The 70,047-nt window shown below is 53.1% G+C and overlaps 4 protein-coding genes across 5 annotated transcripts; all 4 read left to right on the top strand.

Moving 5' to 3' along the window:
* The first annotated feature begins 26,683 nt into the window (after positions 1-26,683).
* GJB5 (gap junction protein beta 5) lies at positions 26,684-30,184 on the top strand. The gene is made up of 2 exons (XM_045782394.2): positions 26,684-26,820; positions 28,851-30,184. The coding sequence occupies exon 2, from the start codon at positions 28,878-28,880 to the stop codon at positions 29,697-29,699; it is 822 nt and encodes a 273-aa protein (XP_045638350.1). The 5' UTR covers positions 26,684-26,820; positions 28,851-28,877; the 3' UTR covers positions 29,700-30,184.
* Positions 30,185-31,219: 1,035 nt separating this feature from the next.
* GJB4 (gap junction protein beta 4) lies at positions 31,220-33,697 on the top strand. The gene is made up of 2 exons (XM_045782333.2): positions 31,220-31,299; positions 32,633-33,697. Exon 2 carries the CDS (start codon positions 32,719-32,721, stop codon positions 33,517-33,519), a length of 801 nt encoding a protein of 266 aa, XP_045638289.2. The 5' UTR covers positions 31,220-31,299; positions 32,633-32,718; the 3' UTR covers positions 33,520-33,697.
* Positions 33,698-54,558: 20,861 nt separating this feature from the next.
* GJB3 (gap junction protein beta 3) lies at positions 54,559-57,356 on the top strand. The gene has a single exon (XM_045782524.2). The coding sequence runs from the start codon at positions 55,504-55,506 to the stop codon at positions 56,617-56,619; it is 1,116 nt and encodes a 371-aa protein (XP_045638480.2). The 5' UTR covers positions 54,559-55,503; the 3' UTR covers positions 56,620-57,356.
* A 6,477-nt stretch (positions 57,357-63,833) lies between these two features.
* Positions 63,834-66,588, top strand: GJA4 (gap junction protein alpha 4). 2 transcript variants are annotated; one of them, XM_045782555.2, is made up of 2 exons: positions 63,834-64,082; positions 65,061-66,588. In XM_045782555.2, exon 2 carries the CDS (start codon positions 65,078-65,080, stop codon positions 66,077-66,079), a length of 1,002 nt encoding a protein of 333 aa, XP_045638511.1. In that variant the 5' UTR covers positions 63,834-64,082; positions 65,061-65,077; the 3' UTR covers positions 66,080-66,588. The 2 variants fall into 2 exon arrangements, with proteins under 2 accessions (XP_045638511.1, XP_045638512.1); XM_045782556.2 differs by having other exon boundaries at positions 63,840-63,907.
* The last annotated feature ends 3,459 nt before the right edge of the window (positions 66,589-70,047 follow it).

Here is a 70,047-nt window from a genome sequence, read left to right as displayed (position 1 = left end):
TGCCAGGCGCGGTTCTAAACTTTCCACGTGCATTATCTCATTACATCTTCATAATAGTCATATGAAATAGGTTCTGTTGTTGTCCCCCTATTACAGATGGGAACACTGAGGCCCAAAGTCACAAAGCAAGTAATTGGCAGACCTGAAATTTGAACCCAAACAGGTTGATTCCAGGGACCACTGTCCTATATGGCCACATGGCCATCCTTCAGAATCCCCAAATCTAAGGACGGCAGGAGACCCTGCAGCCTTCTTTCTCATGCGGGGAGACACATGAGATGTAGCAGGCTTCTCTGGAGAGGGCAGGGTGTTGCAGGAAGAGAATAAGCCTGGGAGTAAGATCCGTCTGGGGGTAAGGCCTGGCACTACCACTCCCTACCTGCAGACCCTAGGGAAGAACCCTATATTCCCTGAGCCTCAGCTCCCTTTCGCTAACACCAAGATTATCATTCATTCATTCATTCGACAAATAATTGCTGAGAGTCTGTTACATGCGAGGAACTGCGGCATGAGTGAGACACACACTGTCCCCTGTCCTCGTGAATCTGACATCCGAGCTAGGAAGACAGATGACAAAACAAGGGAACAGACAAATAAAATATTTTCCAGCCATAATGAGCACCGCGAAGGAAATTCGCAAGGGGCTGAGCGAGGGAAGGAGAGGAGGGCACCTGCTTTGGGTAAGAGCAGCCACGCGAAGGGTAAGAAGGAGCCGGCCATGCACAGAGGAGAAGCCCCAGCATCGGGGCAGAGCGAAGGGCGACGCAAGGACCCCAGGAAGTCTGGGAACCACAAGCACTCAGCATGGCTGGTATGCAGTGAAGGGATCAGAGCCTCTGATGCCCCCGAACTCCCGCTGCCTTGTCCTGAGCAAGAAAGAGGATCGTGCTTGCCAGGCAGGAGGCATGACGCCTGACATGTGCTAGACAATAAATGTGAGTTCTCTCCCCCTCTCCCCAAGCTGGGTGCTCTGGGTCCAGAAAGAGGCTCCTCCTGGGGGGGGGGGGGCATCTTCAGCCACGAAGCCCTCCTGGCTCCTCGGGGTCCCCGAGCTCCGAGCCTGTTTGCCACCATCGAAGCGCGCACTTTCTCCCTTTGTCTAATTATTCCTAATTGGGAGAAAAATTGTTTGGCAAATCAGCTGGCATCTCCTCAGCTCCGGTGTCCTAGCAACCCAGCTCTCGGGGGTGACACCGGGGAGGCGGTGTTCCGCCGCCTCCGCGCTGCAGGGAGCCCGGGGCAGGGCGGCGCCGCGCCCCCACGGTGGCCTCGCCCGCTCCCGGGCCACCACGCGCACGGCACGCGGGCACACACAGCCACGCGCGCCCTCCGCCGAGGCCACCGGAGGCCACCGGCACTCGCCCGGCCCGCAGCGGAGCCTCAGCCTTTCTGGAAAGCAGAAGGTGTCTCAGAAATAGATTTCTAATTTTCCAGCCACCTGCTCAGCTGAAAGATATTCTGGAGTTTATAATTACTTTTCAGGCACTTAACTAGAGTCTAGTTTCTAGGGCAACTTGATGCATCTCTTAATGTGTTTATGGCGAAATCGCGCCTTGCCGCTCAGCCAGGGCGGCCTGAGAGCGCCTGAGCCAGGCCCAGAGGGGGGCGCTGTCTCCCGGGTTCAGGCTTTTGGAGAAGAGTGATACCCTGGGGAAGGGGAAGGAGCGAGTGAAATGGGGTGGATCGGCCTTCTGGCACCGCAGCGGGAAGGCCCCAGGAATATTTAGCAGCAGTAGTAACGGGTCTGGTGAAAACAGATGGCGTGGCCTCTACTTCGGGGAGCACGCAGGCTTAGGGGCCAGGCCTCAGGGACAGAACCGCCCCCCCCCCATCGCCCGAGAGTTTGGGGGCCCCACCAGGTCTCAAATCCCACCCGTGCCACTTACTGGCTGTGTAATAATAGCAAGTTACTCTCCAGCTCTGTGCCTCAATCTCCCGTCCTGGGAAGTAGAGATAATCAGGGTACCCACCTCGGAGGGTTGTGATGGGGCTTAACAGAGTTAATTCGTGGAAAGCGCTTAGCACGGTACCTAGCTCATACAGAGTGGGCGCTGAGTAAATATTCCATTACTGTTATTATGGAAAAAATCACAGAACAGCTCCGCCAGGGCCAGGGAAGTCCTGTGTGGGCTACAGGAAACAGAGATGGCTTCAGGGAGCTTACAAACTAGAACAGAGGTCTCCCGGAGGAGGAAAAATACATACATATTGTAACTTCTCGTTTGTATTTTTATCTCATCCTTTTTGATTCATATTTAATATATATCTTACGATGTGTATATTTTATAAATAAATAAATATATAGTGAGGGACCTCACTCAAGAAGGTTCTGAGGACAGGGGAATGATTCCAAAAAGGGTAGGACAGAGGGAATAAACAACTTATTTTAAATGAAAGGGGCCCTAGAGGTCATTCAACAAATCCCCACCTACATCTCACACGTCGGGACCCTGAGGGCCAGAAAGAGGGTTGCACTTAACCCAGAGGCACGCCAGAAACAAGGAGCCAAAGCCCCGAGGGAATCCACAGAAAGCCCAAGAAGTTGGCTCTGCAAGACTCCTGGGAAACAAAAGCTCCATGGACAGCACAGCCAGGAAGGCTTCCTGGAGGAAGGGCACAGGAACAGACCTTTGAGTGGAAGAGCAAGGCTCCATCTGGGCAAACCAAGAACAGAGAAGCAGAGCCATTGCTTCTAATGCCCTTCACATTGGGTTCCCCAAGGATTGTAACATGGGTGAACACTCCCACCAGAGCCAAGTTCAGACCTCGGGGGTTTTACAACGGGCAAATTTCCTCAATCCCTACAATCCGGTGCAAGCTGGCACCAGCATGTCCTGGAGGGGCTCTCAGTCCTGGTCAGCTGACCCTGAGGTTTCCTCCCTCTGAATTTTTACTTCCCCCTGGTCCTGCCCTCAGTCTCCTGTTTCTCAGGGGAATAAACTCAGTCCACATTTTTGTTGTTGGTCTGTCTTCTTTGGGTCTCTCTCTCTGTATCTGGTCATCCTTTGACCTGCGGTGAGGGGCCAGAGAGGGGTCTCTGTCTCTCCCAGCTCTGCCTCCGTACACCTGGGCCTCTCAGCCTCCTTGGCACCTCTGCTTTGGAGCACGCCTGTGGGTCTGCTTGACTGTCTGTCACCTCTCTGGGCCTGTTTCTCTCTCCAAGTCTCTCTCTGGCTCTGAATGTGTGTGAATGGGGGCGGTGTGCGTCTGGGTTTCTCTGTCTCCGGTTCCGTCTGTCTGTCTGCCTGCCTGTCTGCCTGACTTCTCTCTGGCCTGCTGTCTAAGTTGGTGATTCTCAAAGCATAGTCCCGGAGGCAGCAGCATTACTTGGGAATTTGGTAGAAATGCATGTTCCTGGCCCCACCCCGGACAGATTCCCTCCTTGACCAAACTCCGCTCAGGCTCCTCTGGGTTCTTTTGCAACTAGGCCTCGATTTCCACAGTCTGTGCATTGTCCGGTTTTAGCAGGAATCCTGCTAAGTCCATTTAGCCAGAACCCCCTCCCCCCTCCAAACACACACTATCTAATCAGGTTCCTCAGTCTCCGGCACCCCCAGGTGATGATGTCCGGTCACCCTGCCTCCAGCAAGAATCCTAGTAAGTGGTTTGTCCAGAATCTCCCCTGACCCCTGATGTTTCCTCCTGGTAATTTTCCATCCACTGACCCCACCCTGCCCCTTGGCTGTCAGTTCCCACTTGCCCCTGCTGTATTCAGAGTCAAGCCCAATCTCTCTCATTGCAAAATCCCATTGCAGGGGTCCCGACACCTGTCAGGGTAGTCCTCCTGCTCACATAAAGTCTTCCCATCATGCTTTAACGAGCATGATTTAACACCCCAAACAGACTGAATCTGAAACTCTGGGAATGGGGCCCAGCAATCTGTGTTTCTAGAAGCCTCTCCAGGTGGCCAGGGGCTTCTGATGCAGGTCAAGTGTCAGCACCCAGGTAGTCTCTCTTTCTGGCTCTACTAGGAGGGGGGCCCCCTTGCTCTCGGCCTTGTCTGTCCCTGTGTTACTCTGCCTTGTAGGTCCATGTCTGCCCATCACATCCAAGGCCACTGGCCAGGACGTAGCCGATCTCCATGGGCACACATTGCCTGCTGCCGCCCGGTCCCCAACAGCTTGGTCGCAAACAAAGAACAGACAGCTAAGAAAAAGAAGCCTGCCCAGCTGGAGCTGGAAGCACAAGGCAGCTTGCTGACCCACCACAAACCCTGGGAAGGCTGCTGGGGATTAACTGGAAAACATCACTGCTTCCTCTGCTGGAGGGGATCACAGGCTGTGGCTACATCCCCTGTTACAGGGGCTCCTTCCCCCTTGTTCCCCACCCCGGCTGCATACACAATCACCTCCCCACGTTTAAAGCATCCTGCATGCTGGGAACTACTCCCAGACGTCCTGACAACGCTCCGCAGACCCTACCACGGAAGCGCCCCAACCCACAAGAGCGAGCCCAGACCACAGGCCCCTCGCAAGACCAAAATTTCTTTGAAGACTATACTTTCTCTTTAAAAGCCAGGTGAGGATGGGGCGCCTGGTGGCGCAGTCGTTAAGCGTCTGCCTTCGGCTCAGGGTGTGATCCCGGCATTCTGGGATCCAGCCTCACATCAGGCTCCTCCGCTGGGAGCCTGCTTCTTCCTTTCCCACTCACCCTGCTTGTGTTCCCTCTCTCGCTGGCTGTCTATCTCTGTCAAATAAACAAATAAAATCTTTAAAATAAAATAAAATAAAAGCCAGGTGAGGGGCGCCTGGGTGGCTCAGTTGGTTAAGTGTCTGCCTTCGGCTCAGGTCACCATCTCTGGGTCCTGGGATGGAGCCCTGCATCGGGCACCCTGCTCAGTGGGGAGTCTGCTTCTCCCCCTCCCTCCGCTCCTCTCCCATGCTCCTGCACGCTCTCTCTCTAATAAATAAATAAAATCTTAAAAAAAAAAAAAAAAGCCAGGTGAACTTTGCATATTACTCCATAATGTGCCTGGGTTTGTTTCAATAAAAAAATAATGCTTATTGATTGACTTTTGACACGGAACATGTATTATTTTTGTAATGTAAAATATTCAATTAACAAGTAAATACAATGCTTCTCATCCCTTACTTTCAAGTAAAATTGATGATCCTGGAAGATGCTGAGTTTGCTCTGTGGCCTTATGAATTCCCAAACACCTAGGGTGCCCCCAGGGCCTTCCATAATGCATCCATTGTTTCTTTCATTACTCATTCAACAAATACTTTTGGAGTGCCTGCAGTGTCCCAGGCATGGGACTAGAGCCTAGGAATAGAATGATGAGTAACAGAGAAATACTCCCTGTCTTCAGGGAGCTTCGTGTCTACTCAGGGGATCAAGATGTCAAAACACACACACACACACACACACACACACACACACAAAAGTATAATGACTTGTAATAAATGTACTGTAGGAAAAGCAAAGGATGTACCGAGCAAGAATAATGGGGGTACTAAAATTGTTTCCAAGGAAGTGACATTTAAACTGAGACATAAAAGATGAATAGGAATTGGTCAGGTAAAAAGCAGTGGGAGAATGTTCCAGACATCGGTAATAGCCCATGTGAAGAGGGAAAGACGACACACCCAAAGCTTTCTAGAAGCTCAAAGATGAATCCGTCATCACTTGCAGCCAGAGCTCACAGGCCAGAGGCAGGAACAGCCCCCCTTCCCAAGCCCTGGGAAGCAGCCAGATGCTCTGCCAGACCCAGGCCAACTGCAGTCTCTGGGCACAAGGCCACCAGTGATCGCACAGCCAGCGCCCAGCTCAACACCGGCCCTGAAGTACGACCTGGAGCCAGGTGGGGTAAGGGGGGTGGGACCCACAGACGCAGCGCTGAAAGGGGTAGCATAGGACGGTGGTCAACTTTAGATCCTGGCCAAGCCCAGATGAAGCCTCTAGAGCGTCTCTGATGTCTGGAAATAGCATCTTTGGGGCACCTGGCCAGGAGAGAATGGCTTTGAGGCATGTAGGGCCAGTGGCCCTTCTAGCCCAGGACCTAGTGCCAAGATCAACACCTCATTTTGTGCCCCAGTTGAGGGTCCCTGGCCGCTGGTCCTGACCTGCACCCCTGACATGCTTCCTGGAATGTCACTCTATGTAGGATTGGGGGATGCTCTTCTCCCATCTAGGCTGGCCCTTCTCCTGAGCCCTCTGCCGCCATGGCAGCGGCGTGCTCATTCTGGGGCCCAGCATCACCCCCTCCACCATGCTCAGCCCAGCTGTTCCCCAGGATGCCTCCCACCATCTGCCTAGAGGCCTGGCTGGTTCCTGGCAGGCGCTGGCCTTCTCCCACCTAGACTAAGACTAGCCCCCCGCTGGACTTTCAGCTTCCATCATCCTTCTTCCTGTAGCCAGAGTGACCTTTCTAAAAACACAGATATGGTGTGGCTTCACTGCTTCCAACATCTCCATGAATTTTCCATTGCCCTTAGGGTAAAGTCCAAGCTCCTTCATAAAAGATGGGCAAGTTCTTCACGCCCACCCCCACCCCCCCTCTCTGCTCTCATCTTCCAGAAAGAAGACTTGTAGAGGAGGAAAGGACACAGGAAGAGACTGGGGGGAAAGTGGGAGGAAGAAGGCAGAAGCACAAGCTGGAGGGGCCCCTGGGTGGCACAGCGGTTAAGCGTCTGCCTTCGGCTCAGGGCGTGATCCCGGCGTTATGGGATCGAGCCCCACATCAGGCTCCTCCGCTATGAGCCTGCTTCTTCCTCTCCCACTCCCCCTGCTTGTGTTCCCTCTCTCGCTGGCTGTCTCTCTCTCTGTCAAATAAATAAATAAAATCTTTAAAAAAAAAAAAAAAAGAAGAAGAAGAAGAAGCACAAGCTGGAGCACCCCAAACCTTTTGCCCGAGAGCCCCCCCCCCCCCAAGCCCCTGGCAGAGCTGGAGCCTGCCGCAGGGAAAGCCTCTCCATTCTGATGGCCGCAGCAAGGCCTGGGCAGCTACGGCGAAGCCTGGGCCTCTGCTGCCACCCAGAGGCTGAATGGAGCAGCACAGGCAGGAGAGCTAGTCCCTTAGTCACACGGAGGCGGAGCCGGTCGTCCAGGACTCACCCAATGGTGAGCAAGGTCCAGTCAAGGGTGGGGCCAAAAGCAAAGAACTCAGTCAGCGTGTGGGAATCCAGCCTAATGGGTCCTCAGCACGCTTCTATTATGCATCTGTCATAACACTTCGTAATTTACCTGTACCTCTGTCTGGCTCCCCCGCCACACCCTGTAATCTGAGGTCCCTGCTCACAAAGCAATGTACACCATCTGGTCAGCCAGCCTCTCCGGCCTCTCCAGCCTCTGGTCCCCTTACTACTCTCCTCTCCTCTTCCCAAACCGCTTGGGCTTCAGGACATCCCAGGACAAGCAACTTCATACAACAACAGCTTCTCCGTGTACACCCTTTCCATCACCTGCCTGCAGTTCCTGCTTCTCACCCCAACACCACATTTGTTCATTCCTTCCTTCCTTCGTTCACTGATCAAATACTTGCCGAGGGCCTTGTATGGGCCTGGGCCTATGCTAGACAAGCAAACAGACAAGATCCCCCTGTCACGGAGCTGATTTTATTTGGGGTAGACAGACAATCAGATAAATGAACAAGGTAATTTCAGGTAGTGATACACTGACTGATGTGTTAGCACTTGGAGGGTGGCAGTGGGGAGAGAAACTGGCGGTCAGGAAAGGCCTCTCTGAAGCCAGGTGCGAAGCCAGGTTTTAAAATATGTCCACTGCCTTCAAAAAATAGAATCTGCTTTGCCTCCCCGTAAGCCCCTTAAATGCAGGCTGTGCTTAGTCATCTCTAACGAAAAGAATGGGGCAGAAACAATGGCACGTTGACTGTGTATGACTTCCAAGAGAGGACACAGAAGGCACTGTGGATTCCTCCCGATGTGCTACTTCTCTTTTGGATCACTCACTCTAGGGGAAGCCAGCTGCCAGGTCTCAAAGACGCTCAAGCTGGCCCGTGGAAAGGCCCACGTGGCTGGGAACTGAGGCCTCCTGCTAAAAGCCATGTGAGCGCACCATCTTGAAAGTGGATGGTCCCAGCTCAGTCGAGCCTTCAGATGACTGCAGCCTGCGCCAACATCCTGACGGCAGCTGCATGACAGACCCCGAGCCAAAGTGACCTGGTTAAGCCACTCAGGGCCAGTTCCTCCACTGGACCCAGTAAGCACACTGCCCAGGTCCCACAATACTTTTACAACCTACAGAAATGTTTTCATTTCTATTAAAATTAAGAGAAAGAAATCTGTCACAAAAATGTGCAGATTAAACAACATACTATTGAACAGCCAATGTGTCAAAGAGAAAAATAAAAAATGCATTGAGACAAATGAGAATGGAAATATAACATACCAAAATTTGTGGTATGCGGCAAAAGCAGTTCTAAAAGGGAAGTTCATAGAGATACATGACTACCTTAAGAACCATGACGTCTCAAATAAACAACCAACCTTTACACCACAAAGAACTAGAAAAAAGAATAAACAAAGCCTAAAGTTAGTAGAAGGAACAAAATAACAAAGATTAGAGCAGAAATAAATGAAGTCGAGAATAAAAAGACAATAGAGCATATCAATGAAACTAAGAGTTCTTGGAAAAAAATAAGCAAAATTGGCAAGCCTTTACAGACTCACCAAGAAAAAAAGAGAGAGGACTCAAATAAATAAAATCAGAAATGAGGGGCACCTGGGTGGCTCAGTCAGTTATGCTCTGACTCTTGATTTCAGCTCAGGTCAAGATCTCAGGGTTGTGAGATCAAGCCCCATGTTGGGCTCCATGGTGGGCATGGAACCTGCTTAAGATTCTCTCACCCTCTCTCTGCCCCTCCCCCTTCTAAAAAGTCAGAAACGAAAAAGGAAATACTACAACTGGTGCCACAGAAATACAAAGGTCATTAAGAGACTCTTATGAACAATTACACACCAACGAATTGAACGATCTAACAGAAATGGATGAATTCCTACAACATATAACCTACAAAGATTGAATCGTGATAAAAAAGAAAATCTGAACAGACCAATTACGAGTACAGAGATTGAACCCGTAATCAAAAACCTCCTAACAAAGAAAAGTCCAGAATCAGATAGTTTCACTGCTGAATTCTACCAAACATTCAAAGAAGAATTAATACCGATCACTCTCAAGCTCTACCAAAAAAACAGAAGAGGAGGAAACTCTTCCAAATTTATGAGGCCAGCATTACCTACCCTGATACCAAAACCAGACAAGGACACCACAAAAAAATTACAGGCCGATATCCCTGATGAACATAGATGTAAAAATCCTTGACAAAATATTACCAAACTGAATTCAACAATACATTAAAAAGACCATATACCATAATCAAGGGGGATTTATTTCAAGAATGCAAAGATGGTTCAGGTTCAACAAAGGCAAATTAGTCAATGTGATATACTATGCTAACAAAATGAAGGATAAAAATCATATGACCATCTCAGTAGATGCAGAAAAGCATTTAACAAAATTCAGCGTCCATTTATAATAAAAACTCTCAACAGAGTCAGTATAAAGAGCATGTACCCCAACGTAATAATGGCGACCTTATTGCCATATATGACAAATCCACAGCTAACGTTTGACTCAATGAAAAGCTGAACGCTTCTCTTCTAAGATTGGGAAGAAGACAAGGATGCCCACTCATGCCACTTTTATTCAAAATAGTGTTGAAAGTCCTAGCCAAAGCAGTCAGGCAAGAGAAAGAAATAAAAGGCATCCAAACTGGAAAGAAAGAAGTAAAACTGTCACTATTTGCAGATGACATGATATTATATATGGGAAGTCCTAAAAAACGCTATCAAAAAAACTGTTAGAATTAACAGACAAATTCAGTAAGTTCTCAGGATACAAACTCAATACACAAAGATCTGTCGCTTTTCTACATACAATGATAATGAACTATCAAAAAGAGAAATTAAAAAAAAACTATTTTATTTATAATTACATCCCAAAAAAATCCGGGAATAAATTTAACTAAGGAGGTAAAAGACCCAATATTGAAAACTACACAAGACTTTAATAAAAGAAATTGAAAGACACAAATGAATGGAAAGATATTCCATGCTCATGGGTTAGAAGAATCGATATTATTAAAATGTCCATACTACCCAAAACAATATCCATAGTCAACACAATCCCTGTTAAAATTCCAATGGTATTTTTAAAGAACTTGAACAAACAATCCTAAAATCTGTATGGAACCACAAGAGATCCTGAGTAGCCAAAACAATCTCGAAAAAGAACAAACCTGGAGGATATCATGCTCCCTGATTTCAAACCATATTACGAAGCTATAGTAATTAAAACAGTATGATATTGGCATAAAAACCAATACACATGGATCAGAATAGAGGGCCCAGAAATAAACCCATGTATATATGGTCAACAAAGTTATTACAAAGGAGCCAAGAATATGCAATGAAAAAAGGACATCTCTTCAATAAATGGTATTGGGAAAGCTGGACAGCCACATGCAAAAGAATGAAACTAGACCATTATCTTATACCATACGTGAAAATTAACTCAAAATGAATGACAGGCTTGAGCATAAGACCTGAAATCATAAAACTCCTAGAAGAAAACATAGATGGTAGGTTCCTTGGGTCTTGGTGATGATTTTCTGAATCCAACACTGCAAACAACAAAAACCAAAAATAAACAAGTGGGACTACGTCAAACTAAAAAGTTTTCTGCACAGCAAACGAGACTATCAACAAATGAAAAGCCAACCTACTGAATGGAAGAAACTATGGCGGGTTCCGTTCCAGACCACTGCCACAAAGCTAGTGTTGCAATGAAGTGAGTCAAATGAATGTTTTGGTTTCCTGGTAGATATAAAAGTTATTTTTACACTATAATGTAGTCTATTAAGTGTATAATAGTATTATGTCTAAACAAAACCAATGTACATACCTTAGTTTTAAAATACTTTGTTAGGGGCGCCTGGGTGGCACAGCGGTTAGGCGTCTGCCTTCGGCTCAGGGCGTGATCCCAGTGTTATGGGATCGAGCCCCACATCAGGCTCCTCTACTATGAGCCTGCTTCTTCCTCTCCCACTCCCCCTGCTCGTGTTCCCTCTCTCGCTGGCTGTCTCTATCTCTGTCGAATAAATAAATAAAATCTTAAAAAAAAAAAAAAAAAGAACAGAGCTGGAAGCAAGAAGTGGGCATTTGAGCTAAACTGCCATCGGTCGAAACTACCACTCAAGAAATGTAAGCGAGTGGGGCGCCTGGGTGGCACAGCGGTTAAGCGTCTGCCTTCGGCTCAGGGCGTGATCCCGGCGTTCTGGGATCGAGCCCCACGTCAGGCTCCTCCGCTATGAGCCTGCTTCTTCCTCTCCCACTCCCCCTGCTTGTGTTCCCTCTCTCGCTGGCTGTCTCTCTCTGTTGAATAAATAAATAAAATCTTTAAAAGAAATACTTTGTTAAAAAATGCTAAGCATCATCTGAGCCTTCAGTGACTTGGAATCTTTTTGCTGCTGGAGGGTCTTGCCTCGCTGCTGCTGCTCACTGATCAGGGTGGTGAGTGCTGAAGGTTGGGGTGGCTGCAGCAATTTCCTAAAATAAGACAAGAACGAAGTTTGCTACATCAGTTGACTCTTCTTTTCAGGAATGATTTCTCTGTAGCGTGTGATGTTGTTTGACAGCATTTTACCCACAATAAAACTTCCTTCAAAATTGGAGTCAATCCTCTCGAACCCTGCCACTGCTTTCTCAACTCCATTTATGTGCTAGTCGAAAGCCTTTGTTGTCATTGCTACCATCTTGACAGCATCTTCACTAGGAGTTTCCGTCTCAAGAAAGCACTTTCTTTGCTCACCCATCTGAAGCAACTCCTCACCCATTCGAGTTTTACAGTGAGCGTGGAGCTATTCAGCCACACCTGCAAGCTCCAACAGTAACATCAGAGCTCAGTGATCACAGATAACCCAGCAAATATCATAATGATGAAGACCTGAGATGTCACGAGAATTACGAAAGGTGACATGGAGACATGAAGTAGACAGACGCTGTTGGAAAAATGGGGCCAATAGGGTTGCTCAATGGAAGGTTGCCACAAACCGCCAATTTTAAAAAATGCAGTGTCTGCAACAGGCAATAAAGTGAGGTGCAATGAAAAGAGGTGTGCCCGCATCTGATAAGGGGCGAATATCCAAAATATATAAAGAACTCATACAACTCATTGATAAAAAAAACAAACAATCTGGTTTAAAAATGGACAGAAGGGGCGCCGGGGTGACGCAGTCGTTAAGCGTCTGCCTTCGGCTCAGGGCGTGATCCCAGCGTTCTGGGATCGAGCCCCACATCAGGCTCCTCCCCTGGGAGTCTGCTTCTTCCTCTCCCACTCCCCCTGCCTGTGTTCCCTCTCTCGCTGGCTGTCTGTCTCTGTCAAATAAATAAATAAAATCTTTTAAAAAAAAGAAAAAATAAAAATGGACAGAAGATCTGAATAGACATTTTTCCAAAGAAGACATATAGATGGCCAACAGGTGCATGAAAAGATGCTGAACATCATTAATCATCAGGGAAACTCAAATCAAAACAGGGAGATATCACCTCACACCTGTCAGAACGGCCATTACCAAAAGACAAAAAATAACAAGTGTTGGCGAGGATGTGGAGGAAAGGAAAGCTTTATGCACGGTCGGTGGGAGTGTAAACTGGTGCAGCCACTGTGGGAAACAGTATGGAGTTTCCTCCAAAAATTAAAAAATGGAACTACCATGTGATCTAGCAATTCCATTTCTGGGTGTTTATCCAAAGAAAACTAAAACACTACCTTGAAAAGATACATGCACCCCCATGTTCATTGCAGCATCGTCTACAACAGCCAAGACGTGGAAGTGTCCATCAATGGCTGCATGGATAAAGAAAATGTGAGATATATAGACGTACACACACACACACACACACACACACTGAAACATTATTTAGCCTTAAAAAGGAGATCTTGCCATTTGCAACAACACAGATGGACCTCAAGGACATTACGCTTAAGTGAAATAAATCAGACAGAGAAAGACAGCTATCATGTGATCTCTTTTATACATGGAATCTATAAAAATAAAATCAAAAACAAAAGCAAAAAAACGGGGGTGCCTGGGTGGCTCGGTCAGTTAGGCAGCCGACTCCTGATTTCAGCTCAGGCAGGTCAAGACCTCAGAGTCGTGAGATTGAGCCCTGCGTCAGGCTCCACTCTCAGCAGGGAGTCTGCTTGGGATTCTCTCTGCCCCCCTTTCCCCTTTCCCCCTCCCCCCGCTTGCAGTCTCTCTCCCTAAAATAAATAAATAAATCTTTAAAAACAGAACGAAACAAAAAACAAGCTCACAGATGCAGAGAACAGATGGCTGGTTGCCAGAGGCGGGAGATGAGGGGCCAAAGAAATGAGTGAAATTTTTTCAAATTTTTTTTAATTTGAGGAAAAAAAGAAGTAATGTGTATGAGCCTGCGATCAAATTAAAGGGAACAATTTTTCCAAATTTAATGAGCTATGCATATTGCTATAAAAACCAAACTTTTTTAAAAAAGAAATCTTACATCAAAGAATATGTTTTCATATATATTAATATCTCCATCTTTATAATAGCACAATTATTAAAAATTATGTATAAAATATAAAAATTATTTTAAAATAATTTTTAATATCCTTTTAAGAAAAAAGGGGCCAGAAAGGGCAAAAGTACCTAAGTCCCATTAAAGTGCTAATGTGGTCCTGAAGCTGCTCTTGAATTCTTGACTCACAGAAACTTTGAGATAATAAGTATTTGTTCTTGTAAGCTACTAAATTTGGGGATAATTTGTTACATGGCAAGAGAGCACCAAGAAGACTGGCCTCATGAAGATTTGAGGGCAGAGCACTGCAGACAGGGGAGAGTAATGCAAAGGCCCTGGGGTAGAATGTAACCCTGGCATGTTCAGAATGAACAGGAAAAAAAAGGTTACTTTTTACGTCTTTAAGCCTCAGTTTTCTCATCTGTAAAATGGGGATGATAATCATCACAGCTCCTCATTGGAGGATTGTTGGGATTGTTGGATTATTGCTGTCAGGTTGTTATCAGGATTAATTAATAATATCTGGCACAAAGTAAGCACTCTGATTCCTGTTCAGCCTCCTCTTGGCCTCTCTTTCTCCTCCTGCATCCTGCCTAGGCCTGATATCCGAGGGCCTGAGACTCTTGCCAGCCACCTTGGTCTTTTGACTCCAATCTCCACCAACACACCCGGCAGCTGGGGGTCCAGAGAGGCTTCTAGATGAGATTCGGAGCCGGGAGAAATAGGTATTCCACAGATGGGATGAAAGGAGTTCCAGTTTTGCAGCTCTCCCCTGAAATCACTGTCTTCTTTTCCCATCACCCACTCGCTAACTCCCCTAGAGCCAGCAAGAGTCTCCTACAATCCTAGAAGATTCCTGATTCTCACACAAAGCCCCTACTTTCTGCTGTAACATGCGCACACATCCCCCTGTGCTCTGCCGGGACAGGGAGAAGCCCTTCTCCACCGCTGTGCGAGCGTGAGCCCCACAACAGGGCCACAGACCCGGGTCTCAGCCACAGTGGTGGGGGGAGGGTTGGAATTACTTTACACGCACGCATGCGTGCACACACACACCCCTGTACCCTGAAGCCTCTCCCTGTCCTTAGGCTGAGTCCTTCGTGTGGGATCACAAAGAGGTCAGGTGCTAGAGTGCTGGAGTCAACAGTCCGCGGAGTGGCGGGGTGTCGCACACATGTCCATCACCGCTTGTCACACTCACTGCTCCCGCCGAGTAGACGCGCCATATTCTAGAATGGTAGTTACAATAATAATGATAGTCAGTAGGAGGAGGGTGCTTCCTCTGTGCCAGGTGCTGTCCTAGGACCTTTACAGCAAGCGCACGAGAAGTGTACCGTTATTACCTCCAAAGATGAATTGAGAGCACAGAGAGGTGAAGTAACTTGCCCAAGGTCACACAGGAGAGGTGGGGATTCAAACCCAAGCAATCGTCGGCAAAGTGCAGACGGAGCCCTAGACCGGGCCTGTGTGCCCCACCTGCCCAGGCCTCAGCAGCCTGGACCCAAGGCGCTAGGAGGAGCTGGGCCAATCAGTTGTTCCTTTAGCCAACAGGGAGCAGTGGGCACAGGGGCCAAAAGAAGCTGAGCGTCCCCACAAAGTAAAGGGGACAGGACAGCCTTCAAGGCCAGGTGTCAGAGAGGACAGAGCAGCAATGCAGACAAAAGCAAAGATGAAATGACCGTGAAGCTACCCGAAGAGGGGCCTGGAGACAACCTCAGGCTGCTGGAGGCCTGGTGGTCAAGCGGTTCCTGTCCCCTGAGATCTGGAAACCTTGCTGCATCTACAAGTCTCCTTTATGGGACAAGCGTTGAAAAAGTCTCCCATCCTGGCTATCAGGAAAGCTCTGACCAGAACATACTGTGCAACCTCGGGCAAGTTACCTAACCTCTCTGAGCCTCAGACTGCTCCATGAAATGCGACTTTGTAAGAATCAGACACTGACCGTGCGGCAGCGTCAAAGGCTGCGAGCACACACTAGGGGTAAAGTCAACGGCAGAGCTGATCGGGGCACGCCGGTGTTTCCCACCCCATCCTTCTGAGGACATGCTGGGTGAACACAGTGTGGACTCTGCCTGGGGCCCCAAGTGAGTGGTACCGCCCTGACCGGGGTACCCCGTGTACCACAAGCCCTCTTGTGCCCCACCTGGCAGAGAAGGCTGCCGTGGGGCTCCTGTGCCCCAGCTCCCCTCTGGGGCCCTGACCTGTGCCAGCCCAGATCAGCCTCCTTCCCTGCCCACAGCCGACAGCTGGGATCGGCTCTGTTGTCATTCTTGAACAAACTATTTTGGGATCATGTAAAAATTACAAATATAGTTCGGAGAGCTCCCGTATGCCCTCCCCCCAGCTTCCTCTGATGTTAGCATCTTGCAGAACCATGGTGTCAAAGCCAGGAAATTAATGCTGGCTCAATACTGTATCCCAAACTCCAGACATACTCAGACTCCAGCTGGGGCGCTCATGCCCTCTTCTGCCCGATTTCTACTTCTACCAAGCATCCTGTGTGAGGACAGAGAGGTCTTGGCCCCGCCCTGCCCTCGAGGAGTCACGGCCTCGGGGAGAACAGATGTGGAAATGAGACAATTACCCTGTGATGAGATCTAGAGAGAGGAAGAGTGTCTTGCTGGTGGGGTGCACAAGGGAAGCCCTCTGGTCCGGCGTGCCAGGGTCCCGGTCTGAGCCGAGGCTTGAAGGACCAGTAGTACTTTGTCCCTCTCGGTCATCATCTCCAGAAGTCAATGGGTACTGTCAGGTACCAACCAACACAGGGCTTACTGCAGCCCTTTTGCTAGGGACTTTTCAGGGAAGACAAAGACCAAACCACAGAGTGAGTCGAGACCCAGCACTCCGGAGGCAGACAGACAGGGGCCGAACCCCAGCTTCAATGCTGTGCAACTTGGAGCAGGTGAGTCAGCTTCTCTGGGCTTCAGGTTCCTTGCTCTTCCCCTGCATCTCACGCTCCTCTGTCAGAGGCAGTGTCTTCCTGCCTCTCATTCATCTCACCCAGCCTCCCTCAGCCTTGGCCCTCCCCCCATCCCAAACCCCTTGGAGTCCCATTAATTTTGAGAGGCTGTCTGTGTGGATTGCCGCCTGGCCCAGTCCTGGGGCTCAGAGAGCTGTGTAATTATCCACTTGGAGCTGAGGGGAAGCGATAACCAGTTCTCCCTCCCTCCTTCCCTGCTTGCCTTACGCTCATCCATTTCACTCAACTATCCCCAGGGAAGCCGATTATGGAGGGGCCCGCTGGGGGTGGAGGGGTGGGGATCCTCATTACCCCAGACAAGGTCAGAGAAAAGGAATACTCAGGCCCTGACCCCCCAGCCAGGGCCCATCTGCCTGTCCTAGACATCACTGCTTAATCTCTAGACCCCATTATCTCCAGCCAGGAGCTCCCTCCTGTGCCCCCGCTTTGTTCCGCCAACTTCCCCCGGGGAGCCCCCCGTGTATGTACCACGGATCTTCAAGCTCAACACCTCCAACCTGGACGCACCGTCTTCCCTCTCAGACCTACTTCCCCCATCCCTACCTTCCACTTCCACACCCCATTCCTGATCTCCTGTAGCACCAGCCTCCCAGGCGCTCAACGAGTCACCTGACATCGTCGCCTCGACTAATGTGCCACAAGCATCCATTTCCGTTTACCTCGGACCACCATGTCCTAGAAGTTACCTGGGAGCGGACCTTTTCACCCGGACAGCCCACAGTCCCGTCAAACTGGCAATGCCCCAATCTGTATCATCTTACCTCCAATCTCCCTTCCTCTGTCTGGGACACCCCCCCTGCCCAATCACTGACACCAAACCTCTCCACCCCCTGCATACACCCCGACAGTCCCCATGCTGGGACAGGAGAGCGGACTTTGGGGTTGGTAAGAACTGAATAATAATCTCACCTCCATCATCCCCTGACTGTGTGGCCTGGAGCAGGTCACTTCACCTCCGGCCCTCAGTTTTATCATCTGTGAAATGGGGCTAAGGATACCCACCTTGCAGGGCTGTTGGGAAGACGGGGTGAGAATATCAATCCCAGTTACAATCTCAAATGACTACAGAGCCGAGCAAGTAACATGCATGAGTGGAGAGCCCTGGTGGGGTCTAGAGCCGACTGGACAGTGGGTGTCGCATCAAAGGGGGGCAGCTGTCCATCACTCCAGCTGTTGATGCCGCAAGCAATATGAGCCTCGTGCTGCCGGAACCTCCTATTTCCCAACCAGGTTTCCATGTGGAATCTCCAGATTTGTATATGTTGGCAATTAATTGGAATGTTTCTTTAGCACCACGAAGGCCAAACAAAACGTGTGGCCCCGGGGCGCCAGTTTGCACCCCTGGATGTATGCAAGGGGCCGGCCCGGGGCTCGCTTCTAACAGTCAATAAACATGAATTCCCCTCTCTGCCCTTCTTAGCAATTCTCTCAACAACAAAAAAGTTCTCCCCAAGCCATTCCTCCCGTGCGACACTCATCCCCAACGTCGTCATGCAGCTTGCGGTGGCCAGCAGCCGCCGGGCTCTGTCCATCCACACACCGGCCGGGCTCCGGGAGCCCCACCCACGACGCCTCGCCCTCCTCGGCTCCTCCCGGGACACCTCACAGTTGACAAACCTTCTCCCTTTCATTTTCTCACTTCCCTTTCTAACAACCCATCAAGGTGCGGAAGTACTTATTACTGACCTACAGAGTAGTAATTATTGACCCCACCACGCAAATGAGGGAAGCGGGGTCCAGGGAATGTAAGTCAGTAAACAAATACTTGGTAAACACCTACTATGCACCAGGCTCTGTCACATGGCAAACGCAAGGTCACACCGAGTATTCTTGGTTCCAAGTGACAGAAACCGAAGTTAACCGGGCTCAGGCAAAGGGACAATGCCATAGCTCTGTGTGTGCAAGAGGGGAAAGTGTAGCTGGGCTCCCCCGAGAAATGGAGCCGGAGGCGAGTGCCTTCTGAGCCCTTACTTGCTTCTCTCCTGTTCCTGCTTCCCTTTCTGTCCAGAACCGTCATCCCATCCAGGAGAGCGGCATCTCCACCCCGCGGGCCCCCAGCAGATCTGGAAGGTCTCGGTGCTTGTCCCCAGATGGATGCTGTCCCTGTTTGGTGTCCCAAAGCCCCAGGGAAGGACCCTTAGGAGATCAGCACGTGTTCTGTCGCCACGTTGGGCCGATCAGCGGAGCAAGATAGGACTGATTCGCTCCACTTGGGGCCAGCCCCCCCCCCCCCCGCCCCGGATGAATCAGCAGTCAGCAAGGCAGCAAGCTCTGTGAGTCAGGAGACTGTGGCTGGCTGGAGAAGGGAGAATTCCCCAGGAAACGGGGTTGCTGTCGTGCAAACAGATGTCTCAGTTAGGGCTCTCCCAAAAGCCAAGCCCGAGACGAGGATTTACAAGCAAGTCGTCTGCTGGGGAGGCGATCCCAGGAACTATTTGCGTGGAATGGGAAGTGAGGCCAAGAAGAAAAGGGAGCTGATGAAGGGGGTGTGGTCGAGTGAGCTACTGCCGTGGACAAGCGAGCTTAATCCTGCTGGGGACCTCTGTGGCCCTCAGAGTTATCTCAACCAAAGGGTGTGGAAGATGGGGGATTTACCCCCTAACTTCTATCAGTCGTTGGTGGAGACGTCAATCTGCTGGCACTTGCAGCCCACCCCATACACAGGCAGAGCCCCAGAAGCCCAGAGAGGCCAAGACAGAGCGGCGGGTGCTGGCCATGGGATGTTGGGCCTGCCTACTGTGAATCGCCATGCTTTACGTAGTCCTCTCAGTCCCCAACACAGAGCAGGCCAAGGAGAGACAGGTGGGTACTGAGAGTACCCGCTCCCTGTACTTACTACCTGATGAAACAAAGTCGAAAACCTAGATCTGTCTGATTATTTGCAATAAGCCATGTGGGCCCCACACTAGACCATCAGTGAGCAGAGATCCCAGGCATTCCTGCCAGAGCCCAAAGGGGGAGTCCCTGGCCCTGGAATGCCAGCGCTGGTGGGGGGGAGGGGTGGCCAGTGGCCAAAGCTGCCACTGAGAGTCTCAATCTTCGGCTAAAGAAACCCCACAGAGAACTGAGACAAGCTGCCCATGGGCAGTAGGGCACGAGTGTTACTGTGGGCCTGGCTGGAGGGATAGGGAGACAAGCAGGCATTGGGCCCCCAGTCTCGGGGATGAGGGGCTCACTGCTGCCATGACCCAGCCCACACAGAGCCGCAGACATAGTAGAGAGAGACCAAGAGGGAAGGCCAGCTCCAGCCCCCCCACCAGGCTGAGCTTGGGAGCAGAGGCAGACCAGTGGAGTGAGTGGCTGCAGGGGCCCAGGAGAAGTAGGTCAGCAGAGAAGGGCATGCCAATGAGTGCTCACCTGGGGCCCCAGAAAGATAAGACAAGAATGTCCACCCTACCAACCAGAGAGTGACAGCCTTCAGAGCAGGGGAGTAGAGAAGGGTGGGGAGCATGCCAACCGTAACTCCCATGCTTTCCATAAGTCCTTGCAGACTCTCCCATGACAGCTCTGTCACCCCCCACCCTACAGAATTGTGACTGAGGCCGGGAAAGGAGAAAGGGTTTGGGCATGGCCAGGGAGTGGAAGTGAGATTTCAACCCAGGTCTGTGTAGGTTCTGTCTGTCACATGGCCCTTCCTCCTTCCCAGCTCTGCCTCTTCTCCACCCTGCCTGCCTCCTACCCTTCCACCCCTACTTCCTTCCTAGACTCCTGCCATACCACAGCTCCCATTCTTCTGCAAAAGAATAGTCGAGAAGTCTCACCACAAGTCCTTCCATTTCCAGAAGAAATCAAAGCTTCTTCAGCAAAGGAGCAGGCTCTCCGGCTATATCAGCTCAGGCCTTGAGACAGACGCAGATCATCTCTAGAGGAAGCTCCCCAGTGGCTGGACCCTGCCCTTCCCCCAGAACTGACATGAATGGGTCTCCTCCATCCCCCTCGAGGGCATAAGCAAACAGGAAGCAGGGACCTGATCTGTGCATCCCTGTATCCTTCCAGTGATGGTGAAGGATTGGACTGCTCAGGCCCACGTGGCCGTTCACCTCCCCCATTTCCCCTCAGAGAGTTGAGACAGGCTCCTCCAAAGACCACCACCAAATCATGGGAGAAAGAAGCTGGAAAGCAGCATCCACTCAGCCTCGCTTGCAGGTATTGGTCCAGCTGAGAAGAATAGCAGGTGGCATTTATTAGGCACTTATGATGTGCCAGATGCACTTTTTATAGATTTTTATTCGTCTACCCTTCACAGTGACCCTACAAGGTAGGTACTAGCGTGGCCCCCATGTTGCAGACGAAGATAGTAAGGCCTAGAGGGGCCAAGAATGTTGCCCAGGGTTGTGGGCCAGTAAGCAAGAGAGCTGGGGTGGGAATTTAGGCAGCAGAGCTCCAGAGCCCACACTCTTAAGGCAGCATCTCTACAACACCCTCCTGCCCACAGATTTGGCGGTGCTCTTGGCTCCCTTCCTCTTAACGAAGAGGAATGAAAATAAATAAATTCATTCATTCATCATCAAACACTCATTAGGCACAGGTGCTGTGCCAGATGGTGGAGACGAGACTGAACACAATTTCCATGACCCAACCTCTGGGCCTGTCCTCTCGACGATGACAGTCAAAAGGGGGAGAGGACATGAAACACACAAGCACCCCCTAACTACATGCGCATTATGATATGGTCACAAAGGAGAAGCACGTACCAAAAGAATGGATAACAGAGAAGCTGATCTAGTTTCAGGGGTCAAGGGTGGCTTTTCTGAGAGGGACCTTACAATCAAGATCTGGAACTTGAGTCGATGCTAGCTCAGAGAAAATGAGGAAAGAGCATTATGGCATGTGCAAAGGCCCTGAGGTGGGAAAGAGATTCCTACCTTCTAGAAAGCGAAAGAAGGCCAATGTGACCGGAGCGCAAAGATAGAAGGAAAGAGGCTGAGAACAAAAGGTGCTAGAGGGCTGAGGGTGTGGGACTTGACGGACCATATCAGCAATATGAGATTTTATTTCAGGACAGTGGGAGCCACTGAAAGGTCTTGAACAGACTTTTTAAAACATAAGTTGCGTTTTCCAAAGAAGACTCTGTTGTAGTGGCGATGTGAGGGCGGAACGGTTACGTGTCTGCTGCACGTAGAGCACGTGACCTCGCTTCTGGCACAGAGGAGGAGCTCACTAACGAGGCTAGCATTATCATCCCATTTCCCAGCTTTTCCACCACTCCCTAGCAGAGGGAACAGGCACCACCTTGGCCCCACAGGCTGACTTCTTTTGCCAAAAGGACCAAAACGTAACAGCGGCTTCAATAGTCACCAGTGGGGTAGCGGGCCACGGTGCTTATATGGCCCTTTGCCTGCTGCATTTAGAAGGAAACCCGGCCCGGGGAGCGGAGGGAGGTGGGGGGAGGAGTTCTCCAGAAGAGAGTCAGCTCCCACCCACCCCGCACCTGCTAACAGGGAGAACAGGCAGGAACCAGGCAGAGCTGACCCCGCAGGGAGGCCAGCACTGTCTCCTGAAGTTAGGGCCAAGGGGAGGGTCAGTGTGAGCCAGAAGGACCTGTCAAAGAAGACGAGGAGGGTCAGAAATGCCCGGGCCGAGGACTGGGGGACGTGGAAGTGGGGCTGGAGAACCGGGAAAGAGAAGAATGAGAGGGAAAAGGCTGGCGGGTACAAGGCAAGAGCCGTCTGCAGGTCAAATGGCCCTCCAGCCTCCTCCCCTCCATGGGTTCCCGTCTCCCTGGAAAGAAAGAAACTCTTGTTCAGCCCCGATGCCTCTGCCCCGCCTTTTTCCTGAAAAGGTGCGATCTGCACTATCCCCCACCCTCTGCCCTCTGGCTTCTGTCCCCACGGCTCTGCTGAATGATTCGGCCAAAAGTCACCAGGGACCTCGACGGGCCTCTCTGCCGATGAGGTTCCTGCAGGACACTTTGATGACATCCTCCCCTCGCCTGCCTGCCCTGTTTATTCCTCCACAGAAAACGCTCTTTCTCACCTGCTTCCTGAAATGTCAGCGCTCCCCAGAGCTCTGCCTGGATCCCCTTCCCTTGTCACCCAGCACGCACTCCGAGGCCACATCCTGGGATTCCCATCACCCCCTTGGGGCTAAGGACTCCCCAAGGACATCTCCAGCCATTGCTGCCAACTGCTGGCTGTGGACAGTCCACATGGCTGTACTCCAACCCCTCCCACTCAGCACGTGGAGCACTGAACTCACTAACTCCCAAACATCTGGAAAAAACTGGTGCATCACCTTTCCCTCGCCAAACAACCTGCTTCTCCTCCTAGAGTCCTTACTCCCATCCATGGACCTGCCACCTGCCCAATCCCCAAAACTAGCAACCGGGGAATCATCTGGGGTCTTCCTCCTACCTGCCCCCTGCCTCCAGTCGGACCCATACGCCAGTTGTACTTACCAACTACTTCCCAAATCCATCCCTCTGGCTCCTCTCTTGCTTCAATCAGTTGTGATAACTTCTACCTCGCGTCTGGCGTGCCTCTCCTCTTGAACAGAGGGAGCTTTCTAAACATACAGTCGATCCTTATTACTCACAGATTCCCTATTTATGGGTTCGCCTATTCACTAAGATGTATTTAACCCCCAAATCAATATACCCAGTGCTTTTGCAGTCATTCTTGGACCCACACAGAGCAACCGAAACTTTGAGTCCCCCTCCCCCACGAGGTGCACATTCCAGGCTGAGGTTGAACAAGCGACATTCCGCCGTCTTCTTTCAGCTCTGAGACTTTGAACAAACGTCTTATTTGAGGACGATTTATTGCCACGTTTTCTTATTTGGGGGGCTTTTTGTTGGTGATGCTGCTGTTTAAACGGGCCCCCTGAAGAGCTGTCTAGTTCCTAAGCGCAGGGGGCCTCAGGGAGAAAACACGTGGGGTCGACGAGCTTCGTTCTGCCGTGACTTCTGGTGCCTTGGCCATGAGTTCAATGCTAATGACTCAACAAGGTGTGTTAGATAAGGGGTCTTTAAGAAGAAACACACATACAACAATGATCAGTTGCTGAACATGTTGCAACCAGAGCCTCGCAGAAGCTAACACTGCCTTTCCGCCGCTGGCAAAGGTTCTGTATTTGCTAATGCCGTGTTTGTAGTGACTTTACAGAACGTAAGTACCGCGAATAGTAAGAATCAACGGTACCAATATGACCATGTAGTTTCCTTCCTTCCCTCATGCCTCCCTCGGCACACAAGATATATCCAAACTCCTTAGCGCAGTGTTCTAGGTCTTGTATGGTCCAGACTGTCCTTGCCGACCTTCCAGGCACCTCCTGGGGCCCCCTCGGCCCCCCACCCAGTCCACTCTCTAAAGCTCTTCCATTACATTTCTCTCTCTCTGTTTTTTTTTAAGATTTATTTCTTTATTTAATTGAGAGAGAGTGCGGGGAGTGGCAGAGAGGGAGAGACACAGAGAGAATCTCCAAGCAGACTCCCCGCTGAGCATGGAGCCCAGCTCAGGGCTTGATCCTACAACCCCGAGATCACGACCTGAACGGAAACCAGGAGTCAGATGCTTATTCAACCGAGCCAGCCAGGCACCCCTCTTCCATTGTCTTTTTTTTTTTAAGATTTTATTTATTTGAGAGTGAGAGTGAGAGAGAGAGCACACAAGCAGGGGGAGCGGCAGGCGGAGGAGAAGCATGCTCCCCTCTGACCAGGGAGCCCGATGTAGGACTCGATCCCAGGACCCCGGGATCCAGACCTGAGCCAAAGGCAGACGCTTTTAACTGACTGAGCCACCCAGGCACCCCTTCCATTGTCTTTCACAGAGTTCCTCTGTATATTCCGTGCCCTCTGCCTCAGAGGCCTCTCCTCCTTGGCTCTTCTTGGTGAACTCCTATACATCCTTCAAAACCCAACTTAAACGTTACCTTGTCTGGATGTCCCTTTGGCAGAACTTGACGCTCCCTTCTCTGTTGCATGTCCCTTATAGGACCTCTCACAATGTTGTCCCTAAGCCAGCCAAGTGTCTCTCCTCTCCTGTACTTGGTAATCATTGGGGAGAAGCATATAGAGAGGGACAGATGTGTGTGAATCTTTGCAAGGTGCATGCATTTCATACATCAGTCATTCAATAAACATAAATGCAGCCTGACTTGGTGCCAGGCACCATCCCAGGTCCCAGGGGTACAACTGTGAACGGAACAAAACACTACCCCATCGTACAACACTGTGCCTGCAAGGTGTGGCCCGTGTGTATGGGGGTGTACCTGTGTGCTCGCATCGTGCTTGCTCTGGGTCTGTGGTATTTGTGGCTCCTGGATACACAGTCCATTGAATCCTGACCCCGTGTGACCTGCCGATAAAGGACATCTTAGAAGTTCATTAGGACAACAGGCTGTGTCTCTGCACTAATGAGAAACTCCTTGGGGCTGCTCCCTGCCCCCTCCCCACCTCTCTGCATGGCCCGGGTTTTGCCTTTCCAACCCAAAGTCAACATTCATCCACATGAGACTTTCTCTAGTGAGTGTGTCTGTCTTCCCCTCCCTTCTCTGCCTTCCCTACGTCTCAGAGAGAAAAGGCCTAGGAATAAGGAAAAGGGGAGGAAGTCACTTTGTGTTCAGTTCAGTTCAGTTCACGTACATCAGAGGTAGTCCTCAAAAGGGCTTCCTTTGTGCCGGGCACTGTTCTAGAGCTCTACGAGCTGGGCTAACCAGCACACCAACCCTACCAGGTGGGCGATGTTACTGTTCCACTATACAGATAAGAAACTGAGGCATCCCGTGGAGAGGAAGAGGCAGCCGTGGGATCCGGGCCACACAGGCTGGGCTCAGTCACTGTGCTGCGTCGTGCTTTCTCTGTGCACGGACACCCCTCACGGGCACAAAATGTCTCACTGTACTTTGGAGGACAGGGAAATTGCCCGGATCTGAAAGTACCATATGTATGAGATTCCAGACGCAGGGGTGTGGGTCCAGAGGCAGCGGTGTGGGCTCTAGATGTAGGGTGTGAGCCCCAGATGTGGGAAAGTAAGCTCCAGATATAGGGCATAGGGGCTCCAGGTGCAGGTATGTGGGGTCCAGAGGCAGAGGGCCCCTGCCTTAGGCAGTTCCCTGAAATGCCTCCCCCATCAGACAGGGAGGCACCTGTCCTGGACAGGACTTGTCCATTCCCAAGGCCTTCCTGCTGGGGCTCCCCCTTGAGGCCATTCTGATATCAGGGTATCTCCGGCCCCCATCTGTGTGCCTGCCCAGGCTCTCCGGATCCTTTCTTGGTGGAAGGGCCATTGCGTGTGGTGTTGGGGGTGGGGTGTTCCGTGTATGTGTCTGTTTTGGGGTGGGGGCGGCTCTCTGCACAATCCCTCACGTACCCAGCGTAGGGGTACAAAGACTGAACTGGATTCCAGCAGCCATGGATGGCGTGGAAGGGGAGCCTGGGCCCAGAAACCTGCCCCGTGGCCCTTTAGCAGTCATGAGGGTCTCCGTGAAGCTGGTACTAGACTTCTCAGCTGGTCATCAAGGCCAAGTGGGTGAGCTCCTGGGGGCCAGGAGCTGGTCTGCTTTATGTCCTGCTCACAAGTCCCTGTCGGTGTGGATTGATTTGTTTACTCAATAGATAGGTCCTACCAGCTGAATAAGATCAACTATTCCAATACAGTCATGATGATGGGGAAGTTCAAGGCCAGGAAAGCCCAGAGGTGAGGCTCTAAGCCACCTGGAGTGCCAATCAGGGAAGGCTTCTTGGAGGGGTACCAGATGATGAGAAAGGCAAGAGAAGGGCATCCAAGGAGAGGCAGTGGATGGGGCAAAAGCAGATGGGCTGGAGACCGAGTTTGGGAGTCATGGCATTTCAGAAAATAACTGAAGCCAGAAGAATAGAAAGCCAGAGAGCAGCCCCTAGAGTCCCAAGAAGTGGCATGGGGACTTTCTGAAGAAGGATGAGAAGGCAGGACAGACCTCAGCTCCTCCCACACAAGGCCAGGGATAAGAGGACAAGCAGGGGCTCAAGGTGGACCTGCAGTTCTCCCCTCAGAGGATGCCAGGATTCTCGGCTCAGCGCCCCAGGAAGAGTGAGCCATGAACCCTTAAGTTTCTGGGCCTCAGCAGAAGCAGTCTGGGGAGGCTGGGCCCAGCCAATGACAGTGTCGGGCGCAGCAACTCCTCCCCCCGGGCCGGCGGCACACCCAGGCTGCCTGCCGACTCTGCAGGCTCCGTCCTGGGAATGCGCTGCCCCAAACACCCTCCCTGGCCCTGACATGAGTTCCAGCTGCCACGCTGAGTCCGACTTCCAGCTGCCAGGAGCCAGTACGCAGAGAGTTCTGAGGAGTAGCCATCCAGGTAAGGTCACCTGTGTCCAGATGGACCCTGGGCATACCCGGCAGAGGGACGCTTCTCTGGTGGTGAGGCGAGAGAGGTGGCCTGGACATATCTACCACCCTGGGTTCTGATGGGAGAGGAATGGAGGGCTCCTCCCTCCTCTGCCCTGCGCCCTTCCTGCTCTCCCCAGCTGAGCAGAGGTGGGAGCCAGGGACCGAGTGGGAGAGGGGCTCACACGGGTGCCAGGAACTGAGCACACTAAGCCGCTCTGCCTGAGCTTGCAAAGCCCCACCCGCCACACCCCAGGTGGGCTGGGCCAAGAGCCTCTGGGGACTAAGGGCTGGAGCCTCCCAGGCTGTTCCCTGTCCAGCTGCCAGGAGTTCCGCCCACCTCAGGCGGGACTGAGCGAAGACAAGCTGATGATTCACCACCAAATGGTAGGTGGTATAGCCAGAACCGTGGAGAGACAGGCTGAGAGCAGAGACACCTCCAGCCTCCCTTACCCAGCATCCACCTGCTGGAGGAGAGGGTGGGCATGGACCAGATGGGCAAGCAGCTTCCTGCAACTTAAGGAAAGGGGCCCAGGCCCAGAGTGTGGTTCAAATCCCGGCTCGGCTGCTTCCCAGCTGTGCAACTCTGAGCAAATTGATTAACCTCTCTGTGTTCCACTTTCCTCATCTGTTAATTGGGAATAAAAAATATCATACGCTTTCATACAGTTGCTGTTCTGATTCATGCAAAGTGCCGCATAAATACTCAATGAATGTTGGCTCCTACCAGGACCCTGTCCATCCGCAGCAGGTGCCATAGGCGGTCAGGACAGCACAGGGACCAGAGCCTACCACGGGCCCCGGGAAGGGCATCAAGAACACCTTAGAGCAAGAGGCTATGCAGTCTCCCTGAGGTCCCAGGGAAGCCCAGCAGGTGAGACCACAGTGCCTGGGTCTCAGGGGACACCCCACCCCCCACCCCCGCCCCGCCAGGAACCAGGCAGAAGAATTCCAAGAGAGGGAGTGGGAGTCTCTTGCTCTGAACGGCAGTCACACTCCATAAATGGAGGTAAATCTGATACCTGTGTGTTCACCGCACCAAACTCGCCAGGAAAACTGACCAGAGCAGCATTTCCCATTTTGCTGTTTTGACAAGACTATTCCACACAATGATTTAAAAAAAAAAAAAAAAGGTTCTGTGGTCGAAGGAGTTTAGGTAATGCTACATATCCCTTCCCTTTGGGGATTCAGGTGTCAATGTATTAGCTTGGTCGAGTAAAGGGACCTATTTAACTTTGCTGAACCTATATTTGTCTCCCTTTCTCGAACACAGAATCCTTTTCTCTCACTGCTCCTGTTGCCAAACTATGGCCAGGGTTCCACGGAACACGAGTTTGGGAATCCCCAGAATCCCAGGCTTCTTGAGGAAGGCTATTGGGTAAAGAGAACCATTGTCCCCTACTTTACCTCTCAGCTGGATTGCCACTGGCCTCACTTCAAGTGAGCTGCACCCGAGCAAGACATTGCCTGGATATTTACTGAGTGTTAGACCAGATGGGAGTTTGGGGACAAAGTTCCAGCAGCCTCTCCCGCCCAATCCCCTAAGCCAAGTAAAGGGCAAGGAGCAGGTTCCCCTTAGGAGGGGCTAAGAGGACAGAGCGGGGCTCAAAAGGAGAGAAGTCTTCCTAAGGCTCCGCACCCTGAGGAGGAGGGCCAGGTTTGGAACAGAGGGAGAGGGCAGAATGCCCCACCTACTGAAGGACTTCAGGACTGCAAAACCAGAGCCTTGGCCCCAGGAGGAAAGGGTGGCTCCCTGGACCCACCTTCCCCCACTTCTATGGGTTCTGGACTTAATTACCTGGGTTCGAATCCCAGCTCTGCACCTAATAGTTGTGCAACCTTTATAACCCCCCAAACCTTCATTTCCTCTCTCTGTAAAATGGGGACAATAACAGAACCTAGCTCCTCTGTGCCTGTGACAATTGAATACAGATTATATATTTCCATAAGGTGCTCAGAGTCGGTATCCTATAAATGTGGGAAATGACGATTATTTCCCAGCAGGAGCAGCCAACGCCTGGGTCCACTATGAACTGGGGGATCTTCGAAGGGCTCCTGAGCGGGGTCAACAAGTACTCCACAGCCTTCGGCCGCATCTGGCTGTCTCTGGTCTTCATCTTCCGTGTGCTGGTGTACCTGGTGACAGCTGAGCGAGTGTGGAGCGATGACCACAAGGATTTTGACTGCAACACCAAGCAGCCGGGCTGCTCCAACGTCTGCTTTGACGAGTTCTTCCCCGTGTCTCACGTGCGTCTCTGGGCCCTGCAGCTTATCCTCGTCACCTGCCCCTCGCTGCTCGTGGTCATGCACGTGGCCTACCGGGAGGCTCGGGAGAAGAAGCACCGAGAGGTAGTGGGGGAGGACGGCGGGCGCCTCTACCTGAACCCCGGCAAGAAGCGGGGTGGGCTGTGGTGGACGTACGTCTGCAGCCTGGTGTTCAAGGCCGGCGTGGATACCGCCTTCCTCTATGTGTTCCACTCCTTCTACCCCAAATATACCCTCCCTCATGTGGTCAAGTGCCACATAGCTCCGTGTCCCAACACGGTGGACTGCTTCATCTCCAAGCCCTCGGAGAAGAACATCTTCACTCTCTTCATGGTGGTCACGGCCGCCATTTGCATCCTGCTCAACCTCGTAGAGCTGGTCTACCTGGTGAGCAAGAAGTGCCGTGAGGGCTTGGCAGCGAGGAGAGCCAGGGCCACAGGCGTGGCCCACTGCCCGGACTGTGCCACCTCTTCCTGCAAGGGGGACGACCTCCTCTCAGGCGACCTCATCTTTCTGGGCTCAGACTCTCACCCTCCTCTCTTACCAGACCTCCCTCGAGACCAAGTGAAGAAGACCATCCTGTGAGAGCCGCCCAGTCAAACCCGGTGGAGAGGCCTGGCGTCTCCCACAGGTGCAGCCGTGGGGGCAGAAAGCAGGGAGGGTTCGGCACCGGCCCCAGCTGTGGGGCCTTGGACAAGTCACCCCTCCCTCTGAGCTGAACTTCGTTTCCTTTTGGGTAAAATGGAGGCGAAGCCCCCGTCACAGGGTGGTTGCTGTGAGGAGGGTTTATTTAGAGAATGGATGTGCAAGTACCTTTGGGGGGGGAGGCACGGTCAAGACTTAATAAAAGTCAACGCATCCACTTGATTCAAGGTGCCATTCGGTCCTTCAACCTTTGTGACCCTTCTCAGGTCACTGGGTCAACCTCTCTGTCCCTGCAAAGGGCTGGACCTGATCCAGCCACGTGAGGGGCCATTCCCTCCCCCAGCAAAGGGTCCTCAGTGCTACTGGAGGTCATACCACCTGCTTGTGCTCAAGACAAGCCTTTATCCCCAGTTGCAAATTGAGGTCTGAGGGCTATCTGCAAACATAATGGGGCTTAGCTTGTGCGAGCTGTGTGTTGCAATGGAAAGTTCATGAACTTTTGAGTCAGAACACTTGCATTTGAAGCCAAGTTCCATTGGGACTCTGGGAAAGGGACTTCAGCTCCTTTCCAAAATGGGTTAATAATACAGAGCCCGGGGGTGGGGGGACTGGATGAGCTCATGGCTGTGGATGGGGTAAGCCAGCTGTAAAAGGCCACATAAATGTTAATCATTGGTATTAGGAAGTGCTCAATAAATGCTTGTGGGAAATGAAGCAGAGGAGCCCCTCCCTGGCTGCACATTAACCTTCACTCTCCCAGCCACCAGGACAGCCAGGACACAGATCCAAGGCCCCTCTGCAGCCCCCACTGGGAAGTACTCTGACTTCCCTAGAGGCCCAGGCCCATAGAAGGTGGACATCGAGGTTGTGCCTGGCCCTGTGCCAACTGGGGCATTTCATGCTGCCAACCTGCATTCTCTGTCTCCACCAGGGCAGCGGGTATGCTTGTCTAAAAGAACCATAATCGGCCCTTCCCATCCCCTACACAGCTCACCAGCAGCCCAAGCCCTAGTCCCCAGAAATGTCCCCACCAGGGTGGGATGTGATCCTGGGCTGGATCAAGGTTGCCCCTCTCCATAGATGTCAGTTGCTGAGGACCCCAGAACCGTGCTTCCAGAGAAAAGGGCAGCAGAGAGGCCCGGGGACAGAGGGACCAGGGGCAATAAGGCAACGGGAAGGGGCTGGGACAACAGACAGCAGCCGCGGGTGCTGACCTGGGCCCTGGCATTAGGATACCAGGCTCCTCACTGCCCCCCCAAAGACAGCTTCACCCACACACCTGCCAGCCCAGGGAGCCAGACCCAGCCATACCCATCCAGGCTGGAGAGAAGGCGTGGGCCAGGGGAGAAGGGCCACAGGTGTTTGCTCTGAATATGTGCCCGGGGAAGTCCGCCTGCCTGCCCACCCGCTCTCTCCCCCTTGGCTCATTGGCTCAGAAAGCTCCACCCAGCAGAGGAGTGAGGAACAAAAGCTGCCTCCGGGAGGCCCCCAGGCAGACAGACAAGCCCAGGGACCGGAGTCTCTGCTGGACCTGAGAAAGGTGAGGACCAAATTGGGCAGGAGACCGGGCTGGGAAGCAGGGACCAGATGGGCTGAGGATCCCCGGGGAACTTGGCCTGCAGGCTGGGCTCCTGGGAGGAACAGAGGGGACAGAGGATCCCTAGAGAAACCCCAAGGAAGCCCCAAGAAGGGGCAGGGACGTCCCACCAGACCAAAGGGAGGACAGAGGACCAGAGAAGAGACAAGGAAGAGGAGGGATCAGGAAGAGGGAGTTTTAGTTCAGTAAATGTCTATCAGGTGTTCACCAGGCCAGGCCAGGTGCCGAGTCCTGGGGAAACGGATGAATGAGCTGCAGGGGCCCTCCAGACGCTGACAGTCTGGCACAGGAGACCGGAAAACAGAGCACCTGAGTACCGGTGATCTAGCCTGCAGAGGAGGGTGCTCGGAGAAAGTCCCAGTGTCACAAGCTCTAAGATGCTGAGGTCTGGATCAGGGATGGGGGGGGGGCAGAGATGGAACCTGATGGCGCCCCAGATAAGGGGGCAGGGAGGATAACGTGTGCACAGGACAGAGGCCTGACCGGGGATAATGGGGGACCTGACGAGCAAACAGAGGAGGGTGTTCCTGAGAGCAAAGGTGAGTGATGGGGGGAAGGACGGAGCCGGAATCACGCCTCTGTCCCTTCCCCTCCTAAACCTGAAATGGTTGGAATTCCAGAGGAACCGAGTGTGGTCAGGGCGGTCAGCACCGGTGTGGGGGAGGGGTGGATGATGCCAAACCCCACGGTTCCAAAGAGCCTGCTTAGTCTGGAAGGAAATGTCAGGCCTGGGGATGTCCTGGGCCTCTCGGTGAGGTTGGGTATCACTCAAGGTCCCCGGAGGCCGATAGGAACACGCCCAGCACAGGGCCTGGCCCCTATCGGTGCTCAGGAGGGGTTGGAGGAACTGAAAGACACATCTCCCTCCCCTCTGCCCCTGTCCAGTCCCGGCAGCTGAGAGGAGGCAAATCATCCAATCCACACCTTCTTCCTGTTTCTGTAGAAGTCGTGTGGTCCGCAGGGCTGGAACTTGGGGGTCAAAGAAGTTGGCGGGTGCATTCATGCAGGCTGGTTATCTTCACATTCATCCATTACTTCATAGAATAAAATCTTCCCTGATTTTGGAACTGAAAGGTGGGGGTTCAAGACCAGCTCTGCCAATTCCAGATGGGGAGCCTTGGGTGGGTGCCTCCCTGGGCCTCAGCTTACTCCCCTGTGAAACGGGGATAACGGCCATCCCGACCCCACCAAGTCATGGCAAGCGAGGACGTGACGACAGAGTGTTTGTGAAAGGGTTTTGCCAATTGCACCTTTAATAAAAGGCCCCCATTTCCAGGCTCTCCCGGCCTCGTGGCCCCCACGCCCCGAGTGGGTGCTCACGGGTGCAGACGGTCCACGTGAGGAAGCAAGGGCACGGTCAGCATGAACTGGGCGTCCCTGCAGGGCCTCCTGAGCGGGGTCAACAAGTACTCCACGGCGCTGGGCCGCATCTGGCTGTCTGTGGTGTTCATCTTCCGCGTGCTGGTGTACGTGGTGGCCGCCGAGGAGGTGTGGGATGACGAGCAGAAGGACTTCGTGTGCAACACCAAGCAGCCGGGCTGCCCCAACGTCTGCTACGACGAGTTCTTCCCCGTGTCGCACGTGCGCCTCTGGGCCCTGCAGCTCATCCTGGTCACCTGCCCCTCGCTGCTCGTGGTCATGCACGTGGCCTACCGCCAGGAGCGCGAGCGCCGGCACCGCCGGAAACACGGGCCCAACACGCAGTCCCTGTACGACAACCCGAGCAAGAAGCGAGGCGGCCTGTGGTGGACCTACCTGCTGAGTCTCGTCTTCAAGGCTGCCGTCGACGCCGGCTTCCTCTACGTCTTCCACCGCCTCTACCAGGACTACGACATGCCCCGGGTGGTGGCCTGCTCCGAGGCGCCCTGCCCCCACACGGTGGACTGCTACATCTCCCGACCCACGGAGAAGAAGGTCTTCACCTACTTCATGGTGGCCACAGCCGTGGTCTGCATCCTGCTCAACGTCAGTGAGGTCCTCTACCTGGTGGGCAAGAGGTGCCTGGAGACCCTCAGTCCGAGGCGCGAGCGGTCTCGGCACCGGGATCACCTGCCCGACACATGCCCCCCGTACGTCCTCTCCCAGGGAGAGCACCCCCAAGATGGGAACTCTGTCCTAATGAAGGCTGGGTCGGCCACGATGGATACAGGTGGGTTTCCATGACCTGTGAGGTCGGTAGCGAGGACCACCAGGGCCGTGGTCTGCTCTCTGAGGCCACAGCAGGGCAGGCGAGGAAGATGCTTGCAGGGCTCGGGAAGCCCCCAGGCGGGCCAGTGCTGGAGAGCCCCAGGGGAGGGAGGTTGACGGCTGATGGGAATTTTGTATATGGCAACGGGGTATGTGAGAACCGTTAATAAATATGATTTTCCCAGTATGTTGTAGACCAGGCGGGGCGTGGCGGGTAGAAGTGTCAGGGGGTTTCACTGTGGACTTCAGAGAGGAGGCCACAACCACTCACTGGGCACCTGAGCCCTGGGACCTCACATCCAAGTTCATCACACACACACACACACACACACACGCACACAGACACACAACACACGCCACACACACACAACACACGCCACACACACACACAGACACACACACACAACACACGCCACACATACACACACACAACACACGCCACACACACACACACAGACACACACACGCCACACACACACACACACACACACAGACACACAACACACACCATACACACACATAGACACACACACACACAGACACACACACACAGTGCACCCCCAGGACATGGTGGGACTGCCGAGAGGCTGCTCCAGGGGTCTCTGGACTCTGCAAGCAGCTGGCCAAGGCAGGAGGAGTGGGACCCCAGGAGACCCCGGGCCTAGCATGGCTCTGTTCTCAGTCGGAGTCCGTCAGGTGAATGCATGTGGTTTGGGAGGCCTCTGCCTCCGCCATTCCAGCCTCCCTCACCCTGCCCCGCACAGGCCTCAGGGAGGCCAACCTCTGAGGGCAGGAGGGGAAGGCCTGGAAAGGGTGGAACAGTGCTGAGAGCACGCCCAGGATGGGAAGTCTGCCAGGATGTCCAAGGGGGATATCCCCACAGGCCCGGGACCTACTGAGAGCATCTCAACTAAAGGGTCCCTCGCAGAACCTCAAGTCTGAGGAATTCCCCTTCTCTTCCCTGGACACACCCCCACCCCCACCCTCACCCCCACCACTCAGACCCTGACCACTCCCAGAACCACACCTGAGTCCCAGAGCCTCCCACCATCTGCCCAGGGTTCGACCCTCTGGGAGGCCCCCAGGTCTCCTCCAGTCAGCTGCTCCCAAATGGACCGCACCTACCCTCCTCACACATCACCCACCCCCTCCCAGGAATGGTGTGCCCCCACCCAGCTGTCCGAGCCCGGAGCTGGCCTGACATCCTCACGCCCTCCCTTCTTCCAGCCTCTCACGCACACAGCCCAGTGCAGTATCACGTCCCGCCAGTTCCAACCCTAAATGCCTCCTGAGTCTGCCCTTCCTCCCTCACTGCTCTTCCACTGCAGGGACAGAGCGGTCTTCCCACACACGCACCTGACGGTGGTTCCTCCCTCTTCCAAAATTCTTCCACTACCCCCACGACCCCCCATTGCCCCTCCACCTGGTCCCTGCTGGCCTCGCCGACGGCACCCCTGCTCCCTCCCTCCTTGCACTCACCAGTAATACCAAAGGGCTTACCGGTCCCCAACCACACACATCATGCTGTGTCACGCCTCGGGCCTTCGGATACGTGTTCCCTCTGCCTGGAGTGCCCTTCCTTCCGCCTCTGCGACCCTTCCTCAGACCCCAAGGTTCGAACACTGAAGCCTAGCTTGTGTCTCTGCGTTCTCCCCATCAGTCTGTGAACCCTTCACAAGCAGGACACCGACTCACCCAGGTCCCCAGCTCCCTTCAGTAAATGTTTGGTAAACTAGTAAATGGGCTATGAGCTGCTTGGGGGAAGGGACCTGTCTGGTTTACCTGAATCCTTCACTGCACCTCGGCCAGGGAGTACAGATAAGCTGTCCTCTCATTTGTTTTTAAATTCCATCATTGTTGCTATTTTAACTAAATCTAGCCTAAATGTTTCATTTATTGTTGAGGAAACTGGCCTAGAGAGGGGAGGGGACATTCCAAGCCCGCCCAGATGGGCTGAGTCTATAGGGGGCTGTGTCTCCCGTGGTCCATGGAAAGACTCTGTGCCTCCCCCTCCCCCAATTATAGGACAAGATCAGGTGTCACTTTGTCTTAGGTCAAGGTCCCCGGGAGCAGAACCAGTGACAGGAATTCACGTGCATGAGGAGGAAGGAGCAAGGGAAGCAGGCTAGGGAGGAGGCCGAGCTGGGTGTGGGCTCAGGGAACCTTAGCCTTGACCCCGGTGCGGTGAGGGACCTTTGGATCATAAATGCCACCACTGCGTTGTCCCCGCTGGAGGAGAAGGCATCAGGCTTTGGAGCTCCCGTACCAGTCAGTTGTTGACTTCAGGCCAGCCCGTGGGCAGCAGGGCTACAGGAAGGGGTAGGTGACTCCCATTCAATCAAGGTCAATTCTCCGTGGGCAGCTACAAGCAAGAGCACCCTATATTCACAGCAACTAGGGGATGGCTGTCCCCCGGTGAAGGGGACTTGGGCAAGGTGCCAATACCATCCACGGAACTCCTGATCCCAGGAAATAAGGGTGACTCCACCACCAATCCAGACCAGAGCTGTGACCACACAATCCCAGAAAACAGGCTGGCATTCTCAACCCATTCAGAACCAGGGGGCCCCACACTACTCAGCCCAACGTAGCTCCCACGTGCGGACGCAAACCAGCCATAGCCCACTCCCTCTGGGATTCCAGAGTCCCCATTCCAGTTTCTGCTGCGGGGCCAGCCTAGGGTGAGGGCATCCGGGGACCTGACTACTGCGGCAGCCCTCTTCATGGGTGCTGTTCCCAGAAGTCCCCAGTCCCGACCCAGTGAGCCAGACAGAACCGGAACACCATCTGAGCAAGCCCGAAGCCTCGGAGGAGCTGGAAGAATCTTCTGGGAAACACTTCAGCTGGGGCACTTTTATCCTCGGTCCCGCCCACACTCTGGAGAACTCCCCCCCCCACCCTCACTACGACTCTCAGACTTAACACCTCCCCCTTCTTGAAATCTCTTCTCTCAGCTGGGCCCCTGCCGTCTGTCCCCTCCACCTTCCGCCCCTCCCCCATTGCTGCCACCTCATTGCTTTCCCCGCTCATGAAAGACGTGAGCAGTCAGGGTCTTCAGCTATTCTCTCACAGCCCAGGGCTGCGGGGACCATCTGGGCGTCACTCTGTCCTTTTCATTCCATGCCCTCTGCGGCTCTCATGACCTCCTCCTCTGCTCCATTTAGCTATTCACTCACAGGACCACACCTGGGACTTGGTCTTCACCCAGAACTACTCCAGCTCGAGAATCTCCCATTGGATTTGAGTCCACAAATATTCATTGTTCACTTTTATGTGACAAGCCCCCTGCTAGGTGCCGAGGATTCGTCTCGGAAGAATCAGATACAGTCCCCGATCTTATGGAGTTTACATCCATGAAGAGGACAGCTCGTGGCATGCTGGGGAGCACGGGGTGCTGGGCAGAGGGGGAGACGGATCCAAAGTCCAGGGATGCAAGAAAAGTGTCCCTGAGGCTTCTTTTTTTTTTTTTTAAGATTTTATTTATTCATTTGAGAGAGAGGGAGCCCGCATTTGCAGGGTAGGGGGGAGGCACAGAGGAAGAAGGAGAAGCAGGCTCCTCGCTGAGCAGGGAGCCCAATGCAGGATGGCATCCCAGGACCCTGGGATCATGATGGGAGCCAAAGGCAGATGCTTAACTGAGCGAGCCACCCAGGTGCCCCTTCCCTGAGACGTCTTACGCTGACACCCAGAGAAAGAGGAGGATTTAGCCAAGCAGAGCAGGAGGGGCTGCGAGGCGGAGGGAGAGCAAGCCTGATGACGAGGACAGGAAGAACCCGAGGAGGGCTGGAGCCCCGCGAGGGGGCTCGGGCTCGTGGGAAGAGCCAGGCTGAAGCAGACAGGGGCTGCGTCATGCAGCACTTTCTTGGGAAAGCCCTGTTAATGATCTCGGACTTTATCCTCAGGACAACAAAAAGTCACCGGAGAGACTCAGCACAGAAGTGACGTGAGCTAAGTCACGATGCCTCTGGTTAATGTGCAGAGGGACCAAGGCAGGGCCACCTATTTGGAAACTGACACAGCCGTCCAAGGGACAAACAACAAGGGCCTCAACGAGGGTGTGTGCAGTGGGGATGAAGAAGCGGCTGGATTTCAGAAAGATCTGCGAGATAGAATCGGGTCGATCTGGTGATCTGAGTGGGTGTGGGGATCAGGTGGAGACGCACCAAAGTGACACCCAGATTTCTGCTCCGGGTGGCGGTGCCAGCTCCCCAGCGGAGGAGCGGGTTTGTGGGAGACGCAGAGAACTTCAGTTGCAGACACGTGGAGTCAGAGAGAGAGATAAGCTATCCTGGTCATGCCCTCCCTCTGCGGGACCAGCTCAGCCCCTGGATCACCTTCTCTCTCTCTGGAAAACTACATTTATTACCATTTCTGGTGACTTCACATCTAACATGTACCTCTCCGTGCTTTGACTTCCTTGTGTCCATCGATCTTTATTCACTGAGAAACACGCCCCAGACCTCACACGTGCTCACGCCCCAGACCTCATCGGTACCAAGAGCTCATCACCTCCTAGCCACCTGCTTCCCACTCCAGCACTCCCTCTGCACATCTGTGGGCGCTCCCCCATGTCGCTGTCCATCACCCCCGCTATGACCTCCCTTCCCTCCGTCCCCAGCTTAGACTCCGAGGGCCCTTCGTAGATGGATCCTCCACTCCCTTCCCTTTGCCTGCTGCTAAAGTTTCTCAGCAGACAAGACCCCCAACCCCAGCTCAACCCCACTCACCATGTGGCACCCGTACCACAGACTGACTGGTTTCAATGGAAACTTCTGACCACAAACCTCGGGTGGGCACTCAGCCCCTCTGGTAAATTCTACATTTTCCTAAAACTCTAACCCTCGTCTCCAAGATGACTGTATCAGACCTTCTCCTCTTTTCCCAAAACTCCAGTGCCCGTTCCCCTAAATCTTCTCGGCCAACAGGCAGGCATTATGCACCCATTGACTCTGCCTTCTCCCCTGGGACACAAATGAGCATTCCTGCTCCTGGTACCCCCTCCACTGGACATTGGAGCCCTCACCTCTCACCTACTCTGTACTGTGCTCCACAGTTGTTGCCCCACGATTCTGTAAATATGCTAGAATGTCCTCTATCTTTTTTGAATGCCCTCTTGACACCACATTCTTCTCCAGCTACCACCTCTAAAGGTTGTCTACACTTGCTGTCTCCACTCCCTTATCACATTTACCCACTTTAGTCAAGGTTACCCATGGCCACAAGCTGCCAAATCCAGTGATCAGTTCTTCATCCTCATCTTACACCCTCAGCGACATTTGGCCATCGAGAGCTCCCTCCTTAAAGACCATCTTCCCTTGGCTTCCAGACAGCTCGCTCTCCTGCCTTCCCTCCCACCTTGCTGAAGGGTCCTCCTTGATCTCTACTGAAGCCTCATCTTCCTCTTGGTGACCTCTAAATGCAGGGTGCCCTGGGGCCCAGGTCTCTACCGTCTCTTCCCCTCTGTGATCTTGTCCAGTGCCACCTATAAAACCATCTATAAACTGATGGCTCCCACATTTACAGGTTCAGACCTAACCACTCCCACGAGTGTTAGACTCATGCATCCAACTTCCTATTGGTCATTCAAAACAGAACTCCTAATCCCCCTGCCAGAGAACAGATTTGTGTTCTCTCCCAGTCTTCCCACCTTGGAAGATGATATCCCCACCCACCCAGCTGCTCAATTCAAAAACCTAGGCGTCTCTTTCCTCATAAGCACATCCACACCACTAGTTAGTCACATGGGCTATAATTCCAAGTCCAAAGGCCATTCCCTTCCCACCATCTCCAAGTGCTTCCCCCCCGCCAGGCCAAGCCACCTCACTGAGCACCTGGATAGCTGCAGTAGCGGGTCCCTGCCTCCCCTCTTGCTCCTCTGCCGTTCCTCCTGCCCATGGCAGCCTGAGACATCTTCTACCAAGATCAGTCAAGTCACTCCCTTGTTTAAAACCCTCCAGGTGGCTTCCCATAATGTCCATAAAAATGAAAATAAACCAAACTCATTGCTGTGGCCTGCAAAGCCCTGCACGGATAGGCCCTGGCTGCCTCTCCAAACTCCTCTTCTTCAGCTCTCCCCTTTGCACGCACCCACCCACACTGGTCTTCTCCCAGCTCACAGTCCTTGCACTGGCTTCTGTTGGCAACACTCTTCCCCTCCAGGGCTTCACGTGATTTATCTCCTTGTTATTCACATCTCAGCTCAAAATTCCTCTCTTCCAGGAGGCCATTTCTGACCTGCCCTCCCCAGATGAAGCACGTGCACCCCAGTCACTCTCCACCACACGTTCCCGTTCTATCTTCTTCGTAGCATGGGCTAGTACGTGAGATGTTATTTGTTTACATGTCTATTCTCGGTATCATCCCACTGGGACGCACTCCTGAGAACAGGGCCTCCGTCATGCTCACCCGTTTATCCACCAGCACCTAGAACAGTGCTTGGCACATAGTAGGCCCTCAATAAAAATACACCCAGGTGGAGCTGTCTAGTAAGCTGTTGGATGCCAGGGGGGAAAGGACTGAAGAGGAAATACTGCCTTGGGAATTGTCAGCAAAATGCCTGAAGATAGCGTAAGATTTTGTTCCAAATGTATCCCTCAGGTAGGAAGGATTTGTCTTATACCCAAGTCCTTACAAAATCTCCCATGTTGTGGGGCAAGCTCTCAATTACTGCATGTTGAACAACAGAATGCTCTTTGGGGGAAACTCATTAGCCTGAAATAACCCCAATCAATGAAGTCCTGGATATTCATGGCAGTCACTGGGGGGAATCAGAAAAAATGGAGAGAAAGACATTTCACACAGATTCGATCATGACTCCTGGTGCTATGACCTTACAATAGCAAGTATTGTCTTCCTAGGCAAGCCCTTTAAAACACACACACACACTTTAAGAACAATAAAGGAAGTGGTTATGTCATGGAGGTGACAAACACACACCTACCAGATGATTTTTTTTTAAGTTATGCAACCCAGGATTACTCAACACGGCTTTTACGGCAGAGAATGAAGTTTCCAGTATCATTCACAGATTTAAAAAGCACTATGTCACAAATAACTTGGGCAAAAATAAAGTCTGTGCATTCTGTAAAAGGTTAATGATAACAAACAAAGCTCTAATGATGTTAACCCAGGTGTTTCGGAAAAATGTTCGAGGTTTAAATAAAATTGCTTCATAAACTGTTCACGGGAGGAAAAAAATAATAGGCTCACTATATTGTTCTATAGAATATGTGATCTTAAAATAGGTAGCAAACTCGAGAAAGTATTATACTAAGTGAAAGGAGTCAGTCAGAGAAAGACAAATACCATATGATCTCACTCAGAAGCGGAATTTAAGAAACAAAACAAACGAACATGGGGGTGGGGAGAGAGAGAAACCAAGAAACAGACGCTTAGCTCTAGAAAACAAACTGCTGGGGGCGCCTGGGTGGCTCAGGCGGTGAAGCGTCTGGCTTCAGCTTAGCTCATGCTCCCAGGGTCCTGGGATCGAGTCCCACTTCTGGCTTCAGGCTTCCAGCTCCCTGCACAGCAGGGAGTCTCCTTCTCCCGCTCCCTCTGCCACTCGCCCTGCTTGGGCTCTCTCACTCTCACTCTCTCTCTCCAATAAATAAATAAAATCTAAAAAAGGAAAGAAAAAGAAAACAAACTGAAAGTTACCAGAGGGGTGAGAGGATGAGAGGATGGGGCAAATAGGGGATGGGAACGAATAAATAAATAAATAAATAAATAAATAAATAAATAAATAAATAAATAATAGGTGATGGGGATAAAGGTGTGCACTTGTGATGAGTACCAGGTATTGTATGTAAGTGTTGAATCACTAAAATCTACACCTGAAACTAAATTTACACTGTATGCTAATTCGCTGGAATTTAAAGGAAAACTTGGAAAGAAAAAAAAATAGGTAGCAAACTAAGTTAATAAAGTAATTATTATTTCAACCACACTGAAAGTGTGTGTATGCAAATCAGCCCCCAAACTTTGGAGGGTCTCCTCACTGGGAATATAGGGGCTTGCTCTTTATTTGGAGTTATCTTCTATCTGGGCTTCTATGGTAGGTGGTAACTCAAGCCAGGATGGTGGCTGATATGGTACAGAGTCTGTGGGGGTAGAGATGAGAAGATGCCAGGATGGAGCCTTAAAGGCCAAATAGAATGGGGGAAAGCCAAGAAAGGGGATTGCAGGGTAAATTGATATCAAAGAATCCAAAGGAATATGATGTCACAGAGAAGGAAGATGATGTCACAGAAGCCAAGAGACACACATTCTAAAGAGGTTTCTAGAACTACTAGAATTTTCTAGAAGAGGAGTCCTAGAGAAGGAGAAAGTGATCACCAGGGCCAAACGTTGCCATGGGGCAAATTAGATAAAGACTGAAAAGTGTTGATTCAATTAACATAGATGTCATTGGCACCCATAGCAGGAGCATCATACGTAAAGAATGGGGTGCAGAAACCAGGTCCCGGTGAAGTGGGGGGGGGGACAGTGAGGACCAAGTAAATGGAGATAGCAAGTGTGGACAACTGGTTGGAAAATGGTGGCTGGGAGAAGAATAGAAAATGAAAGGGTGTTCCTTGCTGAAAGATGGGAGCAGTCAAGAATTTATTTTTACAGTGAGAGAGACTTGAGAATATTTAAATAATGGTGAAATGAATCCAGTAGAGGGGAAAGGAGGTCAAGGTCCCCATAGGGCCAGAGGGAATGGGATGCAGAGCCCAGATGGAGGCTCGGACTTCAACAGGAAAAGGACAGGTCACCTACTGTAACAAGAGGGAAGGAGGAGAGGGTGAGACAGGTGCAGGTCACCCACTCTCTGACCACAACTTCCCCCCAACCCCCTCACCTAGCTCCTCCCTCAGCAACTGTTCATGTTTGTTCAACAGATCCACAGGGGACCACATAGGCACCTCCAGACCTGACCCGGTGACCTTCTCCTAATCTGCCAGCCCTTCCTACATTCCCCTCCTTCTGCATCCAGCCTAGGCTTGGGATCCACAGTCTCTCCCATCACCCTCACATCCCATGGGAGCTCTTAGACTGATGTCTGTCCTTCCTTCTAGACCACAGTCTCTCTGAAGGCCAGAAAAGTATCCATCTGGTTGGCCCTGCACTGTGCCTGGTATACAGTAAAAGGGTAATCAATATTTGCTGAGAGGGGTGCCTGGGTAGCACAGTCGTTAAGCGTCTGCCTTCGGCTCAGGGCGTGATCCCAGCATTCTGGGATCGAGCCCCACATCAGGCTCCTCCGCTAGGAGCCTGCTTCTTCCTCTCCCACTCCCCCTGCTTCTTCCTCTCCCACTCCCCCTGCTTCTGTTCCCTCTCTTGCTGGCTGTCTCTCTCTGTCAAATTAATAAATAAAATCTTTAAAAAAAATTTGCTGAGAAAATGACTGGAAGGAACTGCTGTCCAACCAATATCCCCATCATCTCTCTGCCCCTCCTGCTGAGCCCACATCAGTCCAACTGTCCTTCCCATGGCTACACCCTGTGCTGGACTCTGCTCCAGTGAACCCAGCAGCCAACCAGAGTGAGGTCACCGCAAATCCATATTCTCCAGCCCCACCTGACAGCCCTCCTTCTTCTCTGCTTCGGTTCTCTGCCATTGTTCATGGTGGTGCCTGGCCTTCTCAGGCGTCTCCATTCTCCTCGAAACTTCTAGCCAGTTCTATCTGATCTTCATCCCACATCTCAGAGAAAGCAAAAGCTTCCAAGAATGCTCTCCCATTGACTGCCACCAGACCCGCAGACCAACCTGCATCCACGCTGGCCCACCCTCCTTCCCCCAGCATAGTCAAAGGGGTGAGGCCACTCCTGTTACTGCTTTAACCTCCCCCATCCCACCACACCCCGTGCTCAGGACCCCCGCTCTCCAACCTCTTCCCGCCCTCTTGTTTCTTCAACCTCTAGCTCTCTCCTGGCTCTCCCAGAGTTTCAGCAGGCTCGCATCTCTCCCATCCAAAAGCTAAAACAAAATCCTTCCTTGACCCCACGTCTCCCGCAACCACCTCCTTATCTCTCTCTTGGCTTTCCCAACTGCGCCTCGCGAAACAGGTCTGCACTCCCCATCTGGACTTCCTCAGCTCCCACTCCCTCCCACCAGCTATGATCTGGTCCCTGCTCCATCACCCCACCCAAGCCACCCTGCCCTTACGGAGCGCACCTAAGATTCCTTCGCCCCCAAGCCCAGTGGATGCTACCAGTCCTTGTGCCATGAGCCATTTCACAGGGTAAACTGCCTTCCCTCTATACCTCGCCCATACCACAGATACCTTGTACGTGCTGTCTGCCCAGTGAGGCTCCAAATGGCGGAGCTATGGGCGACTGTCGGTCATGCAGCCTGGCCCCTCGACCTCAGGGTGGGTATGTGCTCCAGGTGGGGACACTCGAGGTTCCTCCCCAGATTATTTGAACCCTTTCGGAGGGACCGGGTGACCCTGGGCAAAAGTCTGTCAGCACATGGAAAGGAGGAGCCAACAGGCAGAGAGGAGCAGAGGGGAGGCAAGCAGGAGAGACAAAGCCAGACCTGTCTCCAGGCGGGTGCTTCTGGGGCTCCTAGGCACCCCTGCTCTCCCCATGTTTCTACAAGCTAATCAATTCCCCTCTGTGCCCAAACTAATTCAAATTGGATTTCTGTCATTTGCAATCAGGAGCACTGACTAATATGCCCAGGGTTCTTCCAGTTTTCCTGAAGCTCCAGTCATGCCCCGTCAATGTCCTTCAGTGCCCCCCACCATTGGGGGGGGGGTCCTTGGGGCTCTTCCCAGGCTGTCTGTTCTCCCAGTCTCCACTCTCTCCCTGGGTGAGCTCCTCTGCTCCCATGGCCTTCATTACCATCTGGTCACTGCTGATTCCCAAATCCATATCTCCTCACGGATTATTTCCTTGTCTCCTATTTTTCCCTAATATCCCTAATATTCCTAATTTTCCTGAGTATTTTTATTGTGATAAGATATACATAACATGAAATTGCCATTTTAACCATTTCCAGGTGCACGACTCAGTAGTGTTAATTCCATTAACAATGTTGTACGACCATCACCACTACTTCCAGAACTTTCTCGTTACCCCTAACAAAAACTCTGTACCCACTGAATAATAAACCCCACTCACGCCTCCATCCAGCCCTTGGTAGCCTCCAATGACTGACTGTCCCTCTGAATTTACGGATTCTAGTATCCTAGAAATCATACAATATCTGTCCTTTTGTGTCTGGCTTATTTCCCTTGACATATTGTTTTCAAGATTCAGCCACATTGTAGCATGCATGTATCCGACTCGAGTCCCTTGAGTGGCTGAATAATACTCCATTGTGTGGATAGACCACATTCCGTTTATCCATTCTTCCTTTGATGGCCATCGGGGTTGTTTCCAAACATTTGTCTTGGCTATTGTGAATGGTGCTGCTATGAACATCCACGGACGGGTCTGAGTCGCTCTCTTCAGATCTGGGTATACACGTAGGTGTAGACTTGCTGGCTCATATGGTCATTCTACGTTTTTTTTGGAGGAACCGCCAAACTGTCACCCACGGCAGCTGCACCATTTTGCATGAGCACCAGCAACGTACAAAGTTGCCATTGTTCTTCTCTTTCCTGTCCCATGCGTCCTGCTGCCTTCCCACATCCAGACATGTGTGTTCCACACACAACCCGGTGGGGCTTTTGGATGCAAAGGAAAATTCAGTTGTGTGAAAACAACCAATGCTGAGCCACGTCCCATCCCCGAGGCTCTGGGATGGGCTGTGTTGGGCACTTGGTGAAGCTCGGGGACGGAGTGTGGGATGGAGTGACACTGCCCGGTGCATCCTTGCATCATAAGAAAAAAGCGGGGGGGGCTTTTACAAGTCATGCCAGAATGTTCCGATGCTCTTGTCAAAATGGCTGCACTGGAATCTCATTTACAAACACACATATCACTTAGCCAACTCTGGACACAACGACCTTATCATTTCTTTCTGCTTCTCCCAACCTGCTTCCCTTCTTGTGCTTCCCAGCTCAGCCAATGGGAAATCACCAACTCGGGCACCGATGTCAGGACCTCCCCAATCGGTAGGAACAGCGAGTTCAGGAAACATGACCCTGCAGCCCAGACCCCGTCTAGGCTCTAATCCCTGATGCCCAGTGCCCAGCCCCTCTTCCACCCAGAATCAAGGCTCCGGGAGCTCCCACAGTGCAGGGGGCAGGCTGATTTCAGGAATCTGGCACACGCCTCACCCCAGGCTGGCTTCCCCAGCTGCCCAGATGCCCACACCCTTGTAGCTCAAAGGACATCTCAGGCGAAGAGCCTCTTCCCATGAGAGAGGGGAGGCCGGGTGAAGACAGACCCAGCCACACAGCCCACTTGCCCCTTGAGTACCAGACCAGGGATTTGGGCCTGCTGGCAGAAGGGAGGGGAAAGAGATGAGACTCAGTCAGGGAAGGCTCCCTGGAGGAGGCAGGTGGTCAGGGAAAGACTTCTAGAGGGTAGGTGGGTGGGATACTAAGCTAGAAGGACCTGCTCAAACAGCAGCTCTGTGTCAGCCTGGGATGGGGCCTTATTCTGCATGATGGGTTTATTCACTCATTTGGCAAGGACTTTGTCCACAAAGTGCCAGGTCCTGTATTAGACACTGGGAATACAGCAGAGGACACAACAGACCCCCCCAAAATGGCTGTCCTCACAGATTCTAGTGATGGGAGAAACCATTAACAAGAATAAGCAAAATGTACAATACCTTACATGATCGTACTTGCCAAGGAGAAAAATGAAGCAGGAGGAGAGAGTGTGGGGAGACCAACTTTGGATGGGGAGGCCGGGGAAGGCAAGGCAGCACACCGTGCAGAGTTGGGGGAAAGTGTGCCAGATGAAAGGAAAAGCAGGAACATGGGCGTGAAGGCTGTGGAAGAGCCCAGGCACACCACGGACAGCAGAGAAGCCAGAGAGGCTGTGCAGCAAGAGAGCCAAGAGGCCAGAGTGTTCAGATGAGGCCCGAGAAGGACCAGCTGACACGGCGTCCTACAGGCCATCCCCATACCTCTGGCTGTCACTCTGAGTGAGCAGAAAGCCAGGGGAGCACCTTGGGGACAAAGGGGGGGGGGGCATGATCCCCTTGGTGGCTGTGTTTACAATAGATGCATGGGGGCAAAGGATAAAGAGGGCCCTCAGTTATAAGACACCTGCAATAATACAGGGAAGAAATTATCTGTGGCTTTGATGTTACTAGGATAACACTAATAGAGTCAGTGAGAAGTGGCCGGATTTCGAAAACATTTTGAAAGCAGCACCAAAATGATTCGGTGGCAGTGAACGTGGGGTAAAAATAAAAAGAGTCAACAATGACTCTTAAGTTTGGGGCCTTAACGAGTAGATGAGTACAACTGCCACTTACTCATCTGGATGAGTAAAGGCTGGAGAAAGATGGGAGAGGGATATAGGGAGCAGGGTGTCGGTTAAAATCAGGACTCCTAGCTCAATTTTAATTTCAAATAAAGAATAGGTTAGTTTTTTTAGTATAAGTAAGTCCCATGTGCTATCTGAAATTTAACAGAGCCCATGCTTTTGCGTTCTGTTTTGTTTTGGGGGTTTTTGTTTGCTTGCTTGCTTTGGTTCTAAATCTGACAATCCTAATAAAGCAGGAGTTTAATGTGGCACCGGGTAAGTTTACGATACCTACTGGATGCCCACAGGAGATGTGGAGTAGCCTCTGAGCATGTGAGCCCAGAGTTCAGGGGGGTGGCCTGGCTGGAGATAAGCACTTGGCATTATCAGCCTAATTCTGATATTTTAAATCCTGAGACTGGATGACATTGTCAAGACAGTGAGTGGGGACAGAGAAGAGAAAGAGCCGAGGACTGAGCCCCAGGGCACCCCAGTACTTCAAAGTCAGGGAGATCTGGAGGATCCACGAAGGAGACAGAGAAAGAAAAAGCAGAAAGGAAGAAAAGTCAGGAGAGTGTGACGTCCTGGCGACCAGTTGCGGCCGGGAGTGCGGAGACCCAGGCTTGGGAGCCCCAGCAAGAGGGTCCCGGTGGACCGCACTAAGCAAAGTCCTCCCTGAGAGTGAGCTCAGAGAGGGATGCAGAGAACGGATGGAGATTCAACATCAAGACAACTCTTCTAAGGAGTCTGACTCCAAAGCAGTGGAAGATGCGGCAGATGCTGAAGAAGTGGGGTGAGGGAGGCTTGTTTGTTTCTGGGACAGGGAAGGACCCGTGCATTTACTGTAAAGGGAAAGATGCAGTAAAGAGCAGAAGGAAGAAGGTGGAGGAGAAAGAGGGGGAGTGAGGTCCAGGGTGGGTGAGAAGGGGTGGGATTCAGGGTACATGTGGAATGCTTGAAGCTCGACAGTAACTCAGAAAAGCCATGTGTGACCTCTGGTGGCGGATGTGTGGGCAGGAGTTCCAAGTAACTCTCGGCGTCTTGGAAGGAAAGCCACATTTTAGCCTGGATCCTGGGAGAGCTCTTCCTTCCTACCCACAGCCCCGGACATGCTGGAGCATGGCTGGAAAGCCCCCATCCTTCCACCCGACCTGCTTCCCAGTGGGTTCTGCCTGCCCCACTCTGCTCAAGGGAAGAGGGGGCCTTGAGGCCCAAGGAGGGCCAGGGCACATATGCAAACACTAGCAAAACCCCGACCAGAGAGGGAAGCCCCTGCCTGAGGCATGCCAGACACAAGGGGCGACCTGGGAATAAGACCGGCTCGTGCCAAGGTGTGGGCCGGAAGAAGCACAGGGCCAGGCTTAGAGCCTGCCACCCCCAGAGACCAGGTGTAGGCCCTGAACGGAGTGTGGGTGGCCTGGGCAGCTTCCAAGCCCTGGCACGACACAGCCTTGCCCCGAGGCGAGGGGATGGCCTACATGGCCTCCCACACATTCCCTTGCTCAGGGAGCAGAACTTGGAAGTGGGACAGCAGCCTCACAGCCTCTTTCTGAGTGGGGTCTCTTCCAGATCCCTCCGGAAAAAGCGAAGGCCAGTTGTTGGAGGCACTGCCTGCTGTCAGGAGCGAGGGAGCAGTGCTGGCAAGGTCAGAACGAGAGGACCTAGGCCATAAAATCACCCGGTCACCAGAGCCAAATAACCCAACCATACACAGAGACACCACCTCATACACAACCACACACGCACACAACCTCACAAAACCCTACCAGCCACCTCTACAAAATCATACCCATTCACAACCACCTGCCTACTCCCCACGCTACCCCATTAACACCCCACTACCCAGTCGCACACACCAGACAGTTCTCACGCATAACTTCATGTGCTCCCAAGATGAACTCTGCAAACAATCACTGAGCCTCTGAGTCCTGCAGGTGCCGCAGGAGTGCCCCCCGCAAGCTCGCTGCTCTCTCCGAGGGAATTTCAGGGACTGTTCTGAGCGCGACTGCTGAGGAAGCGGGCGAGGTGGCTTCACAGGGGGTGCCGGGGAATACCAGGTGAAGAGCAGTGCAGGCAGAGGAAGAAGCAATGGCAAAGGCCAGGCGGCTGGACTGGACGTGGCTTGTCTGTGGAACGGAATGGAAGCCAGTGTGGGAGCAGGTGGCTCGGAACTTTGTGGGCCGGTGTCAGGAGAGTGGGTGTTAGTCTAAGAGCAACGGTAAGTCACTGCAAGGATTTCATAGGGGAGTGACGACGATCTGATTTAAAGCATTGAAGTACTACTTTAGCTAGGAGAAAGCATGGGAGGAAAACTTTTTCAGCTCTCAGAGTGGGGAAGACATTTCTAATTATGACCAAGCCCAGAAGCCATAAAAGAGAAGACTGATAAATGTGACATCAAAAATGTTTCAAGTGTGCGTGGCAAAAACTCCAGATGCAAAGTCAAAATACAAGTGGGAAACTGGGAGGGAGAGATCTTTTTTATTTGTATCAGACACAGAGGGCTTCTTTCTTGAATATATAAAGAGCTCCTAAGAAACCAATAATTTAAAAGGCAACCATCCGGTAGAAAAATGGGCAAAAACAAAGGACAATTGACAGCAAGACAAACACAGTGGATGCTGAGTATATCGAAAGACGCTCATCTTCACTCATGATAAGAGAAATGCCAAACAGAAGTATAATGAGACCACTGGCAAAGATTGCACAGGGAGAGAACACTCCACACGGGCCAGGAGATGGGGAAACAGGCCCTCATGTCCGGTGGCAGCATCAACTAATCCACCTGTGGAGAAGTTGTGGCATTATCTATGAAAAGTACAAATGAGCATACAACTTTAACCCAAAATTCCACTTCTAGGAATATATACTACAGACCTAATTTTAAAATGTGTTAAATGATGTTTGTCCAAGGATATTTATTGCAGGGGTGCTTATAATAGAAAGAAGGAAATATACGATTAGAAGCTGCCTTAATTTTCATCAATATGGGACTGATTAAGTATATTATAGTATACATACTATTAGCTGTTTGGGTTTTTTTTTCTTTAAAGAGACAGGTCTACATCTACTGATGGGAGAAATAGAATACTAGTCAGCTGTTTTATGAGAAAAAATGAGGTGGTTCTATATCTACCGATAGAGGGAAAATGTCCTAGATTTTGTTAAATAAAAATAGCAAGGGGGGGGGCGCCTGGGTGGCTCAGTCGTTAAGCGTCTGCCTTCGGCTCAGGGCATGATCCCAGGGTCCTGGGATCGAGCCCCACATCGGGCTCCTCCACTGGGAGCCTGCTTCTTCCTCTCCCACTCCCCCTGCTTGTGTTCCCTCTCTCTCTCTGTCATATAAATAAATAAAATCTTTAAAAAAAAATAGCAAAGGGAGCACCTGGGTGGTTCAGTCGGGGAAGTGTCCAACCCTTGGTTTCAGCTCAGGTCACGATCTCGGGGTGACCGCCTAGGGCTCCATGCTCCGTGTGGAATCTGCTGGAAATTCCCTCCCTCTCCCTCTGCCCCTTCCCCCCCAAATAAATAGATGAATAAAATCTTTTTAAAAAATAGCAGAGTGCGGAACCATGTGCATAGCATACCTCCCTTGGGTAAGTGTTGAAAGAAGAGTATCTATACAGTCAAAGATGGATAATTGATCTCAGGAAGGAAAACCAAGTAACTGGAAACCCGGTGGTCAGGTGGGCAGCCCTTCAGGGAGAAGTCAGGAGCAGCACCAGAAATGTGGGACTCGTCAGTGGTGGAGAGTATAGAAAGCCCCAGACTGGGTGAGTTCACACAGGAGAGAAGAGGCCGAGTCCTGGGACATGCCCACATTGGACACTAGCATGTGAGGCCTCCAAGTCACGAGGAAACTGGGAGGGTGATGTCAAGGAAGCCAAAGGAAGAAAGTGTTTTGAGGAGGAAGAAGTGGTCAATGGTGTCAGGTGCTTTTGTCGGCCCAGGAGGGTGGGGACAGAGACATGACTATTGGATTTAGCATCATGGAGGTCCGTGGTAACCTTGACAGGGCCGCCTTTGCGACACGCTATAGGGATGGAAATATTGTTCAAAATAAGAATGTGGGGAGCACGTTTGCTCTGAAATGCTGGAGAGCAACAGGTGGTAGGGAGCAGATGACCGAGTCCTGGACCCTCACAGGACACTGTCAAACTCACACGTCCCCCCGCACTACACATACCCAAAGCACGCAGACACCCCCCCCCCAGCACTGAGCCTCAGCAACAATTTTCAGTGGCCATGACCCAATGAGTCAAAGATGGTCTCTGCCCTGTGGCTTTGAGCTATCCAGAAACCACGTGGCTGAGACCCAGAGCTGGCTCTGCTCCTTATTATCTGTGTGGCCCTGGGCAAGTCACCTAACTTCTCTGTACCTTGGTTTTCTCATTCTTAAAATCAGGAAGGATCATGCCTTCCTCATCCGGTGCTGTGAGGATGAAACAATCTCCGGGCCATGCCTGGCACGCAGATGTCTCTGGGCACCCAATGCAGGGTTAGTTCTCTATCACAATGAGTAGTAGGTAGGGTGATCATGTGACTGATCTTCCCAGGTTTGGGGGCATTTTTGATGTTAATTACACTGGGGCCACAGGTGTGAACCGGAACAGTCCTGGGAAAGTGCCATGTACAGTCACCCTTGTGTTAGCAATACCATCTCTGTAGAGACTGAGGGCTCGGGGCCCAAGGTGACTAAGATCCCGGGACTCCCAGGGAGGCCAGAAACGCTGGGGTTTCTCCAAGGAGGCTGGGAAGGCTCCTTGTCATAGCACATTAATAACTAAGACAAAGCGTCCTTGTCCGCAGAGCCCAGCCCAGCTGCAGCCCAGCTTCAGGCGCGCCTCCTTCCGCAGAATGTCTAGGGCAAAGGCTCTCTCTGCCCCCAACACCCCTACCCCTCTCCCGCAGGATCTGCCCCTTGTCATAACTCAGGCAACGACCACTCTCCATCCCGCCCTCACCCCTGGACAAAGGATCCCCCCATCTCCTTTCCAGGCACCGGATTCGCCCTGCCCCTTCCAGGGTGGACGCAGAGTCTGCTCCCCACCTGGTTCTCCACAGGGCGCGTGCCTGTTGGAGGACACAGAGTCTGAGCCGGGCGCCGCCGTGGAGGGCCGTCGTGCCGGGAGGGCAGACCCCCACAGTGCCCCCGAGCCGGGTCCAGGCCGGACGCCGGGCGGGAACAGTGACCCGCAGGGCGCGGCCACGGTAGCCGTGGTAACGCGTGTGGGCGAGTCAGGATTGCAGGCGGTCCCGGGCCACTGCACTTCGCAGGTTAGAACGCCTCCCCTGATCTCATTGGAGCCTTCGCCACAGCCCTGCCCATGGCCACCGATGCCCCCATTTCCCACACGAAGAAACCGAGGCTCGGAGCAGCGACGGGACGCTCGGAAGGCCGCCCCGGCAGCGGGTGGCGGCGGCACTAGACGCGGACCCCCCGCGGCCGGGCGGGCGCCCAGGCTCCTCCCCGACCGTCCCTCCTCCGCGCCGCCGCAGAGCCGGGCTCCCGCCTCCCCGCCGCCGCGCGGGGCTCCCGGACGCGGGCTCCCAGTGAGTGCGGGGCGGGGGCCCCGGGACCCGGGCGACCCCGGGCGGGGTTGGGGGAGGGAAGAGGTGCAGGGGTCTCCCCCAGCACCCCCACTGCCTTCTCGCCCCTCGGTTCTGGGCGAGGTGGGCGCTCCAGGGGCTGAAAGGCTCCGGGACACCCCCCTCCCACGTCTGCAAACTTGCAAGCTGCCCGGGATGGAGGGAAAACTGGGGAAGGGGGTGGGGCCGGTGGAGGAGGAAGGTAAGTTGGGGCGGGGGGTCAGAGTGGTGGCTTTCTGGAGCGTGGCGACAGCTCGGCGAGCCTTGGTCCCCGGGCTAGGAAAAAGCGGACGGCTGGGAGGTGGTGTTGGGGGCCAGATGCGGGTAATCAGACTGGCTCCACCAGTCCCGGTTCTGGGCTTGGAGGGAAATTCTTTGCAGGTGAGTCGAGTCCCCTGGGGTGTGTCAGAGACTGGACAGACAGGACCGGAAGGTGGAACGTGGGGAAGGGGACTGCACCCCGATGGGTGTCCGGTGACAGGGCCCCTCTTCTCCAAGGGCTGGCAGACAGACAGGGGCTCCAACCACCACTTCAGTATTTTTGAACTCCCACCAGGTGAGTGTTGGCTGGGGAGGGAATGGTTTTAACGTTTCTTACAACAGCTCAAGAAAGTAGGAATTCTTTCCCTTTAGAGATAAGGAATGGAGGTTAAAACTATCAAGGAATTCTTGGAAGTCTCCTGGCTAATAAATGGTGGAGCAGAGGCTGGAATCCAGCTACCATGGGTGCTCAAATCACATTCCACTGCCCCTCCCCAAAAGCCAGGTCTCAGAGGAGCAAGTGGGGGAGAAGCGGAGGGTCTCCTGGGATGAGGTCTTCTTCAGTCACACCATCCTGTTGGAGATTCCCAGAGAAGAGGCATCAGGAGAGCAGAGGTGTTGAGAAGCAATTGTGCTTTCTCCGTCTCTCCAGGGTGGGGAAGTCCTTCCTGCAAGCCACCTTGTCCAGATTGTTCCTGGGGCTTCCTGCCCACACCTCACAGCCCTTCCCTCCAAGCTGCCTCTCTGAGAAGTCAGCATGCATTTGTGTATTCACCCAGCATTTATGAGTGTCTCCAATGTGCCAAGCACTAGGCACTAAATATAAAGCAGCAAGACAGAGCTGACATTCTAGTAAGGGAGACAGATGATAAGTAAGAATAAATAATAATGATAATAATAATAACAAATATTTTAATTTCAAATGGTGATTAAATTCAAGGAAGAAAATAAAAGGGACAGGAGTGGAGTGACCAGGAGAGCCTGGGTTCCTAGAAACAGATTAATCTGTAGAGGCCACTAAGATGATGTTTAAGCAGAGACCTCAGTGATGAGAAAGACCCAGCCATACAGGGTTCTGGAGAAAGAGCATTCCAGGCAGCAGGAATAATTGCGGAACCCCCAGATCTCCCAGTGTGGCCAGAGCAGAGAGAATCGGGGTGAGAAAATAAGAGAGGAGGGCAAGAATGTAGAATCTGGGGTTTAATTCTAAGCATAACATGAAGCTAATAGAAAGTTTTAAATAAGTGAGTGACATGATCCAATTTCATGGACTCTAAGGGCCCAGGACCGGATCCTGAAAGGCAGTGAGGAGGCCATGGTAATAATACCAGCGAGAATGATGGGGGCTTGAAGCAGTGCGGTAGCAGCAGAGGAGCGAGAAGCAGTCATGCAGGGTTTGGATCCAGAGGCATCGTGCATACTCAGAGCCACAACCCCAGCTCCAAGAGCACCCACATGTGCACACAGGCCCACACACGCACATGGAGAGACACGTGTTCCCACACCCATGGCAGCACCCAGACACTAGATGTACTCATGCAGACCCACCCGTCCACACCCTCTGAGTCATTCCAACACTGGGAGGAAAATGTGTGATTCGGGGGCCTGAATACAGTATGTCTCCCTACCGCAAAGCCCTGGCATCCAGCATGGCTGGGGGAGCTAGGGCTCCCCCCAGCTCTGGCACAGGGAGGGGAGGCTGTCTCTAGAGTTTCCCTGGATCTGGTATGCCAGGAGCCAGGCCATTATTACATCCCCCACTCACCCCCAACCTGAACTGGTCCCCCAACCTCACCACCTGCTGACTGTGAGACCTTCGGGAGGTCTCCTCTCCAAGCCTGTTTCCTCTCTGTAGAATGGGGCTTATTGGGGTGGAAGAATTTCCTCTGTCCTTCAAGGTCCTTCTCGCGGAATTGACTTGAGACAAATTAACAGGAGAAAATCTAGTTTAATTTCATATGTATGGGGAATCCACACAGATAGGAAATTCCAAAGACAGGCAAAATTAGGTATATATGTCATCCTGAGCGAAAGAGAAGGGAATGGGGTCAGGGACTTCAAAGGGAAGGAATACAATGCACAGAAGACGAAAAGGAATAAATATTTGGGAAACAAATGTTTGCCAGGCCACTCAGAAACAATGGGATGTAGAGGACTTCGATCAAACAAGCCTTGCTAGGTTCCTCCCTGTCTCCCAGACCTGGTTCATATAGAAATGTAGTTATCTACGGTGATAGCTCTCTTCCTGGAGCAGGTCCTCTGTCTGAATTCTTCTAGGCAGTTGAAAGAGAGGTAAAGAGCTTTTCCTGAATCTGATGGGCTTTGACTGCTTTTAACGCAAGCAATCTTCATGCCAAAGTGGCCCGTTTTGGGGTGGCCTGCTGTTGACCCCTACAGGCCCATACCCCCACCCTCACAAGATGGTAGCAAGGCATCAATGAAGTAAGTTGCAAGAACCTGGCGTGGGACAGGCATCCAGCACAGGAGGGGAGAGGAGGTGGTGGAGAGCACAGCCCTGGCCCCGACAGCCCAACCTTGCATCCAGCTGTAGTTTGAAATGCGTGGCTTGCTCTCTCCAGAGTTCACAATGAGTGACCAGCATTTATTGAGCACTTACTATGTGCTAAGTGTTTTACAACTGTTCTCTTCATCTGTAAATGTGGAGCATAATAGCACCTACCTCGTGAGGTCATTATAAGGACTAAAGGACATAATGGTGCCCAGAACGTTTAGCTCCGTGGCTGGCTCACCATAAATGCTGCGTAAATGGGGATTGTTTCTCAGCAAATGCACATTCCCTTTCTTCCGCCTACAAGCTCTGGGACTTTTGGCAGGTTACTTAACCTCTCTGTGCCCGTATCCCACCTGTAGCTTGGGAAGAAAAAGTCCTGATCTCAAAGGGTCATTGGATGGTCACGCGATCCACCCGCGTAAAGAACTCAGAGAACAGCGCCTGGCACGCAGGCAATGCTCAACAAACGTCACCCGGTCAGGACCATACAGTTTTCCCTTTTATTCTGTCAGGCGGGCACGGCGGCCGGCACCCCCGCCAGGCACCATGGACTGGAAGACACTGCAGGCCCTCCTGAGCGGGGTCAACAAGTACTCCACGGCGTTCGGCCGCATCTGGCTGTCGGTGGTGTTCGTCTTCCGCGTGCTGGTGTACGTGGTGGCCGCCGAGCGCGTGTGGGGGGACGAGCAGAAGGACTTCGACTGCAACACGAAGCAGCCGGGCTGTACCAACGTCTGCTACGACAACTTCTTCCCCATTTCCAACATCCGCCTCTGGGCCCTGCAGCTCATCTTCGTCACGTGCCCCTCGCTGCTGGTCATCCTGCACGTGGCCTACCGCGAGGAGCGCGAGCGGCGGCACCGCCAGAAGCACGGGGACCAGTGCGCCAAGCTGTACGCCAACGCGGGCAAGAAGCACGGCGGCCTGTGGTGGACCTACTTGTTCAGCCTCATCTTCAAGCTCGTCATCGAGCTCCTCTTCCTGTACGTGCTGCACACGCTCTGGCACGGCTTCGGCATGCCGCGCCTGGTGCAGTGCGCCAACGTGGCGCCCTGCCCCAACGTCGTGGACTGCTACATCGCCCGGCCCACCGAGAAGAAGGTCTTCACCTACTTCATGGTCGGGGCCTCTGCCGTCTGCATCGTGCTCACCATCTGCGAGATCTGCTACCTCATTTTCCACAGGGTCCTGCGGGGCATAACCAAGAGCAAGGCCCCGAAAAGCCGCAGCCTCCCATCCTCCACCAGCCGGGCCTCCACCTGCCGCTGCCACCACAAGCTGGTGGAGGCTGGGGAGCTGGGCTCCGACTCTGGTGATGACAAGAGGCACGCGTCAGCACCCACCATGACCCCCATCTGACCGCGGGCTGGGGAGCGGCCCTGGGGCTACCAACGGGGACAGGTGGGGCAGTCCCGCGCTGGTGGAGGGGTCCTGCGGGGGCTGGGTGCCCCCCCTTTGAATTCACTCATCTATCCCATTTCATTTCTGGCAGACTTTCTGAGCGCTGGGCACTGTGCTGTCTACCTGGGTAAAAGTCTCCCACCCCGGAGCCAGGGCCAGCCCTGGGGGGAGACAGACCTTGAGACAAGCAAATTAACTACTGCATGCAAAGGGACATTAGGGGGCTCACGGAGGAGGGGGTGCCCAGGCGGGGCTTCGCTGAGGAAGCCATGTTTGAGCGAGGTGCGAAGCCCTTCCTAGCAGAGAGAACAGCAGGTGCAGAGGCCTGGAGGCCACGAAGAGGGAGATGCTTGCCCCGGCTGGATGCAGATCAGAGGGAATCTCCATTTCCTGGGGAGGAGCTCCCAGATTTCTGGGGTGGGAAGGAAGTAGTCTCTAAGCCGTGGGAGGTCTGAAGGCCTGCAAGTGAGCTTGTGACAAGGAGCAGAAGGAGGTGATGCCAACCGCTGCCTGAGCTATGCAGGGACCCTCTGGGGCCCCACTGCCTTCAGGAGAAGACCCCCTCTGCCCAGTCCTCCTCCCCCCAGGTTCAGACAGCTTTGCTCCCATCTTCTCCCCACAAATGTGCTCAACCTGGTGCTAGCCTCTCAGACCACGCCCCCAGAGACTCAAGGTAGATGTTCTTTGAAATCAATAAAGGCTGTGTTTTATACACGTTGGCTCCGTCCTCTGTTCTCCACTCCCGCCCACAAGACCCTGAGGGCAGGGAAGGTAGCCCTCAGGAGGGGAGAGAGCTATATGTCTGTGGGTGAAGCTAGGATGGAAGCTGTGGCCACGGCTGCAGCAGAAGTTAGGCTGGGGTGGGGGGTTGATCCTCGTGGGGATGTGGGTTGGAACCTCCCAATATATATGTTGTAGTTATAAGTATGGTCACAAGGGGGCGCTGTGCTCCCTCTGCAACAGCGCTTCTAGCATTTTCAGGGAAACTCTGCCCTGAGCACACTCCCTTCCTTCCACTTTATAGCCCAATCACTGCCATCAACAACCCACATCCCCACCCTGTGTACACAAAATCCCTGTTATTCATACTGTCCCTCCTGATAGATATTCTCACAACAGCCCGTTGTCTCCTCTACAGGCATTGAGTCCCAGCATCACTCAAACATTATGCAGCTCCTTCCACTTTCCCTGAGCATTTTCGGCACACCAGGGCCCTGGCAGGATGCTGAGACTTGCACAGGGGAATAGGAGCTGAACTCCAACAGCTCAGAGCCTTGGCAGGGCAGTGGAGGGGGGGACAGAAGCACACTCGTCTCCTGCACTCACCAACTGCTGGAGTGGTTCCCAGCCCCACTCCCAGCAGGTGTGGTGACCTGCAACTTAGAGGACACCAATAACCAGCCCAGACCTGAAGGGAAAGTAAAAGGGGGTGCAGGCTCTACTAATCCAGAAAAACATTTAGTGACTATCAGAGCCGAGGCCAGGAGGCAGAAATCTAGGCGCAGTGAGCCAAGAGCCACGGCAGGCAGGGAGAGGGCAGATCACTGCGTCCGCAGAACAGGCTGTGGTTCACCTTTGTTCTTACGTGTGGTCATTAGTGGGGTGGGTAAGCCGGCCAAGTTTCAAGGGCCGGGGTTGGGCTGACACCCACCCGCCAGGTCTGAATCATAGCTTAACCACTTCGTGACCACCATCACCGTGCTGCACCGTGCAAGCTTCCAGGATTTCGGTCCTGTCATCGGTACAGTGTGAACTGCATCAGTCAGGGGCCCAACAAGAAACAGACGGCACATTCAAACCCAGCAACTTTAAATTTATAGAGTTTCCCTGAGGGACTGTTTTAAAAGGTATGGGCATGATTGGGGCGCCTGGGTGGCTCAGTCGGTTAGGTGTCTGACTCTTGATTTCGGTTCAGGTCATGATCTCAGGGTCTTGAGATCAGCCCCGCATCAGGGTCCGTGCTGGGCATGGAGCCTTTTTGAGATTCTCTCTCCCTCTCCCTCTGCCACTCCCCAAGCTCGCACTCTCTCTATATATATAAAGAAAAAAAATTGGAAAGTATGGGGATAATTAAGGAAACCACACAGACTACTTCAGTGCCCTGGGGCTGGTACCCGAGTTGCCACGACGGGGACCACACTGGAGCTGCAGGATGCATTCAACCCCAGCGACCAAATAAATACCCCAACTTCACCCTCACATCTCCTGCTCACTGGCCAGTGGTTCCCACCAACCCAGCCCAACCAGAATCCACAGGGCAAGGGAGCTGAGTGAGGCATCGGTAGGGCTCAGCCTCCCGGGGCACAGAGCAAGGTGGAGAGTTGATCCGAGGGGCAAGGGGAACATATTCAGCCTGGCACTCAGAACAGTACCTACTCCTATGATTGCTGCAGAGATGGAAGGAGACACTGTAGGTAACACAGCAGTACGGTGCTAATGTATCCCGTAAATATCCAGGCACAAGCATGCCCGCTGCCCAGCCCACATCATAGGTCGGTCCCAGCTCGGACTGGATGATTGCAAAGGTCTCAGGGAAGTGGGATGTCTCCTATTGGCTGCCAGACATCCCAGCTGCCTGGTCAGAGGTGGCCTGGAGGTCAGAGCACGCGGAGGACGTCATCGGCTATCCCAGTACGACTGATCTTCCAATCCCAGCCCTGCTTCTCCAGGCTGTGGACAAGGACTGTGGATGAGGGCATGTCCCCACCCTGTGTCACCCACCTGTGGCCTGAGAGCTGTTCTGAGCGGGCAGCTCACTCTCCCCATGCAGGATGTGTTCACCATCCAGAGTCCCCAGCACACCAGGCTGCCACCACTAGGTGGCTCTCCTGTCCCCAGCCTTCTCCTCCCAGGGTCCGCGCTTCTATCTCCTTCCCTATTACATGAGGATTCACTTGCCAGCTTCCTTTGATCAGAGATAGGATAGACTTAGATTTCAGATACACACCCTTACAGCCCCACCTACTGCATGAAGTAACTGGGCCACCATGCACCCCAAGGTAAACAGAGTATCTCGTATTCATCACCCTTGGCCCAAGCCTCCTACTACAGATTGAATGTTTGTGTCCTCCCAAAATTCATAGGTTGAAATCCTAATTTTCCATGTGATGGTATTAGGAAGTGGGGCCCTTTCGAGATGGAGCCCTCGAGAATGGGATTGGTGCCCTTAAAAGAAGAGACACAAGAGGGATGACTTTTCTCTCTTCCCCATGTGAGGACACAATGAGAAGACAGCCCTGCGAAAACCGGGAAGAGGGTCTTCACCAAGAACCCAACCATGCCGGCACCCCGATCTTGGACTTCCAGCCTCCAGAACTGTGAGAAGTAAATTTCCATTGTCTGAGCCCCCCAGTCTGTGGTATTCTGTTCCAGCAGCCTGAGCTAAGACCGCTATGTCATCTGGCCCCTGGATTACTACAACAATGTCCCCGCTTCCTGCCCTGACCCTGGGAAAGCAGAAGAAAGGGAAGGGAAGGAAGCAGGATGGAGTGACAAGACCTGTCCCAGGGTGCTGTGTCCATTAGACAGAGGAGTCCCACGTTGCTGGGCCCCTGACCACCGCTTGGCTCAGCCCCTGCCTGGGGCCACCCCGCAGAGCTTGGCCACCTGGACAGCTGGAGCAGACCTGAGAGTGCTAACAGCTGGAGGCTGTCAGCTGCCCACACTCCCCAGCTGGGCTACAAGGCTTGTCATGAAGCGGGAGGTCTGCATTCACCACTCACCCCCTCAGTCTATTCTCAGCACCGCAGCCCCGGTGAGCCTGTAAAACCCAGGTCAGGCCATGTCACATCCCAGCCCAAACCTCCCGAGACACATCACACAGGCCTTGAGGGGCCTCTAAGATCTGCCCCGCCCCACACCTTCTGTGTTCTCCAGCATTCACCTCTTCCCCTTGCTCACGTCTCTCCAGCCATACTGACTTCCTTGCTGGCCCTCAAGCAGGAAACACCAGGCACACTCCTGCCTCAGGGCCTTTGCACTCTCTATTCCCTCCTCTGAAAGGCTCTTTCCTCCAGGAGAGCTATAGTTCGTTCTCCCTCCTTCCCTTCAGGGTATGCATCAGACGTCAGCCCCTTAGTGAAAGTGTCTCCTCTCTTCTACTCAACATGGAAACCGCACCCCCTGCACCCTCCACCCTCCCTCCCTGCTTTCCGCAGAGCATTTATCACCACCGAGCAGGTTCTGTCTCCCCACAGTTGGAGTGTAAAATCCACAAGGGCAGGGAAGTTTTATGGTTGTCCCCTGGATGGTCTCCAGTGTCTAAGACAGTGCCACGGCACCAGGGAGTGCTCAGTAAAAATCTGTGGAATTAGTAAATTCATACATGGGCCTGGTGCCCTGCTAGGTGCTGGGGATATAAGCAAGACCCAGCTGCCTGCCCTCAAGGGGCCCCGCAGCCTCATGGGGCAGGGTGGGAGGAGGTAGACACACGTAAATGATGCGCCTAGGGTGGAGGAGGGGAAACGGGGAGTTGTTCAACTGGTCTAGAGTTTCAGATTTGCAAGATGAGAAAGTTCTGGAGTTCTGTTCCTCAACAATGGGAATGAACATAACACTACTAAATGGTACATTTTTAAATGTTTAAGACGATTAACACAACATAAATTCTATGTTATGCATTTTTTATGACCCCTAAGAAAAACATTTTTAAAAACAAAACAACAAAAAAAAAATCCCAAAATAAAACAATGTACCCAGAGGCAGGACCTGAGCCGCTGGCAGCACAAAGGCTCACCTAAGCCGGTGGAGGCGGAGGTCAGCAAGGGGACTTCCAAGAGAAGGTGGCATAGAGCCAAATCCTGAAGGACCCGCAGGTTCAGCATGTGTGGGTGCTCCATGCAGGGGGACACGCAGACACAGGCAGAGCGCACGGAGAACCACAGTAATGGCTGGATCACGGAGAGAAATGGAGAGAGGGATGAGTCTGGAGAAAGCAATGCGGAGCCCCAGAGGGTTCTGAACAAGGCAGTGTGCAGTCTGAGCTCTGGGGAAGGGTGGAGGCTGGAGGCCAGGAGACCAGCTAGGAGGCCATTGAGACAGTGGCCCATAAAGAGGGTCAGGGCAGTGGGAACAGAGGGAGGCATGGGGTTCCGGGGATGTCTCCCAGGTGGAGTGGCCAGGTTGATCCTGCCCTGCTTTTCCTTAGAAAGGGCCCTGGTCATTCGAACCCTGACCCCCAGAGCCCCTGAGGAAGGGCTGAGAACAGGGCGAGGGGCCTTGCTGTCTCTACCTGCTCCTCCCTCGTTCCAGTAGATGGGATCAGAAAGGCTTGGGAGATCCTGGGCCCAGCGGCAGGAGAGGAACTCGGAGCAGAGGCTGTCTTGGGGGCGTGGTAAGAACTGGCCTCCAGGGACCTCTGTTCTCATGCCCTCAGGGGTCAGAACTAAGTGGGCGAAGTTGTCAGTTTTGGAAATCCAGGAGGCTCCGCTCAGCCTGGCCCTGAGGGACGGGCCTGGAAGGGGAAGCCAGCTCAGCCCCATCCTGAAGTTCTGAGGTCCGAGCCAAGCCCATCACACTTGCGGCCCCAGAAGTCTCCCTGCTACGGCTGAAGGCTGGATTCTAGGGACCCAGCCCTGGGGCACTGGGAGTCCAAGGACTGAATCCTGTTGTGGAAAAACAAGGACCTTTCTGCCACCTGCCTTAGTCCCCAGCCCTTACCTGCCACATTCCCTTTCCTTAGCGGCCCCAACCCCCCACCACTCCACCCCTGAGCTTCCTTCCCCTCAGCCCTGTCTGCTCGCACCAAGACCAACCCACAGACCCCTTTTGGCCACAACAATTCTGTCACGTTTTTAGCCACCACTCATTCAAAAACTTTCTGTGTACCAACATTCTGCTATGTGCTGATTGGATCTATCAACCCTACACAATAGGAACCATTACTATCCCCATTCTCCAGAGGAAGTAACTGAGGCACAGGGCTTTAAGCAACTTGCCTAAAGACACAGGAGTCAACAGCAAAGTCTCAACTTCTAGGGTTTTCTGCCTCTGCCCAGCAAAGTCTCAGCACCCTAGGGGCAGCGACCAAGGTCTCTGCAACCCTTGGCCTTTGCTCACGTTGCTCCTTCTGTCTAGAACGATTCCCCCAGCCCCCTCAACCGGCTAATTCAGTCTCCCCTAGGAAATATTCCCAACCAAGTCCTCTCTAGGTCACCCTGTAGTTCACAGGAAAACCTTCCATATTTACAACTTTACCCTTACCAAGGGCTGAGATGCTCAATTTCTGCCTCCTGTACCAGCCAGTGAGAGCCGGAGGCCAGAGACCACAGCTGGCTGGTTTATGGTCCAATCCCCCTCTCACTTACAATGCCTGCTGCACAGCAGACCCTCGTTCGTGTTCATCGATAGGGTGATGAACGGTGGCAGGTTCCGCCCACCTCTCTAATTGTGTTGGGTGCCCCCACCCCATTTAGAGGCATGAAAATGGGATCCAAACTAAAGGTGGGGAGCCCCTCCTCTTCAGTCTCCCCTGACCTAAGGAAGTTGCTTAGTGACCTCTGATCGCCTGCCCAGGAGTGGGGATGTTTGAGAACTCGGCAAGAATTCACGCTGGGTTGAGAGCCCAGCCCCACCGCAGACTCTAGGGAGGGCAGATATAACCCCTCTCCGCCAGAGTGGCTCCCCAGGTCCTGAGGAGCCCCGAACGCCAAGTCCTGACACGGTGCGGGGCACACTGAGGCCACCTAAAAAATGGGTGGCCTTCTCCCTCCTTTCTTCCGACCGAGGGCAAGAGGCCCCCCAGGTCAAGGAAAGGCCCTTCCCTGGAGGCCCCCACACCCTCATCCCCACCTGCCCATCCCTCACAGCCTCGGATCAGTTGCAGGATCGGAAAATTCTTTCTATGACTCTTTCAAATCTAGCCACCCTGAAAACACTTCGCCCCGGAGAACTCCCGTTCCAGAGCCAAAGAAACAGGCTAGGAGGGTTACCGGCCGGAAGACCGTGCAGAGGGCGAAGAACGGGACGCCAGAGGCTTCTCGAGCCCCCTCCACCGCGTAATTCTCAGGGCCACCTCCGGGGCGCCTTCCTTGAGCGTGGCTTCAGAGAGCCTGCACCTCCTCGTCCCCGCCCCCCGCTCTGAAAAGCGCCCCGCCGCCCTCCCGCCGCGCTTCCTGCTCCCACCCCGCCCCTCCGCGCTATTTAAGGCGCCCCCGCCGCCCGGCGCCGTCCAGCAGGGCTCCCGCGGGCGCCGCTCCGCCGTCGCGCTTCCCCGCCGCCACTGGGCCGCCCAGCAGGCAGGCAGTGGGTGAGTGGGGCTGGGGGCCCCGGGGCGCCACCTGCCAGCGAGCGGGGGACACGTCCGCCACCGGACAGGGGCTAAGGGAGCCCGAACGGCTACGCTCACCCGGCCTGCCTGTGGCCAGGCTCTCTGCTAAGCCCCGTTCCAACCTTCTTTCACTGTATTCTGATCACTCTAGGAGGTAAGAGCATTATTTCCACTTTATAGGACAGGAGACTCAGGTGCTAAGGCTGACACTTACCCAAGCTTAGTTAGCAAGAGGGAGTGAGGACTCAGGTCTGATTCCACAGCCTGGCTCTAAACAGCTTTGCTCCAAGGAAGAAGCACTCCCCTGCACCCTTCCCTGTATTTCTTCTCCCAACTCTCCTCTCCTCTCCCCACCTCTCCCCAGTGCTCTGGGAATTTTGTGGCCTGTGCCTCCACTCTGCTATGACAATTCTTTTAAGAGTCTAGAATTGGGCAGCAACAGCTTGGGGCAGCTTGTGGGGATGGGAGGGGGAGGGAGGGAGAAAGCGGGTGGAATCCGTGTCCACGCTTAAGTGGCAGGTGGTCACTATTGCTGACAGGTGGGACTATTACAGGATGATGCCTTCAGCATCTCACACTCCTCCCACCCGCTCCCCCCCACCAGCTCAAAGGTTAGAGTGAGGGCAGCTGGGGGAGCTACAATGGGCAGAAGAGTGGGGACCCAAAGCTTTGGGCCCCCTGAGAAGCTGAAGATAGCACCACCACCCCCACAATCTGGGACAGACAGCCTGTCATGGGCAAAAGGAGGGAGGGGCATAGCATAGCTGTGTGACCTTAGGTAAGTTCCTCAAATTCTCTGTTCCTATTAGCTCAGGAGCCTCAACTTGATCCAAATCTTGAGCTGTGTCATCCTGGGACTCGGGCTGGGAACAAGAGGGGCACAGATGGATGACAAGACAAGGACCCTAGCTGTATTTTGCCAGAACTTAGTAGCTGTCCTCCAAAGATCAGCTTTTAGTCCTTACTGCCCCCCCCTCCACTGCTGGGTGTGAGCCCCCAGGCCAGTCCCTTCCCCCTCCTTGAGCCTCAGTGTCCCTGTAGGCAAGATGGGCATGGCCAACCTCCCTGCAGGCTTGTTGCTAGGACAACTGAGGAGGATGCCCTGTTGACTCTGTCCTGTGTCTCCCTGCAGACGGAGGCCGGGGAGCCATGGGCGACTGGGGCTTCCTCGAGAAGCTGCTGGACCAAGTCCAGGAGCACTCCACCGTGGTGGGCAAGATCTGGCTGACGGTGCTTTTCATCTTCCGCATCCTCATCCTGGGCCTGGCTGGTGAGTCGGTGTGGGGCGACGAGCAGTCCGATTTCGAGTGTAACACGGCCCAGCCGGGCTGCACCAACGTGTGCTACGACCAGGCCTTCCCGATCTCCCACATCCGCTACTGGGTGCTGCAGTTCCTCTTCGTCAGCACGCCAACCCTGGTCTACCTGGGCCACGTCATTTACCTGTCTCGGCGCGAGGAGCGGCTGCGCCAGAAGGAGGGGGAGCTGCGGGCGCTGCCAGCCAAGGACCCACGCGTGGAACGGGCCCTGGCAGCCATAGAGCGTCAGATGGCCAAGATCTCGGTGGCAGAGGACGGTCGCCTGCAGATCCGAGGGGCGCTGATGGGCACCTATGTGGCCAGCGTGCTCTGCAAAAGCGTGCTGGAGGCAGGCTTCCTGTACGGCCAGTGGCGTCTCTATGGCTGGACCATGGAGCCCGTGTTTGTGTGCCAGCGTGCACCCTGCCCCTACCTCGTAGACTGCTTTGTCTCACGGCCCACGGAGAAGACGATCTTCATCATCTTCATGCTGGTAGTTGGACTCATCTCCCTGGTGCTCAACCTGCTGGAGCTGGTTCACCTGCTGTGCCGCTGCCTCAGCCGGGGGATGAAGGCCCAGCAGGGCCAGGATGCCCCCCCGACTCAGCGCACCTCCTCGGAGCCCTACGCTGACCAGGTCTTCTTCTACCTCCCCGTGGGCGAGGGACCCTCGTCCCCACCATGCCCCACCTACAATGGGCTCTCATCCAGTGAGCAGAATTGGGCCAACCTGACTACAGAGGAGAGGCTGGCTTCTTCCAGGGCACCCCTCTTTCTGGACCCACCCCCCGAGAGTGGCCAGAAATCCCCCAGTCGCCCCAGCAGCTCTGCTTCCAAGAAGCAGTATGTGTAGGGGCCTGGGGCTTCTGTCACCCACCAGAGGGGCCCCCGGGAAGTCTGGCTGCTTTGGATGTCCTCTCCTTGAAGACTGCAGGGGAGCAGGAGAAGCAGCTGCTTGCTGGCCAGGGGGCCTCACTGCAGCCTGTTTTTGAACATCGGGGGCCTTCCCGGTGAGCAGAGGACACGATGGTTTCCCCTCCAGAACATGACTTGGCCCCAGGCATGGACCGAGCCAGCTTGGCGTGTTCTTGGCCAAGGGTGTTGTGGCGCCTCTGGACTTTTTCACTCGGTTCCGAGCAAACCCAGAGCCAATTTTACCCCACCCACATGGGAGATTCACCTCTGCCCACGTTGTCCTCCCAGGGCAAGGCTGGTCGAGGCTGCTGGGTCGGCTTTGATCACACACACACACACACAGCCTGGGTAGGATCTGGCCCTGTCCAGGGGACTGGTGTCTCGTTCTCATCGCTCCTTCCTAGTTTCACTGTTTATGCTTCTAAAATAAACAAGACTTGATCATAAGCTGGATGTGTACGGATGCTGTCACAATATGCCTCCAAGGGTTGGGGAGCAGTTGCTTTCCCGTCTTCCTTTTCTTTGCAGCCCTGTGTGATCTTTGACCTCTGCAGCCCCAACTCCACCCAGTACCTTAAACCCTCACACCCCTATATCCTGCCTCTCCGCAGCCCTGAGTCCCAAACACTCACCTTTTGAAATGCCTCCGCCACGGCCCTCCTCCTCTTTCCATCCCCACTCCCTAGCCCCCCACAACAGCCAGAGCCGTGTCAGTCCCCAACCCGCCCCATGGCCATCCAGTGCCGTGGCCACACTGTGTGCAGTGTGCCTCCTTGCTGGACACTGTGCTACCCAAGCAGGTCTGCTGGCCACGCCCTTCACAGTCCAGCTCAAATGGGCCCTGCACTCTATCCCACCCCATCCTGGACCCCTTGGTATTTGGGGAGGCAGGCTTAGATCCCTTGCCCCCTCCTACCTTGGCCTTTCTAGTCTGTTCACCAGAAGGAGCAACTTAAGGGCCTGCATCATATCTCCTCCCCATGCACTGAATACTCAGTAAGAACAGACGACGGCAGTACAAAGAAGTGGAAGAGACTGTGAAGGGACCAAATCTTGCCTAACTCACAAAGTTTGCAGAAAAAAAGAAACAGTGGAACTAGATCTTGACCAGTGGATTGGAGTTCCCTGGGAAGGTGGAGAGATGACGGAGTATTTGGGCAAAGAAAACTGTTTCTGCAAAAGCATGGAGAAGAGGAATGGTTGGGGGTTCAGGGGGTGCTTAGGGTCTGATGAGCCATCCGGGATGTGGGAGGTATGGTTGAGGATGAGCCCAGTGTTGGCAGAGTGGACCTTTTCTGGAAGGTGACACGGGTGGAGAACACTGACAGTGGCCCTCAGAAACAAGCTGTCCTCTCCTACGCAGGGAGAGCTGGGGTTGGAGAGGGGACTGGGTCCATCTCAAGTGGCCACATGCCTCTCCTTGAGAGCCTTTGCAGCAGGTCGGCAACTTGTCCCCCCTTCCATCAAGATAGGTCTCCAAAACACCAGTTCTGCATCTCTCACCCCAAAACTAACTTATTCACTACTTACCCATAAAGTCTGAATGCTCAGCCTGAAAAGTTACACCCCTGTAAGTCCTCCAGCTCTGGTTCCCATTGTTCCCTCTGAATCCCAGAGATCTGCTAGACCAGCCTCCCCACAGCTCTCCAGACTCATCTGGGTGTGTTCTCACCTTGGTCCTTTGCCAGCCCAGAACGCCCCTTCCCCCCACTTCCAAGACCCACTGGTCCTTTAAACACTACAGGACCCTGAAAAGGGCAGTACCCAAGTGCGGAGAGAAAGGTGAGCTTTGACATCAGACGGTCCTCCATTTCAATGCTGCTTCTGACATGTGCAATGCCATGCAGTCTTAATCATTTCACTTCTTTGAGTCTCTGTTCTATCATCTATAATATGCAGATAACATTGCCTGCCCCACAAGTAACAAGACATAAAAACAAGAGAAAGCACAAGATTGTCCCTGGCTCCTAGTAGTCATGCAATAGAATTCAGCTCAGCCTCAGACAAGGCTACTGTAGGTCCTTCCTCCTGCTGGAAGCCCACCTTGATTTCTCCGGCCAGTCCCCAGTGATGATCTCTACCTCAGGAAACTGAACCACTGCTTATTATGAGCCTATTTCATCTCCCCAGTGAGTCTCTAAGGATCGCCAGGGAGTGACTTTTATTCCCCATGGGCCTAGCCCATCATTCACTTTGTGAAATGAGGGACTGACTTAGACTTGGCGGAAAGCAGGCTGTTCGTGCATAAGAAGGGCATGATCCAAGAGGCTGAGGTCCTCTTCCAAGAGATTCTCCGCCAGCCAAGGTGAGAGCGCAGATCTCTGGGCTAGAGGGTAGTCTCTTAGAGCCAGCCCAACCGGAAGGTTCTAGAAGTTTGTGCTTCCAGCAGGTATTCCCTACCCATCCTAGCTTGGAAAGGTGAGAGAAGAAAGGTGTAGATGAGCAAGGAGGGTATCCTTTCCTTCCCTCAAAGTTCATCTATTCTGAGCTTGGTCTGGGGTCTGGGGTCAGGCCAGGGACTTGGATCTTGGGCAAGACTGGGGTTGGGTCCTAGGCTGGTGGCCACACAAACACAAAGGCAAATGGGCTGTGGTTTAAGGATGAGAATACTGTCGTGGGAATGGGGCCACACACAGTGGCAGGGGGTGAAGGCAGTAGGGTGAAGCCTCATGGATGAAGAGTGACTATAAGCTTCAATCCACCTGTACTCATTTCCTAGGGCTTTTGTAACAAAGGACCACAGGCTGGGTGGGTTACCTATTCTCTCACAGTCCTGGAGGCTGGAAGTCTGACATCAAGATGTCTGCAGGGTCGGTTCCTCCTGGGGGCCGTGAGGCAGAGTCTGTTCCAGGCCTCTCTCCCAGCTTCTGGTGAGTTGCTGGCCATCTTTGACATTCTCTGGCTTATAGAAGCATCACCCCGTCTCCCCCTTCATCTCCACATGGCTTTCTCCCTCTGTGTGTGTCTGTCTCTGTGTCCACATTTATTCATAAGGACATCAGCCATATTGGATTTTAAGGCCATTCTAATGACTTCATTTTAACTTGATGTCCTCTGTAAAGACCCTATTCCCAAATAAGGTCACATTCTGAGATTCTAGACATTAGGACTTCAACATACCTCTTTGGGGGGCAGGGACACAACCCACACCACTACCCCACCAGCCCTACCTCCCCTCTAAGCACTAGTCGGGTGAGGCCAAGGAGAATGTTAAGTAGGTATTGGACTCAAGCACCTCCTTGGTGACATGGGCCTGGATGGAACCCAGCACATTCCACCTCGCTTCTTCCTCCCACCTGCCTATTCCTCACCGCCACCCAAATCTAAGATGGTAACAGGCAATTCTCAGTCACAGAAAGGGCCATAGGAGGCTTGACTCCTGCCTCCCACTCCCCACAGTGACTTGACGCTGGTCCTTTTCCCTCTCTGGGCCTCAGCTGAGAAACAGGTATGTGGCAATTAGGTATGAGGAGCATTGCAGGAAGTAACCTGTGACTTGTCACTAGTCTAAAGCCCACGAGTGATGTGCTATTTTCATCAATCAGAATGGATTCCAGTTTGTTCCTATAATAAGATCAGTTCCAGTCACTTGAATTCACACTGCCTTCCTGAGTAGGAAAGAAAGGGGCGGGGTTATGTGGAGTGCACTGGGAATTTTGCATAACCCAAGGTCATCTTATCTATGACCCATGGGAGCATGTGAACGTCATGGGCTGCACATAAACAGAGCTGTCAGGCTGGGTGATGTCAAACCTCTTCCCCACCTAACATGCTGGCTCTAGCGTGCGGGCTCACTGGCCACTGGGGTGCTGACCTCATGATTCTACCACCAGCCTCCAGTGCCTCCGCTGAGAGCCTTCGTTTCCTTTTTACACGAACCTCAGCATGACTGCTGACATTTGCAGG

The sequence above is a fragment of the Ursus americanus genome, chromosome 33 (assembly GCF_024610735.1).
Source record: "Ursus americanus isolate L20-20 chromosome 33, mUrsAme1.1.p, whole genome shotgun sequence".
NCBI lineage: Eukaryota > Metazoa > Chordata > Mammalia > Carnivora > Ursidae > Ursus > Ursus americanus.
The sequence above is the reverse complement of the archived record's forward strand: the minus strand, read 5'-3'. Positions and strand labels throughout refer to the sequence as shown.

Bases quoted from the DNA above. Each gene is read 5' to 3' on its own strand.
- GJB4 (XM_045782333.2), top strand. From the start codon at position 32,719: ATGAACTGGGCGTCCCTGCAGGGCCTCCTGAGCGGGGTCAACAAGTAC.
- GJA4 (XM_045782555.2), top strand. From the start codon at position 65,078: ATGGGCGACTGGGGCTTCCTCGAGAAGCTGCTGGACCAAGTCCAGGAG.
- GJB3 (XM_045782524.2), top strand. From the start codon at position 55,504: ATGCTGCGTAAATGGGGATTGTTTCTCAGCAAATGCACATTCCCTTTC.
- GJB5 (XM_045782394.2), top strand. From the start codon at position 28,878: ATGAACTGGGGGATCTTCGAAGGGCTCCTGAGCGGGGTCAACAAGTAC.